General features: G+C 42.7%; 2 protein-coding genes and 2 long non-coding RNA genes across 5 annotated transcripts; 2 read left to right on the forward strand and 2 right to left on the reverse strand.

The window, feature by feature from the left end:
* Positions 1-7,457: 7,457 nt before the first annotated feature.
* LOC103880232 lies at positions 7,458-14,122 on the reverse strand. Its single transcript, XR_002519358.2, has 4 exons — positions 14,064-14,122; positions 13,155-13,199; positions 8,801-8,847; positions 7,458-7,707 (listed from the first exon to the last, which is right to left on the reverse strand). It is a non-coding gene; the product is annotated as an uncharacterized LOC103880232 (long non-coding RNA).
* On the forward strand, positions 14,105-36,893 carry TRIM58 (tripartite motif containing 58). Of its 2 annotated transcripts, XM_003893646.5 has the most exons (6): positions 14,107-14,582; positions 17,429-17,524; positions 21,540-21,770; positions 24,705-24,727; positions 24,822-24,922; positions 32,641-36,893. In XM_003893646.5, the coding sequence occupies exons 1-6, from the start codon at positions 14,163-14,165 to the stop codon at positions 33,228-33,230; spliced, it is 1,461 nt and encodes a 486-aa protein (XP_003893695.1). In that variant the 5' UTR covers positions 14,107-14,162; the 3' UTR covers positions 33,231-36,893. The 2 variants fall into 2 exon arrangements, with proteins under 2 accessions (XP_009193814.1, XP_003893695.1); XM_009195550.3 differs by lacking the exon at positions 21,540-21,770 and having other exon boundaries at positions 14,105-14,582; positions 32,641-33,514.
* A 9,393-nt stretch (positions 36,894-46,286) lies between these two features.
* Positions 46,287-47,973, forward strand: LOC103880230 (olfactory receptor 2W3). Its single transcript, XM_021932290.1, has one exon. The coding sequence runs from the start codon at positions 46,424-46,426 to the stop codon at positions 47,366-47,368; it is 945 nt and encodes a 314-aa protein (XP_021787982.1). The 5' UTR covers positions 46,287-46,423; the 3' UTR covers positions 47,369-47,973.
* Positions 47,974-68,654: 20,681 nt separating this feature from the next.
* Positions 68,655-71,877, reverse strand: LOC116271798. The gene is made up of 3 exons (XR_004180553.1): positions 71,678-71,877; positions 70,327-70,370; positions 68,655-68,732 (listed from the first exon to the last, which is right to left on the reverse strand). It is a non-coding gene; the product is annotated as an uncharacterized LOC116271798 (long non-coding RNA).
* Between the last annotated feature and the right edge of the window lie 212 nt (positions 71,878-72,089).

The raw sequence follows: 72,089 nt of genomic DNA on the forward strand, positions 1-72,089 counted from the left end.
GGTTTTTCACACTTGTACAGGGCTTCATGTCTCTCAATCTACCTTCATTTCCTTCACAGTTTCAGGCAGTCTCTTGACTTGAATACTGTCACTTTGCTCTCAGCCCTCAAATTTATGTCTCGAGCTTGAACACAAGCCTCCTGTAAACAACTGCCCTATGTGAAATGCTCACTCATGTCTTGTCAGCATTTGCAATGTAACGAGACCTGACTTAGCTGACCAGCACTCCTGACTACCCCAGCCTCCCCCAGTGCAGCCTTCCTGTCTCCATCCTCCCACTTGTTCAGACCAGAAACTCTGAATTTGACTCTTGTTCCTTTCAAACCCAATGTCCAATTTTTCAGCAAAATTGACTAGCTCCACCTGAAAATGTATCCAGAACTGATCTGATCACCCTTCACAACCACCATCGCTTGCTCCCTGGAAAAGGCACCACTATCTCTCATCTAGATTGTTGCAATCATTTCCTTAAAGCACCTCCACGTCCAGCCTGCCCCACTCAAGAAAGCCATCAAAGAGAACATTTTAAAACACGGGAGAGTTTTCACAGGGAACAGAGATGTACTGTGAATTGTTCCTGAAAAGGAAGAAAATATTGTGGCCAGACAATCCACATATTCACCTCTGCAGTTTCCACTTCGTCAGAATCGACGTTCTGTTGACTTGCTGTTTCTGTTCTTCATGTCTGTTGTAGTTCACTATTTCTGCTGTGTTCTATGTTCTCCTGTCATCCTTGGCCAACGTTACTGGGAATATTATTTTCATGTAGCCAGGAAATAATTATATCAAGAGAAAATGATATCTTAACATTATTGCACATGCTACAAAGAGTATAATACTGAATGTGTCATATATATTGAACTATATAGTACTTGATTTCTTCAATAAAGCTTAAGAAACAAAAACAACAAACAAACAAACAAACAAAAACAAAGCCTTGACAGGTTACCCAGCCCTGCTTGTTCTCTCCTCCCACAGCCTCACCAAACTCTTAGTCTACTTTCTTCTTGGTCCGTTCGTCACCCAGCGCTCCCGCCTCCTTAGTATTCTTCAAGTTACCTGAAACTTGCCTCATTTTCTCCTTAGCATGTTTAGTTCCCTGCAATGTTGTCCTTCAACAGCTTTGTATGGCTCATTTCTCATGTCCTTCCAGTCTACTCAGATAACACCTATTTCTTTAGGCCTGATCTAAATACTCTTCTGCCATTCTCAGAATGTATAACAGAGTCAAGATAAAAGTGTTAGGTATATGTTGGTTTGAAGGCAAAATATTACAGCAGTTCCGGCTTGAAAACACTGAATGAAAACTAAGAGATGTGAGAAAATTGTTATTTGATCCACATAAATTGATTTATTCATATAGATTGATTTATTCACATAGATTATTTATTCAGCCAGGCACGGTGGCTCATGCCTGTAAACCCAGCACTTTGGGAGGCCAAGGCAGGTGGATCACTTGAGGTCAGGAGTTCAAGACCGGCCTGGTCAAAATGGCGAAAGCCCATCTCTACTAAAAATACCAAATTTAGTCGGGCATGGTAGGGGGCACCTGTAGTCCCAGCTACTCAGGAGGCTAAGGCAGGAGAATCACTTGAACACGGGAGGTGGAGGTTCCAATGGGTCGAGATCGCACCACTGCACTCCAGCCTGGGTGATAGAGCAAGACTCCATTTCAAACAATAATAATAAATACTCTTGGTAAAACAACAATGCTATCTTGGAAAATGGTTCCTTTTTGCCTTGGCTTTCACTTAGTATTTTATGAGAATATGACCATGGTATTCAATTTAAAATGAACGTCCACAGAAAAATAAGGTAAACATGGAGAGCAATGAGGGTCTCCTTAGGGAGACCACAGTGAAACCAAAACAGCCCTTTGTTACAGTAGACTAAGTTTACAGGACACTGGGCTCAGTTCCTAGTTTTCTAAAGTACCTCCCACAATTCATATCCAAATGCACAAGGAAACTGAGCTGTTGTGTAATCACCGCTTCATGGTTAAATACTTTCAGTAATGAAGAGCTCACCACCTTTTGAAATACTGATTTCTTTTTTTAAAGAGACAAAGCCTTGCTTGGTTGCCCCAGCTGGAAGGCAGTAGCACAATCATAGCTCACTATAATCGAAAACTTCTAGTGTCTTCCCACTAGAGTGGTTAGGACCACAGGTGTGTGCCACCATGCCTGGTTAATTTTATATACATATATATGTGGTTTTTTGTTTTTTTTTTTGGTAGAGGTAGAGGTCGTGCTATATTGCCCAGGCTGGCCCTTAACTCCTGGCTCAAGTGATCCTCCTGCCTTGGCCTCCCAAAGTGCTGGGATTACAGGTGCTCTGGGCCTGATTATTTAAATACTGGCTCTTTCCAAGTGCTAGAATTACTTTAATTACATTGAGCTGGGAAAAAAAAAAAAATCTGCCTCCCAATAGACTGGGTTGGCTTTAGCACTAGGGCAACAAGGGTAACCTCAAATTTAACTTTGTAGCTTTCTTTGAAATAAAAATAATCATGAATGTTGTTGTTGTTGGGGGTAGTGGCTCATGCCTGTAATCTCAGCCCTTTGGGAGGCCGAAGAGGGTGAATCACCTGAGGTCAGGAGTTTGAGACCATCCTGGCCAACATAGTGAAACCCCGTCTCTACTAAAAATACAAAAATTAGCCAGGCATGGTGGTGGATGCCTGTAATCTCAGCAATTGGGGAGGCTGAGGCAGGAGAATCACTTGAACCCAGGAGGCAGAGGTTGCAGTGAGCCGAGATCATGCCATTGCACTTCAGCCTGGGCAACAGAGCAAGACTCTGTCTCAAAAAAAAAAAAAAAAAAGGAATGTTGTTGTTCTTAGTTGCAATCTTGCCCAGAGTAAACTAAATGGCCTTTTGACTTCTCGAGAACTCTTGATTACTTGTCTGTTATTACAGTTTTATAATTTAGGCAAGATCATTTACTGTTTCCATAAAGATAGAGAATCCGCAAAGGCTAAAATTACCTTGATAATGACAAATAATTTATTGAAGTCGATGTATTTTTAGAATCCAACATACACAACCAAAACAAGAACATTTATGTTATTTGACAGTAAAATACACACCATGTTGATTTTCGTCTTCTCTGCATGAACGCCGCCTACCTGTTTTCCCAGCATCTAGAGCGCTAAACGGCCCCTGCTCTAGGCAGTGTCTACCGTGCCCTCCTGTGACCCAATTCACACTATGCTTTCATTGTGAGATCTGAAATTTGCCATCTTCTGCCGACGTCTGACACTGGGTAAAACCAACTTCTCCTTTCAATAACCTTGGGTTTCTTGGGGACCTGGCCCTCTGAGAATCTTGTTCCCCAGGTATTATTCTATAATTTGACAATCAAGTCAGAAAACAATCAAATCACCCTTTTGAGATTCGACTCTGCCCACTGAGGCTTGGATGTTGATAAAATACTCGAGACACATGCAATTCTTACATTCTTTTTGAAACGGATTTTTTTTTAACTTAACTTAAGATAGGCCCCAAAAATGTTGAACTAAAATCTGAATCAAACAAATGGAGATTTCTCTAAAATCCAGCAAGCAGACAGTGAGTGAGTGAGCCGTCCTGACTGAAAGCATAACCAGTGCTTTTTGCTGAATGGCATTTCCTCTTCATACCTTAATTACAGATGTGGCTAAATGGAAAAAATTATGACTGTAAATTAATTAATTCATTCAACTAAAGCAATCTGTAGCAAAGCTCATTCTAAGTTTAAATCTGTCAATTTAACAAAGAAAATGCAATATATAAATTGATCTGAGAGGCTATTAGCTTGAGTTTTAGAAAAGTTAAAAAAGAAAATATTTTCTTTTGAGATGAAGTCTCGCTCTGTCACTTAGGCTGGAATACAGTGGCACGATCTCGGCTCACTGCAACCTCTGCCTCCTGGGTTCAAGCAATTCTCCTGCCTCAGCCTCCCAAGTAGCTGGGATTAGAGGCATGAACTACTATGCCCAGCTAATTTTTTTGTATTTTTAGTAGAGACGGGGTTTCTCCATATTGGCCAGGCTGGTCTCGAACTCCTGACCTTGTGATCCTCCCGCCTCAGCCTCTCAAAGTGCTGGGATTACAGGCATGAGCCACCAGGCCTGGCCTAAAAAAGAAAAGATTTTCAACCCATTCCTAATATAGCAGGATTTCTTTTTTAATTCCATTGTATAGAAGTCTAATTAAGAAGAGCAAATTTATTAATATTTCTAGTTAAATTTATATATTTTAGTCTAAGAGAAAATATTAAAGCATTGAATAAATAAACATATAAAAACAAAAAACACATATTTTGTTTGGTTCTTTTTGATTCATTTATTCAACAAATACCTACTATGTGCCTGGAGTTCATTCGGGCATTACGATACAACAGTGAATCATACCATGTTATAGTCTGATGGGGCAGGCTGACGGGATTTATGATTTATTGATGTTTGATTTAACCAATATGCATTTTTTCAAGATAAAATGATTCATATGTATAGTTTTTAGAAAAGTTGGAGGAGGAAAAAGACAGTACAGAAAAAAATATATCTTTTTAAATAGTCATAGAACTGTCTTTCAGAGTTAGGTATCTAATGTTTTGCCTTCCAAACTCTTTGTGTCCCACATATGGGGTAGAACAACTGGGTTACTACTTATACAGCCTGTATCTTGGTTTTCTTTGCAACAAATTTTATATAGCCTGAATCTTGGCTATTTTGCAGCTACTTTTACAGTTAATTCCTACCATAGCTCTTTTCTCCTCCTGTTAAATTAAAGGGAAAAAAAAAGAATAAAGCACGCTTTATAGATTGTATAACAGTCCATTGTTTGGGGTGGTCTTTTCATATCTTATCACAAATCTAGATCTTGTAATAGCTGCATGTTTGCAGAGACAGGCATGACCTAGCCAGCAAAAATTATGTATCCACTTTTTTTTTTTTTTTTTTGAGACAGAGTCTCACTCTGTGGCCCAGTCTCGGCTCACTGCAACCTCCGCCTCCCGGGTTCAGGCAATTCTCCTGCCTCAGCCTCCTGAGTAGCTGGTTTTACAGGCGCCTGTCACAACGCCCGGCTTATTTTTGTAGTTTTAGTAGAGATGGGGTTTCACTATGTTGGCCAGGCTGGTCTCGAACTCCTAACCTCGTGATCACCCATGTTGGCCTCCCAAAGTGCTGGGATTACAGGCGTGAGCCAAATAACAAAACTTCTGTACTCATCAGCAACAGCTGAGAAAATGGAGATAAAAGGGTGCTCAGGCCTGCAAAATCATCAAGGCTTACACTCGAGAGAGCACCAGGCAAAGGGTACCTGGGACATCAGCCATGTACACAACCATAACCAGAAGGTGTTAGGCCCTCGATATCCAAGGACAATCTTAGGCAAGATGGTTGTTTTTAATTTAGAACCACTCTTTGGAATCAAATAATTGAATAAAACTGGTGAATTAATTGAAACAACCAGCCACAAAAGGTAAATAACCAATCTAGAAATCAACAATTATTCCTTCTCAGTCAGCCACATCTTAAAAGTTCTCATATAATTTGTTGTTATCTTCACAAACCTTCCAGCACCTCACTGGGGGAAAGTCCTCACTTCTGTATATCTCCAGGTAAAATACACAATGGAAATAAGGAAACTTCAGAACAATTAGCCCTGCAGACAATTAAACAAAAAATATGTCCCCAAAGATTTGCATTTGCTTTTCTTTCTTCCGTGTGGATTAATTGATTGGGGAGTCAAGGGTTTGGATGAGCATTTGTTGAGTGCGTATTAGATTCCAGACACTCCATATATAATGCTCCATGCAAGCCTTCTAAAAGGACCTTTTCACCGCAGAAGGCATAGGCAGAGAGACTTACATAACACACCAGGGTCAGAGGAAGGGTGCATTACAGCACTATTGTTTGAAGGCAGGTCTGTTTCAACTTCATTGTCTGATTTTCAGTTTAATGCACTGCTTTCAAGAATCTAGTTCAAAGGGCATCTAAAGAAACGTGTAAATATTAGTTATGGGAATGATGCAAAGTTTCTGGTTCTGCTAAGTAATTCAGGAGCTAGTAAGAGGGACAAATGAGGGAGAGACCTGATACATGAAGTGAAGAGAACTTCTACTGCTGAGTGGTAGACAAGGTCAGAGGGAGAGGAGTTGATAAGGAAAGCCGTTCTGCAAGGGTCCTGGGAGAGTGCTGGAGATGTAGCCACTTGGATTGGTACTTCTTATCAGCATATTCTTCTAGGAAGATCTGCTTTTCAGACAAATTTTATTTTTAAAAATAATTTTTAAAAATTTACTTTTCAAAGACCCAACTTGGATCATATTACCTTCTCTATTTATATACTTTGAACAATGTGCTCATTTCTTTCAAAATTGAGGTTAACGTTTATAACTTTATTTATTTGGAGGGCTTCCCTCTTGCTGTTTCCACTATTAGGAACCACCTCCCTTCAAATGTCATCATAAATTTGTTCCTGCTTTTCTTCCTACCCTGCCATCAATTAATCAAATATATATATGCCTCTTATCTTTCTTTCAATCGTATATAATGCAGGAGAAAATACTCTTTTATAACTCATGCATTTTGTCTTCTTGTGCTATGGCGTGTGTTTGTGGAAGATTCTGGAACTCACAGACATTCTTAGCACATGTCATGTAAGTATTAAGAGCCAATACATGTTTTTTGTATCAAACTGATTTACACAATAGGATTTACACAAACGAATTTAACACAATATGAAACACTGGATCCATATTAGGCCATTCATTGCAGACTCATTGCGGAAGTCTGCATATCCGGAAAAATGCCGCAGTGCCTTTTCCCTCCTCATTTAACACAGAATAGAGACAGAAAGGGGGTGTTGAGGGATCACTTCGAACTCATGAGAAAGCTTTTGTGGGCCTTCCTTGGAGAAGCGGCTAGAGAGACCTACTATGGGTGTTTGTGCATTTATCAGCTGGAACAATGCGATGTATGCAAATGCAGTTGGATCCGGGCTGCCTCCAAAGGCTGTCAGAAAACCCCACAACTTGGCTGTCCCATTCCGGCCACCCCAGTCACCCTAGAGCATCGTTCGGACAGACGAAGCCTCTAATTCACAGTAATCCACAGGATGTCAATGCGGGCAACCACTGGGAAAGAGAAAAGTAGGGTCTATATATCACATCCAGTGGTGATAATTGTGAGTGTCATTGATATCCATTGCCTACCAATAAAAACTACACTGTTTGGCACAGCATAGAAAATTAGCCCTGATCTCTTTCCCTGCATTGCCACCTGAATGGGAGCCGCATCCAGCCACAGGTGGTTCAAAGACGCTGTAGTCTGTCCTCCCCCGCTGGACTCTCCACGTGCTGCTTTCTCTGACCAAATTCCGTTAGAAGGACAGAGGCTGGCTGGGAATCCCAGGCCTCCTAAGGACTGAATTCAAATAGAAGTTTATCTGTGAAGTTTCTCAGACCTCTGCCTCCCATGCTCACATGTGGTGTCTTCCTTGTACCCGTATGCGGTAAGACGGGTTCCCTCTGTGTTATCACTTCGTCCATGTGCCAGTTCCTCCCTCCAGCAGGACACGAGCTCCAAGCTCCTCTTCATAGTTAGCTCTGTGTCTTCAGCCAATCCTTGGGGTCTGGCTCCTAAACGTGTCTACTGAACAAGTGAAGAGATGCCTGTGACCAGTTTGCATAGTATGGCAGGACCATCATCCAACATTAGACCTAGAATGACAGATGGAATTCACTCATTACATTTGCTTAAATCTCAGGTTTCTCATGTCTAAAATACAGATGGGGTTTATAATACTTCCTTCAGGGACAGATTGCAAACCTCACATGGAATACTGCATTATTAATTGATTACAGAATCTATTCTGAGCCCTTATTCTGAGCAGGCTCAGACTGAAGGGGCTTTGGAATAAAATATTAAAAGAATACATTCTTAGGCCGGGCGCAGTGGCTCACGCCTGTAATCCTACCACTTTGGGAGGCCGAGGCAGGTGGATCACCATCAGGGGTTCGAGATCAGCCTGGCCAACATGGAGAAACCCTGTCTCTACTGAAAATATAAAAATTAGCCGGGTGTGCTGGCATGCACCTGTAATCCCAGCTAGTCGGGAAGCTGAGGCAGGAGAATCACTTGAACCCTGGAGGCAGAGGTTACAATGAGCCGAGACCCACCATTGCACTCCAGCCTGGGTAACAAAACCAAAAACTCCATCTCAAAAAAAAAAACAGAGAGAAAAAAAGAATATATTCTTTTCCCCAAATCAGTCAAATTATGTAAAAAAAGAGTGTAAACCACTCTTTAAATATCCATTATTACATTAATATAACTTCATTAAAATGCACACATGTTGCTTCCATCTCGGGTGCATGGAGAACAAACCAAGGACCAGATTTTATTTCTCTTTATCAATCTCCGGAAGACTACTTGGTTCACTCTCACTACCACTAGCCACTAAGAGCTGTCTCTGCTTTAACCTTGCCCTCTGAATCCCTTCCATAAAAGCACAGAGGTGCACTGGATTCCAGCAGGCCTTACCCAGGTAAAAATGGAGGCTGTGCCCACAGAGAACATCACATAATCTTAGTTCAACTTTACTTTAATATAGTTTCTGGAAAAAAAGGAAACACAAAAAAATGCAGGGTATACCACCTCATTAGGATGGTTACTATTGAAAAAACAGAAAATAACAAGTGTTGGTGAGGATGTGAAGAAATCAGAACCCTTGTGCACTGTTGGTATATGAAATAGTACAGCCACTGTGGAAAATAGTATGGAGGTTCCTCAAGAAATGAGATATAGAATTACCTTGTGATTCAGCAATTCCACTTCTGGAGATATATTCAAAACAGGGTCTGGAAGAGATATACATGCATTCATGTTTATAGCTGCATTATTCATAATAACCAAAATACAGTAGCAACCCAAGTGTCTATAGTGGAATAGATAAGCAAAATGTGGTATACACATACAATGAAATTGTATTCAGCCTTAAAAATGGAGAACATTCTGCAATATGCTACAACATGAATGAATCTCGTGGACATTACGCTAAGTGAAATAAGTCAGTCACAGGAAGATAAATACTTACATGAGGTACTTAGAGTAGTCAGAATCACAGACACAGACAGAATGGTGATGGCCAGGGAATGGAGGGAGGAGGAAGTGGGAAGTTATTGTTTAATGGGCTTAGAGTTTCAGCTTTACAAGATGCCAAGGGTTCTGGAGGTGGCTGTACAACACTATGAGTGTATTAGGTACCACTGCATTGTACACTTAAAAATGGTTAAGGTAGTAACTTTTTTTGTTATGAGTATTTTACTGCAGTTAAAGAAAATGGGAGAGGCTGGGCGGAGTGGCTCACGCCTGTAATCCCAGCACTTTGGGAGGCCGAGGCGGACAGATCACCAGAGGTCAGGAGTTTGAGACTAGCCTGGCCAACATGGTGAAACCCTGTCTTTACTAAAAAAACAAAATCAGCCAAGCATGGTGGCATGCGCCTATAATCCCAGCTACTCAGGAGGCTGAGGCAGGAGAATCGCTTGAACCGAGGAGACAGAGGTTGCAGTGAGCTGAGGTCGTACCATTGCACTCCAGCCTGGGTGACAGAGTGAGACTCTGTCTAAAAAAAAAAAAAAAAAAGAGAAAAAAATGCAGGGTTCTGTTGCTTGAATGAGGTCCTTTTAAAGCCAGAAACAGGGAAGGAAATGCTGAGTCAGCGGATGCTCGTCTTGAGGGCTGTGCTTTTATTTTTGGCATTTGAATTTGCCAACCCACTAGTCCTATAGACATATAGATAGATAGATAGATAGATAGATAGATAGATAGATAGATAGATAGATAGGATAGATAGATAGATAGATAGATAGATAGATAGATAGATAGATAGATAGAATTTGACCTTTCTGGTCTTAGAGCTTGAAATTTACTTTTGTTTTATCTGAGTTCCTTCCTCAGGAAAGGACCACCAGCCCTCTCGAAAAGTAAGAAAGAACTGAAACTTATCAGATCACCCCAGGTCATCTCAACCAGATAGTAAGATGCCAGTCCAGTCCGCTTATTCAACATGATTGCTTCCTTATCCCTCCCTAGTTCCTCTTTTTCCACACAGTGTTATATTTCTTCCCTGCTGCTACATAAGCCCCTAATTTTAGTCAGTCAGGGAGATGGATTTGAAACTGAGCTCCTATCTCCTCTGCTGCAGCACCTGATTAAAAGATTCTTCTCTGGCAATAATCGTGCTCTCAGTGATTGGCTTTCTGTGTGGAGAGCAGCAGGACTTAGACCGAACTCCTGGTGTCTTGGTAACAAATTGGGCTGATTTGAGGGCTGTGGAGCTAAGAGACTGTGAATCCCCAAAGCTGAGGCAAAGGGTTTGGCCATGGAGATCTGAGAAACTCCATGAAAAGGGTTCAAAGTAAGGAAGAAAACATTGCTGTCCTGAAGAAATGGTTTCAGGAGCCCACAGCCATGAGGCCAAATAAATCACAAAAAAGAGCAGGGAGGAATAATGCTCAGATGATGGCAGATCCCATATTTTAATGACGTCACAGAAGGCAGGACACAACGGGAGAGGAATATTAGAGAAGGAGGATGGTTGCGGGTGGTATTAACTAAAAGATTTGCAACTCTGCAACCTGTAAATGAATCAGAGGGTGGAGTTAGCCTATAAATTAAGGAGTGGGGTGCACTGGAATTTGGTCATATTGGCGTAAACAAAGAGACGCTTTATTTACCCCAAAAGAAAGCTCATGAGAAAATACAAATTTAAGTTAGATTATTCCCATTAAACCAGAAACTGCCTAGCGAAGCACTCCACGTAGCATTTGTAAATACAATGACACCTAGATATAATCCAATCCACGACTTACCTGCATGGATGTGCTATAAGGGAAATGTGTGTTTCTAAGAACAATGGTACCGATGTCATTCCTAGTCAACCAGTGTCAGTGACAAAGCAGTTTAAGCTCAGCAACTCTAGAACCAGCAGGGGAAGAAGTGAGCTCGCCCACTGCGTCACACCCTCCTGAAAACTACAGTGACCCCCAACATCAGAAGCCAGAGGCCTTCCCTTATGATCATAGGCACTAGGAAATCTGAATTTAAGTGAGCTTGGTTATCAATTGGCCCATACATTCGAGCAAATGTATTGTTTTACCGTGTCTTGTTATGCCTGCAAAACAGAAAAATGCTCCAACATCTGCCAGAGTTATGGAGAGCCAGAGCAAGATCATATATGTAAAATGCAGAAAAACATGGATTTCACATTTGACATAATATAATCATCTTTGAACTTCCCTCTTTCATTAGCTCCTAGGATAAACTGTGCTAATTCTGTTCATTCACTTATTAACTTGTTTATTCAATTAGCATTTGTGGAGTGTCCACTTGTGCCAGTTACTCTTCAAGGTCCTAGGGATACATAGAGCAGTGAACAAAATAGAAAAAAATCTCTCTTCCTAATGTAGCTTACCTTTTGACTCACCATCCTTCCATTCACTTTGTTATTTCATTTCCTTTTCTTCAATTAAACATATTTGCTACATGGCCAGGCGAGGTGGCTCACACTTGTAATCCCAGCATTTTGGGAGGCCAAGGTGGGCAGATTGTTTGAACCCAGGAGTTTGAGACCAGCCTGGGCAACATGGCAAAACCCTGTCTCTACAAAAAATATAAAAATTAGCTGGGTATGGTGGCGGGCACCTATAGTCCCAGGTACTTGGGAGGCTGAGGTGAGAGGATCGCTTGAGCCTGAAAGGTAGAGGCTGAAGTGAGTCAGGTGGTGGCACTACACTATAGCCTGGGCAGCAGAGCAAGACCCTGTCTCAATATATATACGTGTGTGTGTGTGTGTGTATTTGCAACATGCCAGGACCTATATTAAGCATCTACTGTCTGTTAGCTCATTTAATACTCTGAAAGGCCTTGTAAGAATGACACTTCTTCACTGCACATTAGAAGAAATGCAGGGCAGAAACGTGGCACAGCTAGCCTCAAGCTTCTTAGCAAGTGCCGCAGCCCTTAATTTGGAGCCAGAGTCTGTTTTTCTTTGCTAAGTCTTCTTTCCGCTCTTTAGCTTTTTTCTCTAATGTCACATCTTTAATGTTTTGCTAATACAAACCCATGTGTGTTCTCCAAGAATCTACTCACTTTAATTATGCACTTAACCTTTAGGCAGGAGGCCTCAAAATCCTTTGCTCTGGCTGTCACCAGAGATCCAGCCCAAGACATTGTCCTTCTAATAAAGACCCATAAACCCCACAGGATCCCCAAGGACCTGAGTCATCTGGCCCCGCCTCTTCCTGCAGCCTTATCTGCTGCCACCATATTCTGGCCCAGCTTGCCAGTCTGCCTGGCTTCTCAGTGTCATCTGGGTATGTCTTGCTCCCATCTGCTGTTTACCTTGTACTCTTCATGGCTTCGGGGGGCACAGCCTTGCAGAGCCCCCCTTCCTGCTGGCCAGCTTGTGTTCACCTATCAGAGGTTAACTCAGAGACCTCAGGTGTCTGCCCCCCACCCTGCAGTCTCATTCAGAGTCCTCTGTTATATTCCTGCAGGACTGGTGAGCGACCTTCCTTGCAGTTATTGGTTTGTAATTACGTTTGCATGATTTCATATCCACCTCTTCTAGTTGATCTTAAGGTTCCTTGAGAAACGAGGTCCTACCTCTTTTCCTTAACATGTGTGTTTTCAGTACCTGGTGCAATGTATGAGACTCCTGGCTACAAACAGACACAATGTGTGCTCAGGGACGGTTTGATTTGCCAGAGGCACACCCCACCATCACTTCAAACTCGACCACACTGAAGTTATTTTGCACAGATGCAGACACTGCCCCAGACTTGTCTACTTTCTGGACGACATTAGAGACTTTAATGTACTTTATCCTGATTCAGTCTCCCATTGGATGAAGTAACATACTCTGTCAAATCATTTTGCTCCTGTCTCAGCCTCCCCCATCTGACAGGTACAGCACTGAGAGGCTAAGCTTGAATTACTTCTGATGAGCATCTCTATAGCTTTGTCGTCTCCAAGATTGGCTTTGCAACAATCCTAAAACACTTGTGTGTTCCTTACAGGACCCTCATTGAACCAGGCCAGATATTTATTTAAATATTTAGAATTATTTTTGGCTGGGCTGTAAACCTATAGTTATACACACCTATGCAGGCATCTTCCCGTGTCAGGTGGTGTCTCATTTCTTTATCTAGAGGTAATTAGTGCAAGAGAAAAAAATGAAGTTTGGAAAAAAACACTTAAAAAGTGATTATGCCATATAAAGAGGGAAAGGTTTTTAAGAAACGATTATGGTATGAGAGGACCATGGATAGCTCAGTATACAATGAAGGGGCTCAGAGGGTGGAAGGCGGGCGAGGGATGAGAGATCACCGAATGAGAAAACAATGTACACGATTACAGCGACGCCTGCGCTAACGCCTAGACTTTATGCAGTGTATCCATGTAACAAAACTGCAGTGGTACCTCAGAAATCTGCACAAAATCTACATAATAATGATGGAGGCCGGGCGCGGTGGCTCACACCTGTAATTCCAGCACTCTGGGAGGCCGAGGCCCGCACTCACCTGAGGTCACGAGTTCAAGACTAGCCTGACCAAAATGGTGAAATCCCCGTCTCTACTAAAAAATACAAAAATTAGCCGGACATGGTGGCGGCGCCTGTAATCCCGGCTACTCGGGAGGCTGAGGCTGGAGAATCGCTTGAACCCGGGAGGCGGAGGCTGTAGTGAGCCGAGATCTTGCCATTGCACTCCAGCCTGGGCGACAAAGTGAAACTCCCTCTCAAAAAACAAAAACAAAAACAAAAACAACCCAAAAAAAAGATGGAAGGAAGGAGGGAATGTAGCAATTCTCCAAATCTACTGACAGTGAAAATAGGAGATGACGAGGGATTCCAGTTAGAAATGCCCAGTTTCCCGGGTGTGTGTGTGGCGGGGGTGGGGGGAACCATAACGTTAATTTGACCCCCGACGTTGGGAGCGCCTGAGTGGTGGCTTTTCACCGGGTGTGGCTCGTCTGAGCTCTTGAACTGAGGCCAGCGGACACCACCCACCGGCGCCTGCTTTCCCGCGGCGTGGGCTCCTCCCCCGTGCAGACCGCGAGGGGAGACGGTGCGGGCGGCCGGGAGCGCAGCCACCCGGGGAGGCGGGCCATGGCCTCGGGGCCGCCCGGGGAGCGGCTGCGCGAGGAGGCGCGGTGCCCGGTGTGCCTGGATTTCCTGCAGGAGCCGGTCAGCGTGGACTGCGGCCACAGCTTCTGCCTCAGGTGCATCTCCGAGTTCTGCGAGAAGTCGGACGTCGCGCAGGGCGGTGTCTACGCCTGTCCGCAGTGCCGGGGCCCCTTCCGGCCCGCGGGCTTCCGCCCCAACCGGCAGCTGGCGGGCCTGGTGGACAGCGTGCGGCGGCTGGGGCTGGGCGCGGGGCCCGGGGCGCGGCGCTGCGCGCGGCACGGCGAGGAGCTGAGCCGCTTCTGCGAGGAGGACCAGGCGGCGCTGTGCTGGGTGTGCGACGCCGGCCCGGACCACAGGACGCACCGCACGGCGCCGCTGCAGGAGGCCGCCGGCCGCTACCAGGTGAGGCGCCCCCCGGCGGGGGCTGCGGGCGCTGCGGGACCGGGAAGCGGGCGACCGTCCGGAGCGGAGCCGCCAAGGCCACCCGTCTCCTGAGCGGCTCCCACGGCCGCTCCCCGCGCCGTCCCCGCCGCCCACGCGGCTCACTCAGTGTGGGTCTCCTTGCCTTGGCTGGGGTAACCCCCTTTGCGACACACAACCGTTATTTTACACCGTGCGCTCCTCCCTCGAGCACTCTCCTGTCCTCGAACTCGCGCTGGGCTGGATTTTCCCGGTGCGGATAGTCTGGTCCCTCAGCTGGGCTCCGGTCGGGAGGGCTGTGGTCCAGTTCATTCTTGGTAACTACTGTACATCTATATCGTAAACTTGCCGTAATAGTTCTCATTTGTGCAGTGCTTTGCTTTTGCACAGTGTTTATGTTAAATGAGTGTTGTCACCAAAGCAACCCACGGGTTTGGGCGTTGTTAGGAAGAGTGTCCAGCTGGGCACGGGTTCCGATCCCTCCAAAGCTCAGGCGCCTTTGCCTCCTGAAGTAGGAGAGGGTGGCCCGCGGGTGGCTCTCCATCAGCAGGGATTTGGGGACTTAGGATTCGAACATCCTCAATGAAGAGGTGCTTCATTTGGAGTGTAGCCCGGGAAGCTTAAAAGAGAAAGAAGAAAAACAAAATGGAAGTATTTGGCCCCCAACGTGGCATCTGTGAAATTTCGTGTAGAATTCTTCCTACTGGTGCCCTTCAAAAGTTCTTGGGTGTTTTCTGAACACACTTTAATCCCAGCATGTAGAACAACTGCCAGCACAGAGGAGGTCTAAGTCGTCTTTAATCTACTGACATATTTAACCAAAGGACTATCAGTCGTGCTGTAGTGCATTGCAAATACTAGCTTTCTTAAAATTTTTATTTATTTATTTTGTTTTTTTAAATTAAGGTTTAGGATATTTTCCCCTTCCCTCTGGACCTACCAATATCTCTCTTGGTATGTCTTCTTGATTTTCATTGTCATTGGCGAGATGTAGGTACTAGGTAATTTCTAGTTAAACTTTTCTGCTATGTTCTTGCCTTTTTTTAAAAAAAAAAAAAAGTCCAGAAAGTACCATACAGAGGATTGGTAGTGTAATATTTCTTTTTTTCTTTTTTCCTTTTCTTTCTTTTTTTTTTTTGAGATGGGGTCTAGCTCTGTAGCTCAGGCTGGAGTGCAGTGGTGTGATCTCGGCTCATTGCAACCTCTGCCTCCCGGGTCCTGGTTCAAACAGTTCTCCTGCCTCAACCTTCTGATTACAGATAGGTACACGGCACCACGCCCGGCTAATTTTTGTATTTTTAGTAGAGACGGGGGTTTCACCGTGTTGGCCAGCCTGGTCTTGAACTACTGACCTTGTGATCTACCCTCCTTGACCTCCCAAAGTGCTGGTGTTACAGGCAGCCCAGCCTCTAGGGTAATATTTCTAAAGGTGTTCTCTGTATTTCCAGTAGTTCTTCAGTTAAATACCAAATAAATATTATCTAAACTCCTGAGCCTGTCAGTGATAGCTTTCTAGGGCCCTAAGTTATGTTTTCATAGCTCTTGTCTTAACTAGCCAGGAAACCCAGCAAATTTAGCCGAATCACTGTTTTCCTAACTGTGCCACATCTCCTTGCTTTTGCTGACAGTTTCTTTGGCCTGAGGGAGCTTTTCTCTATCTACAAGTGTCAAAGTGCTTTCTCTATCTACAAGTGTCAAAGTGTTTGTTCTTTGTAAACACCAAAACAAATGCCACTTTCCCCACTGGGTCAAATGGTATCATGAATTCTACTGTTATTTTATGTATAACAATTATAATATTCTCCTTTTAAAAACAATTGATGTGTATGTGGGATTTATTAAGTAACTTTGAGAATAGAATTTTTTAATTAAAATCCTGTTTATGTATGTATCTTTGTGGGTATTTTCTGTAAATAAAATACACATATTTACCTTTAGTGAGGACCCTATCATTGAAGGAAGATTTAGTTCTCGTATTTTTACTCATTGTAAGGTTTACAACATATTGTATTTTTTCATATAAAATATGATAACCTCCTAAGTTCCTTCTGACCTAATAATACTAATACTACAATAATAAACCCATGCTTTATCATAAAGTAATCAATAACTTCAAGAAGTTGAAATATAGAGAGATATAATAGCATCACTCTTCATCCAAATACCAATAGATGACATTTCGTCTAATATTCTCATTTACATCAGCCCAGTTTTAATATATTCATTACCAGCACTTTTTTTTCAAAATTAATGCTGTTTTGTAAAATATATTTATTTATTGGACATTATCATTGTATTTCTTGTCATTAAACATTCTGTAACATCCTATTTTAATTCTATCCAGTTAATATAATTTTTTTCTCCCCTATCTTTAATGTTTTAGTTAAGTTATGCTATTGTATATAACAATGCAGTGAGCATACTTTTAGATAACTATTTGATTGTATCTGGTATTGAAATACATTTAAGGAGCTTGTATATATTACATTACACCAGCCTGGGCAATATAGTAAGACCCCATCTCTACAGAAAACAAAATTAGCTGAGTGTGCCTTGAGTACTAGCTGCTTGGGAGCTGAGGTAGGAGGACCATTTGAGCCCAGGAGTTTGAGGCTGCAGTGAGCCATGATCGCATCACTGAACAACAACCTGAGTGACAGAGCGAGACCCTGACACACATTTATGTTTAGTTTTTAATGATATTGAACATTTTTTATGTGCTTTCAAGAGATGGTTTAAATTGATCTTTGTATTTCCTCACACATCTGCATGATGTTAGGTACTGAGTGAGAGCATCTGTAACAGCTTTGAAATATCTTCCCAAACAGGTAAAGCTTCAGATGGCTCTGGAACTTGTGAGGAAAGAGCTGGAGGATGCCTTGACTCAGGAGGCCAGTGTGGGGAAAAAGACTGTCATTTGGAAGGTAAGACCGTGTTGGGGCTTTAGGAGGCTTGCCTGTTTGAAGGATCCAGATTCGGGTCAGTAATTCTTCCACCATCTTCCATTCTCCAGCACTTTTTTTCCATCTCCATATATGCCCAAGAACACCTCAGAGCCATCCTGGGTCATCCCTGTACCCTCAAATGATATGGTTCATTTTTGTTCTTTTTGTCTCCGTTGCCGTCACCCAATCCAAATTACAATTAAATAGCTTTGCTAGCTTGATCTTACTGTAAAACCCACTGCTGTATCCCTGTCGCCTAGAATAGCATCTTATACTGTCACTACTGGTTTGAAAATATTTGTTAGGTGAATGAAATAATGAATATTTCACAACTTTGTAACAGAAGAAGTACAGCCCAAAGTGATCATCTTATATTCAGGGAAATAATCCGAACGTTCAGCCTTTTTTGATCATCTGTACATACACATATTCCATTTTTTTATACCTCACTAGCTCTTTTTATTCCATGTTTCATTCATGCACATGCATGTGAACATGTGTATACGCACACACACACAGTGATTTGTACACACACACAGTGATTCTCACACACACACACACACACACACACACAGATTCTCAACCTGAGGCGATACCCACACCCCCCTAGATACATTTTGCAATTTCTGGAGATGATATTTTTAGTTGTCACAACTGAGGAAGGGTGGGTACAGTGCACCTGTCATCTAGTAGAGACAGGAATGCAGCTTCACACCCTGTAGTCCACAGGACAGTTCCCATATCCTATGAGAAAAAATGATCTGTTCAAGATGTCAATAGTGTCAAGATTGAGAAACTATATATAGAAACTGTGTGTATAGTTCTATATATTCATGTAATATATTATGTAATATGATATATAATAGGTTATACTCTACAGAATATTCCTATTCTTTCTCCTTTTCCAAATAACCCTTCTTTTCTGATGACTGTATATATTTATAATTATTTCCTTCTTGTTTTCTTTGAAAATTTAGTCTTATACTCTATCTTTACACAGATATTACATAAAGACTTTTTAAACTACATTTTTCTATATTTACTACATTACTAGATTACTATATATATACACATAGGGATAGGAAAAGATAACATTTATCCCAGAAGAAAGATGTACATTAAGGCCAGGCATGGTGGCTCACAACTGTAATCCCAGCACACTGGGAGGCTGAGGCAGGTGGATCATCTGAGGTCGGGAGTTCAAGACCAGCCTGACCAACATGGAGAAACCCCGTCTCTACTAAAAATACAAAAAAAAAAAAAAAATGAGCCAGGCGTGGTGGCGCATGCCTATAATCCCAGCTACTCAGGAGGCTGAGGCAGGAGAATTGCTTGAACCCAGGAGGCAGAGGTTGCGGTGAGCTGAGATCGCGCACATTGCACTCCAGCCTGGGCAACAAGAGTGAAACTCTGTCTCAAAAAAAAAAAAAGGAAAAAAGAAAAGAAAAATGTACATTATAGGTAAATAATTTAGATAGTGATAGGAAAGGATAAAAGTTATCAATATTAAATAATATTGATGTTAATAACTTTAGTACCTAACGTTACTCAGATGTGTGAAGAAATATTTAAACTTATTAACGTTGATACTGACAAACTTGTTCATCAATATTATTAATGAATATTTTTAAACTAGTAGTGACAGTATAAGATGCAACTCTAGATGATAGGGATATAGCCGTGGGTTTTGCAGGAAGAGCAAGCTAGTAAAGCATAGTTTGGATTGGGTAGTGGCAATCGAGATAAAAAGAGCAAGAACAAAGCTTTACAATATTAAATAATGTTCGTTATTTGCCTATAATGTACATAGTGATAGGATGTACATTATTTAATATTGTAATATTGATGGATAATTTTTGTTCTTTTCAGGCTGAAATACAAGTCTATTGTTTTCAATCCTGGCCTGACCGTAGATCTATAAAATCAGAATGCCCATATCGGAGAGCTGAGTTCCTGCATGTTTTAAACCCTCTACTGATTATTCTTAAGTAGGGATGATACTGAGATCCCTGTTCTAAGCCAAGTAAACTTGCATGATCTTTACCATCAAGAATGTATCCATGTGAGCCAAATGCAGCAAGCATATTTTTGGTCACAAGGTATTCTAAATACTACAAAACAACCTTTCCTGTTTCTCTATCTGCAGATATAGTTGTGCTCAAGAGGGTGGTGTGAAAGGAAGATGAATTGCAGGCAAATCGCTTCCCACCACACCCCCCTTCATGCCCCAGGTATGACTCAACTCTTTTCTAGTGGCTGGGTTATTTGCCCCACCCACGACAGCACAGCCTCTGATATGAAGAGAGCTTCTCCTATTTACATGAGTTACACCTTTCAGGAATCAGTGTATGGAATTCAGACTTGCCTGATTTCAGAAAGAAGATGAAGTTTTCTGAATCTGGTGATTTAGAAAATGGTAGAAGGAGGTAGAGTTGGAAAATGGAAGGAAGGAGTTAAGTCTTAGGGGATATTTAGTTTAAAAAGGTGATAGCTTATGCCTTTTAGTCAAAACAAGAAGTTACCACGTTTAAAAACAGGCAGATAGACTGGGCACAGTGGCTCACGCCTGTAATCCCAGCACTTTGGGAGGCCGAGGTGGGCCAATCATGAGGTCAGGAGTTTGAGACCAGCCTGACCAACATGGTGAAACCCTGTCTCTACTGAAAATACAAAAATTAGCTGGGCATGGTGGTGTGTGCCTGTAATCCCAGTTACTTGGGAGGCTGAGACAGGAGAATCACTTGAACCCAGGAGGAGGAGATTGTAGTGAGCTAAGATTGTGCCACTGCACTCCAGCCTGGGTGACAGAGCAAGACTCTGTCTCAAAAAAAAGATTAAAAAAAACCAGGCAAATGACTTCACCTACAAAGCAGTGTAACAGTGTAACAAAACTCCATTTGTACCTCATGAATATCTACAAAAAAGAAAACAAATCGATAAAACAGGACAGAGAATGGGAGGTACAGGTACTTTGAGGGAGTGATTTGCCTCTCGTACTCAGCTTAAAGTTAGTTTCCAATATACTTATCTCGAGAGAAGAAAATCTAGAAACTAAGCCTGGGATGAAGTATGTTCCTTCGGTCTATTCAGAAACTGGAGACGCGAGATTCGGGTAGAAATCGGGGTTAATTCCCTGACGTGAACTCTGAACTCAGTGGCCTGAGCATTACTTAGTTGTTTCTTGGCTTTGTAGAGAACGTTAGACCTATGGTTGTTGGTTGTGTTCACTGTTACCGTATTGTGAAACAGCGTGCATATTTTCTCATCTCTCAGCCTGTTCTTATTCAAACAATTCTAGGTCTCTAACATTTCTTCATAATTCGGTTGTTTCTAGTGGTTCTAGTGACTAATCGACTAGTAAATAGTAACCTGTTGTGTGACTGCTCTATGCCGATCACTGTTCTTGTAGTTTAATAGATATTCAGCCGTAATCCACATACTCTTCTTTTTCCCCACATTTTTTAAGAGATGGAGTCTTGCTGAAGTGCAGTGGTGCAATCAAAGCTTACTGCAGCCTCGAGCTCTTAGACTCAAGTAATCCTCCCACCTCAGCCTTGTGGGTAGCTGGGACTACAGGGCTTACCACCATGCCCGGTCAGTTCATTTAATGTTTTTAGAGATGGGGTCACGTTTTGCTTTGTTACCCGGGCTGGTCTTGAACTCCTGACCTCAAGCAATCCTCTTGCCTCAACCTCCCCAGAACCTCACATTTTGTATATGGTACTGAAACTTCAATATAAAAGTGCCTTGCCCCCAAGCCTGTGGCAAAATGGGAACTCCAGTCCAACAGTGTTTTTTAAACTTAGTTTGAAAACTCTCCTGGGCTACGTCTTATACGAATGGACCCCAGTCTGTGCATGTTGTTAGAATGCAGCCAGTCAGTCCACAGAGTTATGGATCCCAGGGAAGTCTGGACATTGCCTTCTCCAGCACTGTCCTGTACTTGGCTGCAGGAGGCCGAGCGCTGATGATGTGATCCACTGTGTCACCTCAGGAGAAAGTGGAAATGCAGAGGCAGCGCTTCAGGTTGGAGTTTGAGAAGCATCGTGGCTTTCTGGCCCAGGAGGAGCAACTGCAGCTAAGGCGGCTGGAGGCGGAGGAGCGAGCGACGCTGCAGAGACTGCGGGAGAGCAAGAGCCGGCTGGTCCAGCAGAGCAAGGCCCTGAAGGAGCTGGCAGATGAGCTGCAGGAGAGGTGCCAGCGCCAGGCCCTGGGTCTGCTGGAGGTGAGACCGGGTGCCAGAAAAGCAGGCAGGTGTGAGACTGAGGTGACAGGGACTAGTACAGTGGCTTTCAGAGACAAACACTTTGGCGTTTATGTTCTTTAGGAAAAGGGCACCCTCGAATTGACTTAGAAGGCAGCTTAAACACCCTAGAATTTACTCAGATGCCATTCCTGGCATCAGAATCATGAGATTCTAGAGAATCATATAGTTTGAGTCTGGCATGGTGGCACTTGCCTGTAGTCCCAGTTATTAGGGAGGCTGAGATAGGAGGATTGCTTGGGCCAAGGAAATTGAGACCAGCCTGGGCAACATAGCAAGACCCTGTCTCAAAAAACAAACAGACAAACAGCATATGGTTCGTTTTAAGGACTAAAGAATTTTTAAAATTAAAATTAATGATTTCTGAAAATTTAAACAGCTAGGAAAAGGACAGGCTACACTCTGCTGGCTGAGAAGTAATTCCTAAAACCTCAGAGTCAGTTTGCGGTTTGTCCATGATGGCATCGCTGTTTTTCAGGGATGGCTAACCCAGAAAGTCTGCATAACACATTTTAGTGTCACTGGCCAGAAGGATGAATAATGATTTAAATTGTCCAGTTGAAATTGTTATATTGGATTGTAACGCAAACATTGATTTCCTGGCCCACATTGCGTGCCCGTTCCAGGCATGGTGAGGAGGGATTACGTGGACTCCCGTGCAGCTTCCTCCCAGTCTATTTGGGATTAGAGAACAGAAAGATGAATAACATTGAAAGGGAATCTTTGTTTTTAATCCTCTGTGAAGACATCATATCCCAAGTGAACAGGGAAAGCCAGAGCTGTTGATGGATCCGTGTTTTCTGGATAGAACCAATGGCAACAGAAATTTATCTGGGCCAACTTCTATCTCCTCCCCAATGACTCACTCAGGGGATTCTAAACTAAGTGATTCATGTTCTCATTTAACAGCTGACCCACAGATTCTACCTTTTCTGACTCAGTTCTAGACACTGAAATTGCCATGAATATTAATAATCATATTAACTCTCTGTATAATATTTGCAAGTACAGTTACTAAACAGTACTGATTACGAGGCAGAGGACCATGAAATGAATTTGTAAAACCATTTGTCTCATTTTATCTTATATATGTTAAATTTATATTTTATTATTATTGCTGTGCTCATTTCCTTGTTAGCAAACTAAGAGTAAGAAGGAATTTTCCAAATAGCAGACAGCAAAACACAAGAACTTTGACAGTTTCTTTTCTTTTCTTTTTTTTTTTTTTTGAGACGGAGTCTCACTCTGTTGCCCAGGCTGGAGTGCAGTATGCAGTGGTACGATCTTGGCTCACTGCAACCTCTGCCTCCTTGGCTCAAGCGATTCTCCTGCCTCAGCCTCCTGAGTAGCTGGGATTACAGGCAAGTGCCACGGCACCTGGCTAATTTTTTTTTTTTTTTTTTTTTGCATTTTTAGTAGAGATGGGGTTTCGCCATGTTGGCCAGGCTGGTCTTGAACTCCTAACCTTAGGTCATCCGCCCACCTCGGTCTCCCAAAGTGCTGGGATTACAGGTGTGAGCCCCTGTGCCCGGCTTGACAATTTCAACAACAGTATTGCTCTGCCCACCTAGGCCTCCCAAAGTGCTGGGATGGTAGGCATGAGCCACCCCGCCCGGCATGGGAGGGTATATTCTTAAATAAGGTATCTTATCTATCTACTTTTTTATGAGGGTAGGATATCACTCTGTCACTCAGGCTGGAGTGCAGTGGCTCAATCATAGCTCACTGCAGCCTCAGTCTCCTAGGATCAGGCGATCCTTGTGCCTCAGCCTCCCGAGTAGCAGGGATTAAAGGTGTGCACCACCATGCCCAGGTAATTAAAAAAAAATTTTTAGTAGAGATGAGACTTCATTGTGTTGCCCTGGCTGTATATTTTTATACTTTCCTTTCTTCCCCGGTACTAATAAGCTACATTTTACCCCCGAAGGCCAAGACTGAAACCTGACGTTCCCATACAGGGTAAAGCAAAGTATTTCCCTGCTTTTATGCCATCAAAACTTATCTGACTGGCGGCTGTTTTTAAGGGGAGAGGGGAAATGTATCCCAAATACAATTATTAATATAATTAATGTATCACAGATATATTTATTTAATAATCTACTTTGACAAAGTAATGTTAGTAGTTATTAAAGGCTTCCTTTATTAATCTACTTAGATAACCTACTCATAGGAGTAGCTCTGGTACGTTAGTTCAGAGAATTAGGAATTTATAATTCCTATGAAGACGTTTAGGGGAACATTTTGTGTCTTTATTTAAGGAACCCATCCCTGCCCCTCAGATAAATTCTGTGAGTACTTAGGATCTATTTTATCCTGCTCCATCCGAATTATGTGCAGAATGTTACTCTGTTACAATATCCAAGTGGCAGAATTATTAATTCAGAAGATAATTAAATTGATAGATGTTGCAGGAATTAACCTAACCGTTGTATAGCTTTAAAGAAAAGAGATTTGGCTGGGTGCAGTGACTCATGCCTGTAATCCCAGCACTTTGGGAGGCCAAGGTGGGTGGATCACCTGAGGTCAGGAGTTCGAGACCAGCCTGGCCAACATGGTGAAACCCCATCCCTACTAAAAATAAAAAATAAAAATAAAAAAAAAATTAGCCAGGCGTGGTGGTGGGAGCCTGTAATCCCAGCTACTTGGGAGGCTGAGGCAGGGAGGTGGGGGTTGCAGTGAGCTGAGATCGCGCCATTGCACTCCAGCAGCCTGGGTAACAAGAGCGAAACTCCATCTCAAAAAAAAAAAAAAAAAAAAAAAGATTTATTGTCCCCTATAATTTTGTCTTAATAATGTTTTCCAGTAATTTCTAAGGAAATTTTCGTGGTGTCCTCAGTCTGACTGGGAAAAGCAGTCCAGAGTCCAGCTCACACTGTATTTTTCTTTCCTTTTCAGGGTGTGAGAGGAGTCCTGAGCAGGTATGTGTGCTTTCTAGTTGGTGAAGGGATTGGGAGAGGCAGAGGAGCTGGTGGAGAGCCCTGCTGACCTCTGTGGTTTCTGTGCTCTTCCCAGAAGTAAGGCCGTCACAAGGCTGGAAGCGGAGAGCATCCCCATGGAACTGAAGACCGCGTGCCGCATCCCTGGGAGGAGGGAACTGTTGAGGAAGTTCCAAGGTAGTTTGCATCTTAGAGACTGGGAAGTGGCTGCCTGGGGTTTGCCTCGTATTGCAGTTTATCACTGTGCCAGTTCGCTGCAGTGAGCAACAGCACCTGAAGTCTTAGTGGCCCAGATCAGCAGAAGCTTGTTTTGAGGGTGTTGCCGTTGCTTTGTTCCTGGGTGTGGGGACTTCTCTGCCACATCGTCTCACTCTGAGACCCGTGTTGACAGAGCTCCACCTCCCTCGTGGTGCTGGGAGCCGTAGAAACGGGCCAGGTGATTGAAGACATGGGGGAAGAAGTTCTCTTACAGAGTCAATACAACACCTCACTTCTGGTCACCAAAATGTGTGGGGATTTCTCCCGCAAACAGCCAATCTGTTCTCCACACACTCCAGCCAGATGTCCTTCCATGCAATTTGATTTTGACACTGTCTACCTGGAGATAGCACCAGGTCCCCCGGGTTGAGGGCCTAGTCCCCCAAGACTGACCCCACTTCACATGCCAGCCACAAGCACAGGTTGTGGCCTGTGATTCTGACCAACTGACTGCAAATTGGGGTTCCCACAACCCCTTCTTCAGTTCGCTTGATTTCCTGAAAGAGCTCACAGAACTCAGGGACACATATTTACTCATTTATTATAATGGGCATTACAGAGGCTAGAGATAAACAGATGGAAGAGATTCCCAGGGTGAGGTTTGTGAGAAAGGGTACGGAGCTTCCACACCTTCTCCAGGCATGCTACCTTGGGAACCTCCACGTGTTCAGTGATCTGGAAGTCCTCAGGACTCAGTTCTTTCTTTTCTTTTCTTTTCTTTTTTTTTTGTGATGAAGCCTTACCCTGTCCCCAGGCTGGAGTGCAGTGGCACCATCTTGGCTAACTGCAACCTCCGCCTCCCATGTTCAAGCGATTCTCCTATCTCAGCCTCCTGAGTAGCTGGGATTACAGGCACCTGCCACCACACCCGGCTAATTTTTATATTTTTAGTAGAAACGGGGCCTTATCATGTTGGCCAGGCTGGTCTCAAACTCGACCTCAAATGATCTGCCTGCCTTGGCCTCCCAGAGGGCTGGGATTACAGGCGTGGGCCACCGTGCCCGGCCAATGAACTCAGTTCTTTTAGGTTTTTATGGAAGCACTTTGTAGACGTGATTGATTTTTTTTATGGAAGCGCTTTGTAGACGTGATTGATTAAATCATAGGCCATTGGTTTATCAACCCACCCTTCAGCCCGTCTCTCTTCAGAGGTAGGTGGGAGCATGGCACTGAAAGTTTCCAGCCTCTAATCACATGGTTGGTTCCCCTGGCAACCCACACCCATGGGAGGCTTTCTGGGGGATCACCAACCGTAAGTCATCTTAGTAGCATGCAAAAGATACTGTTGTCTTTCTGGAAATTCCAAGGATTTTTAGAACTATATGTCAGTAAACAGGATGTAGACAAAATGCATACTTCACAGTATCATAGGCATGGTGACTGTAGATCAAATACATACTTCACAGTTTCATAGGCATGGTGACTGTAGACCAAATAGATACTTCCCAGTATCATAGGTATGGTGAATCCTGCACCGTAGACCAAATACACACTTCACAGTATCATAGGCACGGGGACTCATGCACTGTAGACCAAATACACACTTCACAGTATCATAGGCATGGTGACTGTGGACCAAATACATACTTCACAGTATCATAGGCATGGTGACTGTAGACCAAATAGATACTTCCCAGTATCATAGGTATAGTGAATCCTGCACCGTAGACCAAATACACACTTCACAGTATCATAGGCATGGGGATTCATGCACTGTAGACCAAATACACACTTCACAGTATCATAGGCATGGGGACTCATGCACTGTAGACCAAATACACACTTCACAATATGAAATAGGCACGGTGACTCATGCACTCCTCTTAAAGGCATCCATGCTGAATTGGGGCATGTGGCCTTCCTGAGATTTCATGGCTAAGCCAAACTATCAAGGAGACAGTGTAGGGGGCAAGGGAAAACTTTCCCCTTTCACTATGAATGTTTGCTGAAAATTAATTGACCAAAGACAAACAGGAACAAAGGCATAGAAAAAGTTTAACATTCAAAGCACAGCAGAATCGCAGGAGAATAATTACCCAGTAACTCAATGGGATGCGGATGCTTATATACCCTTCTTTATTGGAGGAAAGGGAGATGGGGAGGCGTGGATGATTTTAGAGGGATAGTAAATGATTTTTTGGTGGATTCATTGGACTTGGAGTACATACAGTGGCTTGGGACAAAGTCTGTTGAAAAATAGACAGTGGTTTGTGACTGAAGTCTGTCCAGGTGTGTTGACAGACTTGTCTGTCTTCCTGCAGTATGAACTAAATTAATTAAAACACAGGGACTTTAGGCAGATAAATGAGTGTTAGAATAAAGCTTCTTCCAGTGTGTGCTTGTCTCCAAGGGCCTTTAATTTAAAATAATGGGCATACCAGGGTGCCATATTTTAGGGTAGAATTCTCTGGTCTCCTTCAGTGGGAGAGTGTACCATGCCCAGAAAAATGAGGATTGGTGTATTCATGAGCAGTATCAGAATCACAGCCACCCATAGAATCTACATTTGGTTAGAACAGTGGGCTCAAAATTGTAGTTCATCTCTTATTAGCTGTGATGTGAGTAACGTTAGTTCCAGTAGATTTACATTTCCTTGTTTATAAAATGCTAAAAATGTTTGGAGGACAAAATGAAACATTTGAAAGCACTCCACCTCCTAAAAGTTATCAATATGAAAGCATTGCAAAGTTATTAATTAACAAGAAGTTTGGTTTAATGTATTGGCTGAGAATTTGATGAGTTGCTTGAATTAGTGAGTCAATAAGGCCAAAAATATTGTCAATTATTTTTATGTAGGAATAAGCAGTGTCACAAAAAATTAGTCTGTTCAATCTGATTATATTATTCTTTAAAACAGTATAGATTCAGTATTGTTTAAAATTTCATTTTAAAATCTAATTTAGCCCAAGTAATGAAAACTGACTGTGTCTAAATAGTGGCTTCACTACTTACAGGGAAAGAGTGTAAAGTCCCTTAATGAGAAAATCCATCTCTGCAGCATAGTACCCACATTCTCCTGGGTAGATGAATGTATACTAAATGCCCGACTCGATTAAAATCATCATGGCACCCTTAGACTCAGTAACCTCATATCCATATTTATTTTTATTGAATGAAACAATTCAAAATGTTTTATTAATTCTATCTCATCCATTCTTTTAAACATTGGAATATATCATTAAACAACAACAACAGCAAAATATGCTACAATCCATAGCTTTGTGTTGCAGATACGTACTTAGCCAAAATACACAGGCTGTAAGAGGCTGATACAGAATATTGAATAAAATAAAAAGGAGTATGAAAAGGGTAATGAGAAGTTCTGGTTTTGAATAAGGTGACCAGGAAGGACCTCGCCCCGTGGGGATAATGCAGCACATATATGATTTGGAAGAAAGCACTCAGACAGCAGAAATGAGTGCTGAGGCCTGACATGGAGGATGGCAGGTGTGTTCCAGGAGCTGTGAGGATGTCAGTGTGAGGAGACTGTGGCAGACTAAATGACAGGAGGGTCAGAGAGACCACGGAAGGGCTGGATAGGCTCTGAGCAGGATACTTTATCCCTGAGTGAAACAGGACGTCATTGAAAGTTGTATCTAGAAAAATAGTTTGATTGGACTAATGTTTTATGAGGATCACTTTGTATGGTTTCTTGTAAGTAAATTATGGAGAGGAGAAGATTACATGGGAAAAGCAGTTAAGGGTCTTTGCAGTAATTTGATGAGAGATGATTATGTGTTGGAACAGATGTTATTACGGAAGGTGCCGCAAGATGGACATATTTTTGTTATACACTGAAGGCAGAGCTGTTAAGATTTGCTATTGGATTACATATGATGTGCTATTAAAAAGAAGAGCTATGAATGATTCCAAGGTTTTGGAGCTTGCAAACTGGCAAAATGTGATTGCCACTTCTATTGAAGAGGAAAGCTACAGTTGAAGCAGAAGAAGGGGTTGGGTTTTGGACATGTGGATGTTGCGATGAGTGCTAAATATCCAAATGTTGCTCTCAGGTGGGCAGATGAGTGTACAATAGGGATTTTCAGGGTAAAGTTCAAAGCTAAGCACATGCCTTGGGAATCAGTCAGCATGTGATTGGAATTTTATCAAAGCAATGAGCCAGTCAACCCCCAGGTAGATAGGGAGTGAGGTGAGAGAGAGAGAAGAAGTCCAAGTCTTGGGACCATAGGTTTCTCCAGTGGTGGTGGTGGAGGAGAAGAGAACAGCAAAGAGGATGAAGGAGTAGTGAGCAGCGAGAGAAGGGAAACATGGATGAGTGCTATCTGTGGAAAAGGGAGATTTTCCAGCACAAGTGGATTCTCAGTAGTGTTGAGAGATACAGAAAAATCATTGAAGACGAACTCTGGGCCAGGTGTGGTGGCTCACACCTGTAATCCCTGCACTTTGGGAGGCCGAGGTGGGCGGATCACCTGAGGTCAGGAGTTTGAGACCAGCCTAGTCAGCATGGAGAAACTCCGTCTCTACTAAAAATACAAAATTAGCCGGACATAGTGGTGCATGCCTATAATCCCAGCTACTTGGGAGGCTGAGGCAGGAGAATTGCTTGAACCCAGGAGGCGGAGACTGCAGTGAGCCGAGATCACACCATTGAACTCCAGCCTGGGTAACAAGAGCAAAACTCCATCTAAATAAAAAGACAAACTCTGACAAATAGCCATTCATCAATACGCAGGTCCCTGGGAAGATGGACATGAGCATTTTGGTTGGGGTGTGGTCACATCATGATGAAGAATTGAGTTCAGGAGAGAAGGGGTAGAGAGAGGAATGGGGTGTAGACCATGTCAAAAGCCATTTCACAGATCTCTTTTGTTAGAAATGAGGCAGACAAATGTGCTGGAGCAGGCACAGCATGGGAATACATGACTTCTGTTAAATGCACAATCCGTGGAGACCTACCTTTCCATCTCTGTTATTTACCTCTAGAGTTTGGGAAGACCACATGAACTCTTTGACTCGGAATCTACTCTTGTGTAATGTAGGGATGACAATGGTGACCCTCAGGGTGGTTATATGAGTTAATAAAAATAATGCAATATGCAGTTATGTGACCACTCAGGTTGGGTATCAATAACAGTTCACTAGGCTGGGCGCGGTGGCTCACACCTGTAATCCTAACACTTTGGGGAGGCCGAGGCAGGTGGATCACCTGAGGTCAGGAGTTCAAGACCAGCCTAACCAACATGGAGAAACCCCATCTCTACTAAAAATACAAAATTATCCAGGTGTGGTGGTGCATGCTTGTAATTCCAGCTACTTGGGAGGCTAAGGCAAGAGAATCACTTGAACCCAGGTGGCGGAGGTTGCAGTCAGCCAAGATCGTGCCAGTGCACTCTAGCCTGGGCAACAAGAGTGAAACTCTTATCTCAAAAATTAAATTAAATTTAAAAATTTTTAAAAATTCACTAGGCTGGGCATGGTGGCTCACACCTGTAATCCCAACATTTTGGGAGGTTGAGGCCGATGGATCACTTGAACCCAGGAGTTCAAGACCAGCCTGGGCAACATAGTAAAACTCCATCTCTACAAAAAATACAGAAAACTGGCTGGGCATGGTGGTGTACGCCTTCCCAGCTACTCAGAAGGCTGAGGTGGGGGGATGGCTTGAGTCTGAGAGGTGGAGGCTGCAGCGAGCTGTGATTGTACCACTGCACTCCAGACTGGGCAACAGAGCAAGGCTCTGTCTCAAGTAAAAAAAAAAAAAGTTCACTAGAAGTGTTTAAAGGCAGGTAAGTATAGTGGTAGTGGCAGTAGTGGTAGTAGTAGTAGCAGTAATAGGAAGAGTAGTGCAGTAGTAGTAATAGTAGTAGCAGTAGAAGCAGTATTCTGATATTAAAAATCAAACTATATTAACATGTTAATCTGATTTTGCATTGCTATAAAGAAATACCTGAGGCTGGGTAATTTATTAATATAAGGAAATGTGGTTTGTTTTGGCTCATGGTTCTGCAGACTGTACAGGAAGCATGGTGCTGGCACCTGCTTCTGGTGAGGCCTCAGGAAACCTACAGTCAATGTGGAAAGCAAAGGGGGAGCCAGCGTATCACATGGCAAGAGGGAAGCAGTGAAGTGGGCAAGTGCCAGGTTCCTGTTAAACAACCAGCTCTTGCATGAACTGATAAAGAACTCACTTGTCACCAGTGGGATGGCATTAAGACATTCATGGGGGATCAGCGCCCACAATCCAGCACTTCCCGTAGGCCCCACCTTCAACACTGGGAATCACATTTAAACGTGAGACTGGGAGGGTAGACACACCCAAACCATATTATTAATTAACTTACTATTTATAAGCAATGCTAATAAGGAAATCCACTGAATATTTTACATCCCCCCTTCACTGAGGTTTCATATCTAGATGTATTTATTTATTATGTGTATGGGTCAAATGTCTCATCAGTCTCGCTGGGACTTCAGAGTATCAATATTTTTTATTGTTACATAATGAATAACTACAAGCTTAGCTGCCTAAAGCCATACCATTTAGTAGCTCACAGTTCTGAAGATCAGACATCCGGGTGGGATCAGCTGGCTCCTCTGCTTAGGTTTTCTCAAGGCCCACATGTAGGTGTTGGCCACAGGCCAGGCTTCTCTGTAGGTCTGGGGAAGAACCTTCCGTCTAAGCTTATTCAGGTTGTTGGCATAATACAATTCCATGCAAATGCAGTACTGGGATTCCTGTTGTCTTGCTGGCTGTTGGTTGGGGGCCATTCTCAGCTCTGGAGATCACTCGTTTTTCTCCTCATATGACCTTTCCATCTTCAAAGCCAGCAAAGAGATATCAAATCCACGTCTTACTGACCTTTCCTGCTGCCACCAACCCAATAGCCAGAGAAAACTTTCTGATTTTACCGGACTTGTGGGATTAGATTAGACTCACCTTGATGATCTCTACTGGTCATATAGTATAACATACTCATGAGACTAACACCAGGGTGCGAAGGTCATGGGGTTCATCTTAGAATTCTGCCTACCACAGTAATATAACTTTGAAAGTAGTGGGCTTAATATTAATAAAATTCTCCTATAAATTTTTAAGAAAAGAATTCCTAAGAGGTTTGTAAATTTTATGTTAAATGCAGAAGATCCTCCTAAGTGCACCCAAATGCTTTGGATGTAAGCCAGACATGGTGGTGTGCACCTGTAGTCCCAGCTGCTGGGGAGGCAGACACAGGAGGATCACTCGAGTCCAGGAGTTTGAGGCTGTAGTGGACCATGGCTATGCCCATGAATAGCTCTGCACTCCAGCCTGGGCAGCATAGCAAGACCCTGTCTCTGTCTCTCTTTCTTTCTCTCTCTCTCTCTCACACACACACGCTTTACAGGTAAATGAAAGGAAACTAAATGATTATTTACTTGGTTTGTCATCATCAATAGTTGTTTTTATTGAGGAAGTTAAAGAGTTCTGGATTATGCAGAGGTAACAGTGGAATACACCAGAAAGTAATAAAGAATAAGAAAGTAATAAAGAAGATTTCACCTGTAAGGCGAAATACTGATTTGTTTTCTCTAGGCGTTGTTAGAGAGAGAAGTGAGAGCTCTGGGACTATTCATTTCAGTGGTTTCCTGAGTTTCTACCTTTCTTTCCTTTCACCTGCTCCACCACGTTCCTTCCGCAGTGGATGTAAAGCTGGATCCCGCCACGGCGCACCCGAGTCTGCTCTTGACCGCCGACCTGCGCAGTGTGCAGGATGGAGAACTATGGAGGGATGTCCCCAACAACCCTGAGCGATTTGACACGTGGCCCTGCATCCTGGGTTTGCAGAGCTTCTCATCTGGGAGGCATTACTGGGAGGTTCTGGTGGAAGAAAGAGCAGAGTGGGGTTTAGGGGTCTGTCAAGACACACTGCCGAGAAAGGGGGAAACCACACCGTCTCCTGAGAACGGGGTCTGGGCCCTGTGGCTGCTGAAAGGGAATGAGTACATGGTCCTTGCCTCCTCGTCGGTGCCTCTTCTCCTACTGGAAAGTCCTCGCTGCATTGGGATATTCTTGGACTATGAAGCCGGTGAAATCTCATTCTACAACGTCACCAATGGATCTTATATCTACACATTCAACCAACTCTTCTCTGGTCGTCTTCGGCCTTACTTTTTCATCTGCGATGCAACTCCTCTTATCTTGCCACCCATGACAGTAGCAGAGTCGGGAAATTGGGCATCCAGGGATCATGTAGATCCTGCTTCTGATGTAAGAGATGATCATCTCTAAAACTCTGTTCCCAAGATGCAGTCCCAGCCTAGCAAACGTTCCTGGAGTGGGGTGAAGGACATCAATATACTAAGTTTTAACAGATACCCCCATTTAGGTCAGCACTTGATTCCTTGTTGCTGTGAAATATTTCCATGGGACAAAAGAGGGAATACGCAATATTTGCATATGGGAAGATTATAGAGCATAATAATTTTATAAATGCAGCAATCTCAACCTCTATTTCTAGATCACATTTTCTTGATGAGTCTTCCTTCAAATTAATGACCTTGGAATACATAAGGATTTCTATACCTTCATTATAATTTGTTATTCCTTTCAACATCCTTGTATTCCAAATCTTCCATATAAGAATTAGACATGGTAGTTCTTAAACTGATTCAGAATGGTCTGATACTATTCCAGTATCACATCCGTACTTCTGTTTCTCCTCCTTTTCCTGATTTTTCTTCTCATTCTCTCCTTCCCCCCTCTATCTCTCATTCCCTGTCACTCTCTCTCTCTCTGTCTCTCTTGTTCCTTATTTTTTGTTTCTTACCTCTTACTGTTTAACCTGTTGCTTCCTTCTAGATTAATACATTTAGAGCCATTATTTTATACAGTCACATTTCCTATGACTTTACTCAATTACTTTTAAAGTCCTTTTTATTCTGGGACTGATTTTTAAGAATTACAAAGCTCATTCCTCTGAATCTAATATCACTGACTGCTAGACTTTTTCCTTTTCTTTGGATACCCTTTAGGAATTTATCAGAATTTTCATTCAACTCGTTCTTTAACGTAGATATTTATTAGTTTTAAGACCTTAAGGCTAGGCGCAGTGACTCATGCCTGTAATCCCAGCACTTTGGGAGGCTGAGGTGGGTGGATCACAAGTTCAGGAGTTCGAGACCAGCCTGGCCAATAGGTAAAACTCTGTCTCTACTTTAAAAAAAAAAAAACAAAAAACAAAAATTAGCTGGGTGTGGTGGCAGGAGCCTGTAATCCCAGCTATTCGGGAGGCTGAGACAGGAGAATTGCTTGAACCCTGGAGGCAGAGGTTGCAGTGAGCCGAGATCGCACCACTGTACTCCAGCCCAGTGCGAGACTCCGTCTCAAAAAAAAAAAAAAAAGACCTCAAACACTTCTCTCTCTCTTTTAGCTGCTTGTTATGGTTCCCATACGTGGAACAATTGTACTGGCCTCGCAGTGGTATGGTAAATATTTAAGGTCATATTTGATATTGCTGGTTTGAATTCAGCTTTTCCATTTAAATACATTATAATAATGATGAAATGATGATAATATTTAACTTATTTTTAAAGTATATTCTATACCTTTCCAACAGAAGTTTTAAAAGTCATTGAAGGCTAACCTTGCTGCCCTCTTTGTATCACTGTCTTCTAATAATTGTTATGGCCGGGCGCGGTGGCTCACGCCTGTAATCCCAGCACTTTGGGAGGCCGAGGCGGGCGGATCACGAGGTCAGGAGATCGAGACCACGGTGAAACCCCGTCTCTACTAAAAAAAATACAAAAAATTAGCCAGGCGAGGTGGCGGGTGCCTGTAGTCCCAGCTACTCGGGAGGCTGAGGCAGGAGAATGGCGTGAACCCGGGAGGCGGAGCTTGCAGTGAGCTGAGATCACCCCACTGCACTCCAGCCTGGGCGAAGAGCGAGACTCCGTCTCAAAAATAATAATAATAATAATAATAATAATAAATAATAGTTATACAAATGCTAAAATGTTTAAATGGTAACCAAATATTAATTAATGGCAAATTATTTCACATTATCTGACAATAATCTGCAGAAGGTTTAATTTTCCTCCTCAGTTTGAAGTTCAAGATGTTTTTCTCTTCCAGGGAGATTTTTTCGACTGACATCTTTAACTACCTTCCGATCATATTATTAACGTAGCCTTCTTCCTAGATTTTTTAAATTGTTTGATCATGAGCGAACACTTCTACTGTCTGTGTTAGGTTTGCAAACAGAGGGAATAACGCATCCTCACGTCCCTCCTCTTGGTGTTCCGCGGGCCGGTGTGCCCTAGCCCTCCCTCGTGCAAGGTCTGTGTAGGGAAGGTGGCCTTCAGCTCAGCCACAGCGTCCCTTCCCCCAGGGATCAGGAGGGTGGCCTGAGATACCCCTTCCATGGGGCACCACCCATTCACTGAGACGGGGAAGCCCTGGGTGGGAGGGAGAACACGTCCATGTGTCTTCTACTCTCTCCACAGAGTGGAACGAGAGGCCCAGGAGTATCCATTTCCCACCGTGTAGCCCAGTACTCTGGTCTCACTGTCTCTGCTGAATGCTGTCTCACTGTGCATTTTATTATGGTTTATGTCAGTCAGTAGACCTATGTGAGTCTTCATCTCTTGCATTCTTAGGTTCACAGTTTTGTGTGTCCCCTGTAATGACCTCTTTCCCTTTCCAACTCCTGAAAGGTTTCCACTATTTCCTCTGGAACTTTGTTTCATTACCAGCAAAATCCTCTACATCCATACCTGTTTCCTGGCTTTCCCTCTCCTTTCCTCTGAATGCGTCTTTTATATTCAGCTGTCCACTTGACATCAGAATACACATTTTAAACTCAATTTGCCTAAAACGTAACCACAAAGTCTCTTCCTAACTGCAACCACAAAAACCACAGGCTGCTCCCTGTCACTGGGTGGCAGCTCCACTCTTCTGATTGCTTAGGCCAGGCGTCCAACTGAGTGCTTTCTTGACTTCTGCAGCCCACATCCAGTCCATCAGCAAGCCCTGTTGGTCCTGCCTTCAGAATATGCCTGGCGTTCAGTTGTCCTGGCCACCCTGCTGCTGTAACCATGGTCGGAACTCCATCCTGCCACTCTGGATTATGACTTTCGTTTCCTCACAGTGGTCCTGCTTGGGCTCTAGGCCCTTCCGCTCCCATTCTCTCTACAGCAGCTGGGCTGATCCTTTTAGCACCCAAGGATCTGTTGGCATCACAGTGACTTAGATGGTGATACCATCACAATGACGAGTGAAAGTCAGAATCCTCACAGTGAACCCCCAGGCCCTAGAGGTTCTGAACCCCCATCCCTCCTCTGATTCTCTCTTCCTCCCCCACTTCCCTTTGCATTCTGCTTCAGCTGCCCTGGCCTCATGGCTGGGTTTCCACCAAAGCAGGCGCTTCCCATCATAGGGCCGTTTCCCCCGCTGTGGCTTCTGCTTGAAATTCCCTTTTCCCTGATGTCCCTTGACTCATTATTCCCTTTCTTCCTTTGAGTGTTCTGAGATCCAGCCTCTCAGTGATGCCGTATAACCCTCCTCACCCCAGAGCCCGTCCGGAGCTCACCTTTCCAGTTGCCCTTGCTGGGCTCAGTGGAGGCTCTTTGTTCCCCATAGAGTACGTGTCATCTAGTGTACTATATTGTTCTCTTATTTATTAGGCTTGTTTTATTTATTTATTTATGTTTTGCCTTTTGTGCTAAATGTAAACACCCCAAGCGGTGGTATCTTTGTCTCTTGACAATGATACATTCAGTGTTTCTCAAGCACCTCCAATGCTGGTTTGTTATCAATCTGTATTTTTTGAATAAATAAATGATTGACTATCTGGAGAGCAAAACTGATGGACCTGAAAATGTTGTGTGAAATGTAACGTAGTATACTGATATAACAATAATAATTGGCCAATAAAGTTTAATTCCAAGTGCTAAATTAGTAAAATTTTGGGGATAGAGAAAAATTGAGCAGAAGACTAAGTTTGTAAACATGATAGATTTCGTGACCTGATAACTTGGCATGTCCAGGCCTAGTCCCATTGAACCCCCTGTGGTTTTGATTCCCCGTGACATCACAGTGACACCTTTGCATTATGCTTTGTCTCGTACTCCATAAGCCACCTCGCAAAATGGTATCGTCACTAAAAATGTGAGGAACTTTCTATAAACTTACGTAGACTAGAAGCTTTAAAAAAAAAAATTTCATGTTTTATGTACCTTTCTTTACCTAAACAATATGGTGCATCCACGCCGTCTAGAAATGGGGTGTCTTGGGTCTGCTCTCCTCATCACTTTGCTATTACTGTGCATTTCTCTGTTATATACATTGAGCTTTTTTTTCTATCTCAAATCATAATTTTTTTCTTTCTGACACATCCTTAAGGACTGCTCTGACAATTACCAGTGAAATTCTTTTCTTCTCTGTAAAAATTTGAACACCAACCCTGGTAGAGCACAGTGGCTCCCGCCTGTAATCCCAACACTTTGGGGACTGAGGTGGGAGGATTGCTTGAGACCAGAAGTTTGAGACCAGCTGGGCAACAAAGCAAGACCTGGTCTCTACAAAAAAATATAAATTAGCCAGATATGGTGGTGCAGACCTATAGTCCCAGCCACTTGGGAGGGACTTGAGCCCAGGATTTCAACTCTGCAGTGAGCCAGGATCACACCACTGCACTCCAGCCTGAGTGACAGAGTGAGACCCTGTCTCTTGAAAAAGAGAAAACTAAAAGAGAAAGTCCCCGACATGAGCCTCTAGCCTTTTCTAAGCTATAACCCTCCAGAACTCTGTCTACATATCCAGAAGACTGGGTAGTTTATTCTAAGAACTAATCAGCTCAGTAACTCCCTGATATGGTTTGGCTTTGTGTCCCCACCCAAATCTCATGCTCAATTATAATCCCCAGTGTTGAAGGTGGGCCTGGTGGGGGTTGATTGGATCATGGGGGCAGTTTCTCATGGTTTAACACCATCTCTCTTGGATGAGTTGTTGTGAAATCTGGATGTTTAAAAGTAGGTGGCCCCCCAACTTTCTCTTGCCCCTGCTTTCGCCATGTAAGGCAGCAGTTCCTGCTTTGCCTTCTGCCATGAGTAAAAGCTCCCTGAGGCCTCCTGGAAGCAGATGCTGCCATGCTTCCTGCACAGCCTGCAGAACTGTGAGCCAACTAAACCTCTTTTCTTCATAAATTTCCTGGTTTCAGATATTTATAGCAGTGTGAGAACAGGCTAATATACCCCCAGGTCCCCCTCCTCCAAATCAGGTGACTGGTTTATCAATTTAATAAACTTTTTTTTTTTTTTTGAGATGGAGTCTCACTCTGTTGCCCCAGCTGGAGTGCAGTGGCATGATCTCGGCCCACTGCAACCTACACCTCCCAGGTTCAAGCGATTCTCCTGCTTCAGCCTCCCGAGTGGCTGGGATGACAGGCGCCCGCCACCACACCCAGCTAATTTTTGTGTTTTTAGTAGAGAGGGGGTTTTGCCATGTTGGCCAGGCTGGTGGTCTTGAACTCCTGACCGCAGGTGATCCGCCCGCCTCGGCCTCCCAAAGTGCTGGGATTACAGGTGTGAGCAACTGTGCCCGGCCTTAAACACATTTTTCTAGCATGTTGAGAAGGCCCTGAGTGAAGAGGACTGGGAGGAGGGGATACACGGAGCGATCAGGAGTGGGAAATAAAATAACCTACTTAGCCAGCGGAAGTAATGGAAAGCACTTAGATTGGTGATTGCAACCCCTAGAACCCCAGAGGGCCGAGAACTGGGAACACTGGGATCTAGTCAACCTGTCTGCCCTCCAAGCACCGACTCCTTGGTGCATACTTTCTCTGTGCTTCTGGGGCCCTCTGTGGTCTGCTTTTCTATTACACGGGGAAGAAGAAAGGATGCTGGGCCTGCATATGTGTACCACACATATTCTACGAATTCTACACATTCACTTATGTAGAATAGTCTCTTTACTCTCTAATTCTCTGACTACATCTACCCAAAAGTACCCAGTCAAATTGATACGTTTCTTAGTTAATTGACTCTAAGTCTGATTTTTTTCTGACATTGCTTGGCTATAGCTGTGTATTTATTTTATTTTAAAAATTCAGCATTGTGATGTCATTTTTGCCTTTACAAGAGCGTTCAAACATAGTTACATATACACAATCTAAGTAATGATACTTGCTCAATTTCCTTACTAGTTTTTGAAACTAAAGTATAAACCTATGTATGCTAACATCTTCCTTTCAAATCAAAAAGTAAAAATAAGACTGGGCGCAGTGGCTCACATCTGTAATCCCAGCATTTGGGAGGCCAACAAGGGTGGATCACCTGATGTCAGGAGTTTGAGACCGGCCTGGCCCCCATGGTGAAACCTCATCTCTACTAAAAATACAAAAATTAGCCAGGCATGGTGGCTGGTGCCCATAATCCCAGATACGAGGGAGACTGAGGCAGGAGAATTGCTTGAACCTGGGGGGGCGGAGGTTGCAAGTTGCAGAGATAGCAGCACTTCACTCCAGCCTGGGTGAAAGAGCGAAACTCCATTTCAAAATAAAACAAAAAACAAAAACAAAAACAAAACAGGCCACCCTGTGGCTCCTTAATGTATGTAATAGTACACTTTATATGATTTTTTTTCCCACTATCTAGGAAAATGAGTTCTTTCTTTCATACATAAAAATATTAGTAAAAAGAAGATGTCAAAATATTTTGGCCCTATTTTCAGCAGATATAAGGAGAAAGAAAAAAACAAATGCATGATTCTGTTCTAGGTAGGATGGGACCAATTATGCTTCAGCTGTTTTCTTAGCCATATAATGATTCTGGGGAACAGGGGAGGGGAGCAAATGGCTCATTGGTATTTATGTTTTTAGAACAACAGCGGATTGAGTTCCCTAATTTTACTTACATGAGGTAGTAAATTCTTTTTATATCAACGGACAAATTATGGTCCTCATTTTCTCTCAGGACCTGACGGGAGATGGGGCAATTTGATGTGGTGCACGCCTCTGCCTCAGTGGATGTGCTAGTGATCCCTGTGGCTCTGAAGTTTCCCCAGCGGTTTGAGATGCTGATGAACCCAGGCCGCCATCAGGGTCCGTCTCCAGTCTTCCCTCAGCAGAGCTGCAACACTGTGTAAATGCAGTAAGCCCATATTAATAAATACTGTGGGCCACTGCATTTATAAGGAATGGGCCAAGCCTGAGAGAGGCACTTGGATTTCCTTACCCTGGCTACAGCACCTGTGTGCGCCCAAGAGGGTACAAGGCATTTTGAGATCTGACTGAGGCCCTCTGGCTACGTCTATGCTCCTGCATTCTCTCAGTGTTGCCTAGCAGCATACAAGTAAAAATGGTGAGTAGGTTTCTGCATTGAGGAACTCAGCTCAGAGGTCTGCACTTCTAGGTTGGTTTGTTAAATAAGGAAGCCACAGGGAGTGCCTCAAGGGTTAGAAAAATCTCAAGAACACACTTGTTGCTCTTAGAACATTTATAAATTATGACAGGCCGGGCGCGGTGGCTCACCGCTGTAATCTCAGCACTTTGGGAGGCTGAGGCGGGCGGATCATGAGGTCAGGGGATCAAGATCATCCTGGCCAACATGGTGAAACCCCGTCTCTACTAAAAATACAAAAATTAGCCAGGCATGGTGGCGGGCGTCTGTAGTCCCAGCTACTTGGGAGGCTGAGGCAGGAGAATGGTGTGAACTTGGGAGATGGAGCTTGCAGTGAGCTGAGATCATGCCACTGCACTCCAGCCTGGGCGACAGCGCAAGACTGTCTCAAAAAAAAAAAGCGAATTATGACAGACACACCAACACACAAAGATACACAGTCAGCACTTATATCACAACTCATTGTTTAATTATAACAAAGCAATACATCTGCCAATGCGAAATTATTATTATTACTATTATTATTATTATTTTGAGATGGAGTTTCGCTCTGTTGCCCAAGCTGGAGTACAACGGTGTGATCTTGGCTCACTATAACCTCTGCCTCCTGGGTTCAAGTGATTCTCCTGCCTCAGCCTCCCGAGTAGCTGGGATTATAGGCACCCACCACCTTGCCCAGCTAATCTTTTTTTTTTTTTTGTATTTTTAGTAGAGACAGGTTTTCTCCATGTTGGTCAGGCTGGTCTTGAACTCCCAACCTCAGGTGATCCGCCCGCCTCAGCCTCCCAAAGTGCTGGGAGTACAGGCGTGGGCCACCGTGCCCAGCCTAATGAGAGTCTTCTTTAACCTCCACTTCACTTTCTAAAAGAGAGTCTTTTTTCGGCGGGGGTGGGAGAGGACAGGGTCTCACTCTGTCGCCCAGGCTGGGGTGCCAGTGGCATGATCATAGCTCACTGCAGCCTTGACCTCCTGGGCCCATTGATCCCCCTGTCTCAGTCTCCTGAGTAGCTGGGACCGTACATTTGTGCGACCATGCTGGGCTAATGTTTAATTTTGACTTTTGTACAGATGGGGTCTTCCCATGTTGCCCAAGCTAGAAATGAGCCTTTTAAACAATTTCAAACTGTACATCCAGATATCCGTTCTATCTGAATACAAACACAGTCATGTGTTGCTTAATGATGGGGATATGTTCTGAGAAATGCGTCATTAGGTGATTTTGTCATTGTGTGAGCATCACAGAATGTACTTACACAAACCCAGATGGTGTGTCCCACCACAAGCCTAGGCCATAAGTGTGTGGTATAGCTCGCCACTCCCAGGCTACAAACGAGTACGGCATGGTCCTGTACTGAATACTGAAGACAGCTGTAACACGGTGGTAAGTATTTGTGTCTCTAAACATAGAAAAGGCACAGTAAAAATACTGTATAAAATACAAGAAAAGGTAACCTGTCTAGGGCGCTTACCATGAATGGAGCTTGCAGGACTGGAAGTTGCTCTCAGAGAGTCAGTGAGTGGGTGGTGAGTGAATGTGAAGGCCCAGGACATTCCCATACACGGCTACAGACTTTATCAACTTTGTACACTTAGGCTGTATTAAATGCGTTAAAAAATATTTTTCTTTCTTTAATAAGAAATTATCCTTAGTTTACTGAAACTTTTTACCTGGCAAACCTTTTACTTTTTATTAACTTTGTGACTTTTTTGTAATAGCACTTAGCTTAAAACACACATTGTAAAACTGTATAAAATACGCTCTTTTTATTCTTATTCTACAAGTCATATTCCATTTAATTTTTTAATATTTATTTATTTATTTTTTACTTTTCAAACTTTTTCTTTGCAAACTAAGACACAAGCACACACATTAGCCTGAGTGTCCACTGAGACGGAATGATCAGTACCACTGTCTTGGCCTCTACATCTTGTCCCACCAGAAGGATTTCCGGGGCAGCCACATGCATGGAGCTGTCTCCTCCTGTGATCACGATGCTTTCTACAATACTGCCTGAAGGGCCTGCCTCAGACCCCTCTTCAGGAGGTGGAACCACCACATATGTAATTTGTTGTTGACCAAAATGTGGTGTTCTGCAACATGTGACTGTATACATATATACATACCATGTGTGTTTGTGTGTGTATAGTAAGAGAGTTTGTGAACAAAAAATGGAGTCACACTATATACAATCTCACTATACACTATATTTAGCTTTCTTTTTCTTTCTTTCTTTTTTTTTTTTTGAAATGGAGTCTCGCTCTGTCACTGGGCTGGAGTGCAGTGGCGTGATCTCGCCTCACTGCAACCTCCGCCTCCCGGGTTCGAGCCATTCTCCTGCCTCAGCCTCCTGAGTAGCTGGGGTTACAAGCACGTACCACCACGCCCGGCTAATTTTTGTTATTTTTTAGTTGGGATGGGATTTCACCATCTTGGCCAGGCTGGTCTCGAACTCCTGCCTTGTGATCCATCTGCCTTGGCCTCCCGAAGTGCTGGGATTACAGGTGTGAGCCACCGCGCTTGGCATATTTAACTTTCTACTTGTTTGATATTAATATCTTTTTTTTTTTTTTGGACAAAATTCTTGGTAATGTCATTCCAATTTAATGATTGTTTCCAGTCATCATCTATTAAATCATGTCTACCACTTTAAACACGTACCTTGTTTCCCAGTATTATCTATTTCAGTACATGCTATAATGAAGTTTTTGAGGGTATGTGTTTATTGATTGAGGGTTAATAAACACAAAGCAGATTCCTAGATGTAGAATTAACAGGGCAATGAGAAAAGCATGTCATTTAACATTTTATGAAAGACAGATATTTCTTTTGTTAAAATAATATGTACTATGTCAAGGTATATGTGTATTTAAATAGTCATTTTTTTTTTAGATCTCTCCAAAGATACTATTTCAATTTTGACTCTTATCAAGAGTTCATGAGGCCAGGCATGATGGCTCACACCTGTAATCCCGGCACTTTGGGATTCCAAGGTGGGCAGATCGCTTGAGATCAGGAGTTCAAGATCAGCCTGGGCAACATCACAAAACTCCATCTCAACTAAATATACAAAAATTAGCCAGTGTGGTGGAACATGCCTGTAATGCCAGCTACTTGGGAGGCTGAGGCAGGAGAACCTGGGAGGACGAGGCTGCAGTGAGCCCAGATCACACCACTGCACTCAAGCCTGAGCGACACAGTGAGACTCTGTCTCAAAAAAAAAAAAAAAGAACGAAATAATCATGAGATTGGGCTTATTTCCCACATTTTTTCAAACTCTGGATATTGCCACACTTTTCATTATTTACCTATCTGGAAAAGCAAATGTCTTTATATTTAAATTTTTATAACCTCAATCATTAGTGAACACATTTCTAATGTTTATATCACTTGCTTGTAAACCATTTTCCTGTGAACTGTTTCTTCAAGTCATTACATATTTTTCTTTTGCTACATGTTTTTGTTGCCAAGTTTTTGAGAAAAAAAGCAAAGTAGCCTTCGGTTGTCTTCTGGAATTTTTCTACTATTGTCATTATTTTTTAGAGTTTGCTAGTAGTGTTTCTTTTTTGTTTTGTTTTGTTTTGTTTTTGAGATGGAGTCTTGCTCTATCGCCCAGGCTGGAGTGCAGCGGCGCCATCTCGACTCACCGCAAGCTCCGCCTCCCAGGTTCATGCCATTCTCCTGCCTTAGCCTCGAGAGTGGCTGGGACTACAGGCATGCACCACCACACTGTGTAATTTTTGTATGCTTAATAGAGAAGGGGTTTCACTGTGTTGGCCAGACTAGTTGTGAACTCCTGACCTCAGGTGATCCACCCATCTCAGCCTCCCAAAGTGCTGGGATTACAGGCGTGAGCCACCGCACCCGGCCAATAGTGTTTCTTAGAGTGTAGATTTTTCTAAATAGGTAACACAATTTATCTATGTTTTGCTTTTTAACTTTTGAGAATTGCAGCTTGGCTTATGATGTATACTTATTCAAGATGATTGGGGAAAAAAAGGAAAAATAACTATCATGCTTTCTGATAGTAGTTGTATTTTTGAAATGTTTAAATATGTAATTCATAATTTTAATATTTTTGGTGTAAGGAATAAAGATGGGACCCACACTCCCTTCCTCCCACAAATGCCTTGTCAGTTATCATGATGTAGTTATTGTATTTTCAAAGCTTGATAAGATATAAGATAAGAGAATTTCTCTTCAGTAGGCTTTTTTTCTTCTGGATTTCTCTGGCTAGACTTATGGGCTTATGTTCCTATTCTGTATTTGCATGACACATCACCTTTTTTTTTTTAACATATATAGAAACCTTTACACTCACTAAACTTTTATATGTTTTATATATTTATATTTCATATTTAAAATCTCAAAGCATATCTGTAAACTAAGTAAGCTAGGTTTGATTATTACCATTTTAGATGAGAAAACTATGAAAAGGCAAATGAGCTTGCTGAGATCTTGTAATTTAGTCTTGTTGACCTAGGGATAATGCAGAATAGTTTGGAGGGATTGCCCAAAATGTATGTATGTATTTTTATTTGTCTTAGTTTGGGAGTACTGTTTTGTTACCTGCATGTTTGGATTTATTTTTATTTGTATTAATTTGGGAGTACTGCTTTTTAGCTGCTTGTACATATTTATATTTATTTATATTAATTTGGGAGTACTGCTTTTTAGCTGCTCGTATGTATTTATATTTATTTAAATTAATTTGGTAGTACTGCTTTTTAGCTGCTCGTACATATTTATATTTATGTTAATTTGAGAGTACTGCTTTTTAGCTGCACGTATTGCATAGTGGTGAAGTCTTGGCTTTTAATGTGTCCATCACCCAAACACCAGGATGGACCGAGTCTCTCTATATCCATCTGTAAGACTTGTGGTTTGTCTCATCAAATACGCGTTGCTTTGAATATGATGTGGTATTGGAACTGGAACGTGATAAGAGTTTTCTATACATATGCGTGAATTATTGCATTACAGTTATAATATCTGTTACAAAGTTTTTTCAAGCTGTTTTATCCTCTCAAGCAGTATATAGTACTTTGGAAGAAAACCTCATACACTCTATTTCTTCAATACCAGGCCCAATTAAAAGAGAGAGAGAGAAAGAGATTTTATGTGTATTTTGCTTATCTCTTACGTTATTTGTCTACTAAAGTATTTTAAAAATTACCTCAGAAATGATAACCCAATGAATGAGGTGTTTCTTTGAGACCAGTCATAGATAAAGTACTCTGTGTGTAATGAATATTTCCTAAATACTATTGATAGATTATTCTGAGGCTCCATTTTGAGTCCTTGAGGTTTTTGGCAGGAGCTTAGGGACTGGAGTCTCTAGAAATATTCATCGTTTGGCCACAGCAGGATTTGTCTTCACTTCATTGGATTTAGAGGCAGTACTAATAGTGGTCAAGAATGCACACTCTCGACCACGTTGCTGGGGTTCAGAATCAGCTCTGCGTCTTCCTACATATGACAGTTTGCTCAACACACATGTGTTTCAGCTTCCTTTTCTATAAGTTGGGAGCTAATAATAATAATGCAACTCCATATAACTGTTGGGGTTACATGAATAGAATACATATAAAAAGCATAGAAGAATGCTTAGCTTCTGTTGGAGTTAAATGAATAAATTAAATATAGAAAGCATAGAAAAGAGGCCAGGCACGGTGGCTCACACCTGTAATCCCAGCACTTTGGGAGGCCGAGGTGGGTGGATCATGAGGTCAGGAGTTCGAGACCAGCCTGGCCAACATGTGAAATCCCGTCTCTACTAAAAATACAAAAAATTAGCCGGGCATGCGCCTGTAATCCTAGCTACTTGGGAGGCTGAGGCAGGAGAATGGATTGAATCTGGGAGGCGGAGGTTGCAGTGAGCCGAGATCGCGTGATTGCACTCCAGCCTGGGCAACAGAGCCAGACTCCATCTCAAAAAAAAAAAAAAAAAAAGGCATAGAAGAATGCTTAGCTTGTGCTGGGGTTACATGAATAAAATAAATATAAAAAGCAGAGACGAATGCTTAACTTCTAGTAAGTTCTGTTATTATTATTAGGATTGATATTTCTGTTTAGCTGCAGTAGAGATGGGTGGATCCAATGGCAGCACCCAAACCCATTTCATCCTGCTGGGGTTCTCTGACCGACCCCATCTGGAGAGGATCCTCTTTGTGGTCATCCTGATCGCGTACCTCCTGACCCTCGTGGGCAACACCACCATCATCCTGGTGTCCCGGCTGGACCCCCACCTCTGCACCCCCATGTACTTCTTCCTCACCCACCTCTCCTTCCTGGACCTCAGTTTCACCACCAGCTCCATCCCCCAGCTGCTCTACAACCTTAATGGACGTGACAAGACCATCAGCTACATGGGCTGTGCCATCCAGCTCTTCCTGTTCCTGGGTCTGGGTGGTGTGGAGTGCCTGCTCCTGGCCGTCATGGCCTATGACCGGTTTGTGGCTATCTGCAAGCCCCTGCACTACATGGTGATCATGAACCCCAGGCTCTGCCGGGGCTTGGCGTCAGTGGCCTGGGGCTGTGGGGTGGCCAACTCCTTGGCCATGTCTCCTGTGACCCTGCGCTTACCCCGCTGTGGGCGCCACAAGGTGGACCACTTCCTGTGTGAGATGCCCGCCCTGATCCGGACGGCCTGCGTCAGCACTGTGGCCGTTGAAGGCACCGTGTTTGTCCTGGCGGTGGGTGTTGTGCTGTCCCCCTTGGTGTTTATCCTGCTCTCTTACAGCTACATTGTGAGGGCTGTGTTACAAATTCGGTCAGCACCAGGAAGGCAGAAGGCCGTCAGCACCTGCGGCTCCCATCTCACCGTGGTCTCCCTTTTCTATGGAAACATCATCTACATGTACATGCAACCAGGAGCCAGCTCCTCCCAGGACCAGGGCAAGTTCCTCACGCTCTTCTACAACATTGTCACCCCCCTCCTCAATCCTCTCATCTACACCCTCAGAAACAGAGAGGTGAAGGGGGCGCTGGGAAGGTTGCTTCTGGGGAAGAGAGAGCTAGGAAAGGAGTAAGGGCATCTCCACCTGACTTCACCTCCATCCAGGGCCACTGGCAGCATCTGGAACGGCTGAATTCCAGCTGGTATTAGCTTGTGACTCCCAACTTGCCTTTTTCTGGACTTTTGTGAGGCTGTTTCAGTTCTGACATCATGTGCTTTTGTTGTTGCTTTTAAAATTGAGACAGGGTGTCACTCTGTCACCTAGGGAGGAGTGCAGTGGTGCCATCATGGCTTCTCCAACTCTTGGGCTTAAGCGATCCTCCCCCTCCTCAGCCTTCCAAGTAACTGGAAGGTGCGCACCACTGGCGGTGGGAATTGTGGCTTTTCTATTTTCTACGGAGATGGGGTCTAGCTGTGTTGCCCAGGCTGGTCCCAAACTCCTGGCCTCATGTGATCCTCCTGCCACGGCCTCCTAGAGTTCTGGGATTACAGGTGTGAGTCACTGTGCCTGGCCAACATTATGTGCTTTATGTGTGAACTGAATAACACAAATCATCCCAAAACCCATCGTGCTCTATAAAGCAGCTGTAAAGAACAAAGTGAGATAAACCATTGTAAAGATGAGTTTCCACCAACTTATACCAGAGTGCTAAGAGGAAATAACTCTTCTCAATCAGAGCTTTGCTTTGTTTGTTGTTGTTTGCTTTAAAGTCTAACACACCTGACATGTTTCAGTCAGAATGACCCCAAATGCATCACTGTTCTCCACGTGGTCCAAGTGCCTCTCTGTTTAGAGCCATCAAATCATGGAATTCAGCACAGTTTGATATTTTCTATATTCCCAATTCCTACCCAAACCTTTTCATGAAATTGTAAAGTTTGTTGTACCCTTTATCTAAACCTTTGGAATTTTCCCCAAAATCTGGTGTAAGATTCTGCATAAACCAAGAAGTGAACCTGTAAATAATGATACACGGGTCATTTAAATCTTAAAGCATCATTCTTTCTCAGGCATGTTTTTTCATTATTAGTAAGAAGAACGGGACATTGGTTCAGTCCCTTCTGTGTACCAGACGCTCTTCGTTCATCTAACCTCTGTATTTGTATGAAGTCAGCGTGAGTATCATTATTCCCATTTTATCTCCCTGGTCCTTGAGATCTGAAGGTTAATCTTTTGCTTGAGGGGAAATGAATCAGGTTTTCTCTCCAAGTTCTTTCTGACTCCTGATTCATGTGGTTTCTATTGCATCATGAAATTTCAAAGAGCAAAAGTCTTCAAGCATTTGGCTTGGCATGCAATGTCAAAGACCCTTTGGGGCTAAGGAGCATGGCTGGCCACTGTTCCTTACACAGTGCGGTCCTCAGTGTGTCCCACCGATGTGCACTCCAGTTATCTGAGGTCTCGTTCCAATGCGGTTCCAGTTCAGCTGGTGATAAGAGGGGTCTGAGTTTCTGTGTCTCCTCCCAGGTGATGCCCTTACTTTGGGGACTCAGACTACATTTTAAGGACCCAGGAAATAGTTCCAGGCATTTGGAGGGCAGACACGTTCTGGAAAAAGCTGGGAGAGCGTTCATAGACGAAGGGCGAATGCAAGGTGAGAGGGAGTGGTGTGAAAGGCCCGCTGAGGGGTGGTCCTCATTCCTCTGCCATCGCTCCTGTGCCTGTGCTCCGCTCCTTCCTCCTCCACGGGTGTATTTCTGTCCTCTTTTGTAGCCTTCTCACCTCCACACCGCACATCAAAGGTCATCAGCCCCAGGGCATTGTGTAAGTGTAAACAAACCAGAGCCCGGCCCCTCTGACTATTCAAGGATGCTGTTTGTGAGAAGTACTGTTGTGGATGGGCTAATGGTGAACTGAGAATGAGTTATCTGTGTGGCAGTTAGGGTTTATTTCCAACAGTTACAAAACTCCCCAAGTCCACATATATATGTTAAAGAAAATACTTTATTTATTTTTTTGAGATGGAGTCTTGCTGTGTCTCCCAGGCTGAAGTTTCTTCTCCTTTAGCTGAATGGTTTTCTGCTGCAATCGCTGTTTGATTAAGGCCACTTTTGGCTGCAGGTGTCCCGTTCTATACTTATTCCTCTGCTTGTTCCCCTTTCTCGAATAGTCACTACATTTTATATTTTGTCACGTCTTTCTTTTCTTCTTTAAAAAAAAAAAATTTCTCTTGAAACTCCTATCTACTTAACCCTTTGGTGTTGTTTTTCCCTCCCTCCCTCTCCCCCCCGCCCCCCCGCAGCGTCCTTCTCTCCCTCCCCTGCCCCGTCCCTCTCTCCCCTCCTGCTCCCCCACGTCCCTCCCTCCCCGCTCGCTTCCTTCCTTCCTTCCTTCCTTCCTTCCTTCCTTCCTTCCTTCCTTCCTTCCTTCCTTCCTTTCATTCAGATGGAGTTTCACTCTTGTCACCCAGGCTGGACTGCAGTGGCACAACCTGGGCTCACTGCAACCTCCGCCTCCCAAGTTCAAGCGATTCTTCTGCCTCAGCCTCCCAAGTAGCTGGGATTACAGGCATGCACCACCACACCTGGTGAATTTTGTGGGGTTTTTTTTTGTTTTTTTTTTTTGTTTTTTTTGGTAGAGACAGGGTTTCTCCATGTTGGTCAGGCTGGTCTCGAAATCCCAACCTCAGGTGATCCGCCCGCCTCAGCCTCCCAGAGTGCTGGGATTACGGGCATGAGCCACCCCACCCGGCCTCATTCACAGTTTTCAGTTGAAACATAATTATGTTTTTAGCTAATTATGGTTAATACTCTTGCGGTGCTTGGTATGTGTCAACGAACTCAGACAATTTACCTGTATTTACTCACTGAGTCCTCAAGAAAGAGAGGTGGGAAATATATCACATCTATCTTACAAAGGAGGAACTTAGGGCTCAGAGATTTTAGATTTCCATACACTGTTACTGCGGGAGTGGGAATTTGAATGAGGGTGTTCTGATGGTCACATCTCAGTTCCTCGCCACTGGGCTATGCTCTGTGTGAAGCCCTGAGCAGCTGAGTCCTAGGAAGTCATGGGGGCTCCAGAATGTACAAAACAGTATCTCTCCACCTGGGAAGGTGGTGCTTTATTTTTTAACTTTCCAATTTTAACTGGAATAAACTTTCCTCCTCCTCCCACTATCCACATTCTCCACTGAATCCTCTAACTATTACTAATTCTATGGAAATTTGTGGAAATTAATAAAACCTTGTGGAGGCCAAGGGAAAACTTCCCCTTCATTTGAATGTTCACTGAAAATCAACTGGAGAAACACAGCTGAGAAATAATGAGAGAAAAGACATATGAATTTATTAAGGTGCACAGGAGTTTTACAAAACATAACATCTCAAAGAAATGACTGGATGGTTGACGCTTTTATACCATCTTGAGGTTCCAGAAAGAATGAGGCTTGGATCAGTGGCAAAATGGCTTGTGGGACCAGAGAAGAGGTGGCCTGCGTAGCAAAGGTGGTCTTGTTACGTGGATGGAACCTCACAGGTAGCAGTGCTGAGAGAGAGTAGATGTAAATGTTTCAGACCCTTAAAAATGTCAGACCCTCAGTTAATCATCCCTAAATCAGGATGAGGGAAGGCCTCAGAGAAAGCCTGGCTGCATCAGTGCAGATTTTTCTCTACAGATGCAAATCTTCACAAAAGACAGCTTTTCAACTAAGTTTGTATTTCCAGCCCTTCTGAACAACCATCTTGAAACATCTCAAAGAAGTATGTTTTAGGCTAAAATATGTTGGCTTCCTTTGAGATCTGAGAAGCCAAAGTAGATATCTCTTTATCGAATAAGATGAACCCCAAGGTTAAGGAAATGAAAAGTTTCCTTAAAAAAAAAAAAGCCCGGGCTAAGGGCTCCAAGGCCTTAAGGAAACGAAAAGTTTCCTTTAAAAAAAAAGCCCGGGCTAAGGGCTCCAAGGCCTTGCTGCCATGGCAACTCCCTAAATTCCTATGGCTACAGCAAAAACCACAGGTTTGCTGAATTCTCTATCAATAGGAGCCATCAGGCAAAATGCCAGGCCCTTCCTGACTCCGGTTGACGACCTCTCTTGGTGTCTGGCTTGGGACCCCTTTCTGGTAACAATCCTGGTCATTCTTTGGGTGACACTTTCAACCTTGCATATACAATATGATATACTGGCCCTGTTTGATGAATCATCTAACTCGGTGTTTCTCAACCTGTTTATTTTTTATTACTGCTGGCCCTAAAAAACTTTTATGCCTCTTTTTTTTCCCTTAATATTCCCTCTTCCATGGGACTTAAATAATGTTTTTATTATGGATTCAGGGGGTACCTGTGGAGGTTTATTACATGGATGTATAGTGTCATGCTGGAGTTTGGGCTTCTGGTGAACCCTTTGATATAGGAGTTAGTAAGAAATTATTTAGACGGATAGTGAAGATTGAAGAGTTCTCGATGGAATTTTCCTTTAATAAAAAGCAGCCCCCAAATCATTTCTTTTCTAATAAAAAGCAGCCGGAAAAATCAAGCTGCAAGCTTCCATAGCCAAGCTGGAAGCTTCCACAGGTGAATGCCAGCAGCTGTGCCAACGGAAAAAGGCTGCCTGGAAGCCAGACACATCCAACTGGAGATTCCCTCCACCTTGTTGCCAGGTGTGCGGGTGTCATGGCTGCAGCCAGGTAAAAACCCCATCTGCATAATACAAGATTCTTGGCTGTGTAAATGGCACACCTGGTCAGAGCAATCCCCTGGGCCCTATGTCAATCAGACCCTGCCTCTTCAAGCCCCTCTGTGAAATCAACCGCATCTCGCCCCAAACTCGGAAACCCACTTGGGCGCTCCCTTCCTCCGCATGAGGAAGCTCTCTCTTCTTTTGGCTATTAAACATTCCGCTCTTACACCTACTCTGTGTGTGTGTGTGTGTGTGTGTGTGTCTGTGTGAGACTGCGTCTTTGTTCTCCTTACTGCCAGACACCAAACCTTGGGTGTTTGTCCAGATCAAGGACACTTCTTCACCCTCGCCCAAATAGTGAACATAGTACCCAATAGGCTGTGTTCCCAACCCTTACCCTGCTCCTTTTTCCTCTTTTGGAGTCCCCAGTGTCTATATTTTCCATCTTTATGTCCATCTTATGCCCATTGCTTAGCTCCCATTTACAAGTGATATTGTGTGGTATTTGATTTGGTGTCTGCATTAATTGACTTAAGAATTAACTGATGGATCCAAGTTGCTGCAAAGGTCATGATCTTATTCTTGTACCACATTTTCTTTATTCAGTCTACTGTTGATGGGCACAAAGGCTGCAAAGGTCATGATCTCATTCTTTGTAATGGCCTCGCAGTATTCCGTAGTGTGTAGGTACCACATTTTCTGTATCCAGTCTACTGTTGATGGGCACATAGGTTGAATCCATGCCTTTGCTATTGCGAATCGTGCTGTAGTAAACACATAGGTGTCTTCTTGATAAAATTTCTTTTTCTTTTGGTAGATACCCAGTGGTGGGATTGCTGAGTTGAATCATAGTTCTATTTTTAGTTCTTTGAGAAATCACTATACCGTTTTTCCAAGGAACTTTAATACATTTAGGGAAGTTTAAATTTTTCCCCTGAAGTTTCAATGATTTGAGTCTATAACCGAACTAATCATAGATGGATTAACAGGAGAAAAAAGGCCAAAAAAAGTATTACTTGCAGTCTTATGCACAAGAGTCATATAAAATATGAAGAAGAAAGGCAAGATGGTTGACACTTAAATATCCTTCTCACTGGGAAGAGAGGAAATGGGAGGCTGTAGGAATAAATGATTTTCCAGGGAAGTGAATGAGCCCAAAGACCACAGGCCCAGGACTGCATTCCTCTGGGCTCTGGGAGAGGTAACGTCACAGGTTAGGAGAGAGTGAAGGGAGGAAAGGCTGTCGAGTGGAGGCTGTCTTGCTATGCAGGTGAAAATAGGTCATCTCAGAGCTGCCGTCAGAAAGAGTCGATGGCAGGCTGTGGATGAGCTAATTCTTCCTAGACCCAGACAAGGAGGGGAGATCTCCGAAATAGCCCAGCTCTTTATCTCATCAGTGGGGATATTTCTCTACAGATTCATATCTCCTCCACAAAAGGGAGCTTTGCTGGGCTATTCCTGTCTCAGACCCTCTGAATAGCCATCTTGAAGTATGTTGGAGAAATATGTTTTGGGCTGAAGTATTTTTGGTCTCCCGTGCACCACAGAAATAATATACTCTATATCTATTTGTAAACTATAGCACTCTGGAGGGCCACAAAAGTTTAATATCTGAGACTTTTTTTTCTAACCTCCTAAAACCAATTTATTTTCCCTTTGGGGGTATTATCACCTTTGATAGCATTAGATCTGGCAGAAAATACACATCCACTAGACGAATCAATCTCCCATAATCTTTATAGAAGATTTGGAGTACAGACCTTTTACATTTACTGAGGGGCCAAATGTCTTTATTTCTTATTGATACATAGGAGTTCATATTTATTTGGTACAGGTGGTATTTTGATATGTTACTGTTAAATAATGAGACTCAGAAAATAGGACTACATGTAAGTTTATTGGAGCACGAAGCTTGACGATGGCCACTCAGTCAACCCTAACTCCAAATAAATGGGGTCAGCATTCCAAAGTGGGGAAGTTAAGGTTACACATATGTAGGTAGAGACAGAGAAGCTACAGCCAAATTAGAACATTTTCCATAAAAGACCCATGCATACATCACAGTGGTTTGACTGGTTACGTACGGCAGCATTCCAGGGAAGGCTAGTTGATTCCTCTCTGAGGACAGGCAATAACCTGAGAGGCTCTGATCTCTGGTGCTGCTTGGTTTGCTAGGTATAGGAATGAGGAAGATAGTTAATCTATAATTGGACAAGCTGAAGTTTTAGTTGTATGCTACATAATTCAGGTTATATAGCCACATTCCTCTCAAGGTTCAGAATAATTTAACATTCTAACAGCTTTAAGTTTAATTTCACAGATACATGTATACAGTGTGTAATAACCAATTCAGGATAGTTGGGATGCCTTTCACCTCAAGGATTCATCATTTCTTCATGTTAGGAACATTCCAAATCTTCTCTTCTAGCTATTTTGAAATATACAATACATGATGGTTAACTATGGCCACCCCACAGTGCTATCAAACCCTATAACTTACTCCTTCTCTCTAACTCTATTTTTGTCCCCCCAAATATCTTTATTGTGGAAGATTTCCAAGGGGGGATGGTGAAAAACCACAGCAGGCACTCCACTCTCTTTCTGGATATTACAAGCAGTATCACTGGTTACACGCCCTGCGTGTGTACACGCCCTGTGATATTCTAAGTAATTTTATTCTCTCCCTTTTTGGAATTACGAACAATGTTACTGGGAGGTGTACATCCCCTGCGATATTGTGAGTAATATCATCCCCTCCCCTCCTGGATGTTACGACCAATATCACAAGGGGGTTTCCAACCTCTGTGATATTAAGTGTAATATCATCCTCTCCCCCTTGGATATTACAAACAATGTAACAGTGGGGTGTATACTTCTTGCAATGTTGGGAGTAATATAATCTTCTTTTTCTCTGGATATTATGAACAATATCACACTGAGGTATACACTCCCTGTGATATTGAAAGTAATATCATCCTCTTCCCCCATGGATATTATGAATCATGTCACAAGGGGGTGTACGTCCTCTGCGATGTGGGGAGTAATATCACCCTCTCTCATCCTGGATGTTAAGAACCGTATCAGAGGAGGTTGTACACCCAGGCGATATGATGAGTAACAGCACCCTCTCCCCCTCAGAGTCTTATGAACCATATCACAAGGGGCTGTGTGGTCCCCGCGATATGAGGAGTAATTTCACCCTCTCCCCGCTGGGATATTACGAATCATATCACAGAATGGTGTATGCCCCCACGATGTGGGGAGTAATATCACCCTCTCTTCCCTGGGATATGGCGAACCATACCACAGTGGGGTGTACGCCCCTCGAGATTTGGAAAGTAATATTGCCCTCTCCCCTCCGAAATATTACAAACCATATCACAGGGGGTTTATGCCCTCCGCGATATGGGGAGTAATATTACCCTTTCTTCCCCAAGATATCGCGATCCATGTCACAGGGGGGTGTACGCTCGACATAATATGGAAAGTAATATCACCCTTTTCCCCCCAAAATATTACGAACTATGTCACAGGGAAGTGTAAGCTTTTGGCGATATGCGGGAGTAATACCACCTTCTCTCCTCTTGGAAATTACAAACCATGTCACAGGGGGATGTACGCCTCACACTAGCCAGAGAAATATCACCCTGTCCCCCCCGGGATATTACAAACCGTATCACAGGGGGATGTACGTCCTGGGAGATAAGGGGAGTAATATTAGCCCCTCCCCCCAAGATATTACGAACCACATCACAGGGGTGTGTACGCTCCCGCGATAAGGAGAGTAATATCCCCTTCTCCCCACCGGGATATTACGAACCATATCACAAAGGGGTGTACGTCTCCCCTGCAAGATACTACGAACCGTATCACAGGAAGTTATACGACCCTTGTGAGGTGGGCAGTAATATCACCCTCTCCCCGCTGGAATATTACAAACCATATCACAGGGGGGTGTGTACCCCTCGCAATGTGGAAAGCAATGTCACCCTCTCCCACCCGAGATACTATGAACCAAATCACAGGGGGGTGTACGTCCCTGCAATATGGAAAGTAGTATTTTCATATACATAATATACATAATGCCCTCTTCCCCTCGGAATATTGTGAACCATGTCACAGGGGGGTGTACGCCCCCCGCGATGTGGGGAGTAATATCACCCTCTGTCCCCCTGGATGTTACAAACACTATCGCAGGGGAGTGTACGTCCCTCCCGATATGGGAAGTAATACTCTACCCTCTCCCTTCCGGGAGATTACGAATCTTGTCAAAGTGGAGGTGTGTATCCCCCAAAATATGAAGAGTGATATCACCCTCTTCCTCCCTGGATGTCACAAACAGTGTCACAGGGGTGTACACGTCCTACGGTAGGAGGAGTGATATCACCCTTTATTCCCGGGGATGGTATGAACCATGTCACAGGGGAGTGTGTGCCCCCCGCTCTATGGGGAGCAATATAATCCTCTCCCCTTCGGAGCATTGCCAACCATGTCACAGGGGGGTGTGCTTGCCCCTCGCCGCGCGGAGAGCAGCACCACCCTCTCCCGCTCGGAATGTTGTGAACCACATTACAGGGGGGTGTGCTCCCTTGCGATGTGGGGAGTGATATCACTGTCCCTCCCCCGGGATATTACGAATCATATCACAGAGTATGTCCCCTGCGACATGGGGAGTAATATCGGCCCCTCAGACCTGAAAGATGATGACTCCCTCACACTTTCCGTGATATGGGGAGTATCCCTCATTCCCCCCGGTATTATGAACCATGTCATGGGTGTGTGGGGTGTCCGCAGTCCGCAACGTGGAGAGTAATGTCACCTTCTCCCCCTCTGCATGTTCCAAACCCTATCACAGGGGGCTGTAGGCCTCCCGCCATCTGAGAAGTAATATCTACCTCTCACCTTCTGGATATTACAAACTATATCATAGGGGGTGTACGCCCCGCGATGTGGGCTGTCATGTCACCCACTTCTCCCTTTCTGGATACTACGAACCGTATCACAGGGAGGTGTACCCCCCGGGATATTGAAAGTAATGTCACCCTCCTCTCCTGCCCGGGGTATTGTGAACCATATCACAGAGGTGTGTACACACCCGGGGTTTGGGGAGTAATATCACCGTCCTCTCCCCGCTTGGGTATAACAAACAATATCACAGAAGGGTGAACATCCCCCGGGATATGGGGAATCATATCACCCTTCTTTTTCTCACTGGGTATTATGAATTTTATCACAGGGGGTTATATACCCCCCTGAGATATAATGAGTAATATCACCCTCCTCTCCCCTCCTGGATATTACAAATCATACCACAGAGGGTTGTACGCCCCCCGCGATATTGGGAGTAATATCACCCTCCTGTCCCCCCCGGGTATTATAAACCATATCACAGGAGGTATACACCCCCTGTAATATATAAAGACATATCACCCTCCTCTCCCCCACTAAATATTAGAAAAAATGTCACAGCGGGGGTGTACACACCCTGCGATATTGGAGCAATATCATCCTCTCCCCCTGTGGATGTTGGGAACAGTATCACTGGGAGGGTGTACACCCCCTGCGATATTGGAAGTAATATCATCGTCCCCCTTCCTGGATATTAGGAACAGTATCACAAATGGAGTGTCCATCCTTTGCGATATTGCGAGTAATATACTCATTTTTTCTAAATATTAGAAACAATATCACAGGGGGTGCACACCCCTTGCAATATTGGGAGTAATATCATTCTTTTTCCCCCTTAAATATTGAAAACAATAGCACAGGGGGGTTTTACTCCCCGCAATATTGGCAGTAGTGCCTTGTTCTTCTTCCCTGTGTATTAGGAACAATATCACAAGAGGGGTGTACACCCTCTGCGATATTGTGAATAATATCATTTTCTCCTTCCATGGATATTTGGAACAGTATCACACGGGTGGTGTACACCCCCTGTGATATTAGGATTAATATCATCCTTTCCTTTCTGGATATTAAGAACAATATTACGGGGGAATGTACATTTTCTGCAATATTGGGAGTAATATCATCCTCTCCTGTTTTGCATATTTCGAACAATATCACAAGGGGGTGTACACCGCCTGCGATATTGGGAGTAATATCATTTTCTCTTCCCTGGATGTTATGAACAACATCACAGGAGAGGGTACACTACGTGAAATATTAAGAGTAATTTCATCCTTTTACATCTGGATATTACGAACTATCACAAAGAGGCATGCAGTTCCTTCAATATTTGGAGTAATATTCTATTTTCCCTGGATATTATGAATAATATCACAGTGAGGTGTACACCCTCTGTGATATTGCGAGTAATATCATTTTCTCCCACCCTGGATATCACAAACAATATCACAGAGGGGTATACAGCCCAGAGATATTGGGAGTGATATCATTCTCCCCCCCCACTAAGTATTAAGAACAATATCACAGCGATGTGTACACCCTCTGTGATATTAAGAGTAATATCACCCTCTCCCTTCTGGATATTACGAAAAATATCACATGGGGATGTACTCCCCCTTCGATATTGAGAGTAACAGCATCCTCTCCTCTTCTTGATATTACAAACAATATCACAGTAGAGTAAACACATCCTGCGATATTGAGAATAATATCATCCTCTCCCCCCGTGGATATTAGGAATAATATCAAAGGGGGCAGTGTACACTCCCTACGATATTGGGAGTAATATCATCGTCTCTCCCCATGGATGTTAGGAACAATATTACCAAAAAGTGTACACCCTTTGGAATATTGGGAGTAATATACTTATTTCCCCTGGATATTAGGAAAAATATCACGGGGGGTGCACACCCCCTGCAATATTGGGAGTAATATCATTCTCTTTCCCCCTTAAATATTAAAAACGATATCACAGGGGGAGTTTACACCTTGCAATATTGGAAGTAGTATCTTGTTCATCTTCCCTGGATATTAGGAACAATATCACAGGAGGGGTGTACACCCCCTGCGATATTGGAAATAATCTTATTTTCTCTTTTCATGGATATTTCGAACAATATCACAGGGGGTGTACAACCCCCGTGATATTGAGGTTAATGTTATTCTTTTCTTTTTAAATATTAAAAGTAATATTACGGGGGTGCACACTTCCTGCGATATTGGGAGTAATATCATCCTCTCCTCTTTTGGTTATTTCAAACACTATCAAAGGGGGGTGTACACCCCCTACCATATTGAAAGTAATATCATTTTCTCCTTTCTGGATATTACAAACAACATCACACGGGGGGGTACACTCCCTAGGATATTGGGAGTAATATCATCCTTCTTCCTCTAGATATTATGAACAATATCATAGTGGGGTGTACAGCCTCTTCGATATTTGGTGTAATATTTTCTTTTTCCCTGGATATTACAAACATTATCACAGAAGGGTGTACAGCTCCTGTGATATTGGGAGTGATATCATCCTCTACCCCCCTAAATATTACGAACAATGTCTCAGGGGGTGTACACTGTCTGCGATATTGAGTAATATCATTCTCTCCCCTTGTAGATATTACAAAAATGAGCACATGAAGATCTACTCCCCCTTCGATATTGAGAGTAATGTCATCCTCTCCTCTTCTTGATATTACAAACAATATCACAGAAGGGTGTACACCCCCTGCGATTTTGGGAGTCGTATCATTATCTCCCCCTCTGGACGTTAGGAACAATATCACAGCTGGTGTACACTCTTTGTGACACTGGGAGAAATATCATCCTCTCCCGTTTTTAATATCACGAACACTATCACAAGAAGGTGTACCCCTCCTGCGATATTTGAATAACATCATCCCCTTTCCCTCTGCATATTATGAACAATATCACACGGGAGTGTACACCTTCTGTGATATGGGGAGAAATATCTTCTTTTTTCCTGAATATTACGAACAATATCGCAGAGGGGTATACACAGGAGGGTTTAAACCTCCTGAGATATTGGGAGTAATATCATCCTCTTCCCTTCTGGATATTACGAACAATATCACAGCAAGTTTACATTTCCTGCGATATTGGGAGTAATAACATCCTCTCGCCCACCTGGATATTACGAACAACATCACAGGGGGGTGTATATCCTCTGCGATATTAGGAGCAATATCACCCTCTTTCCCCCGGATATTACAAACAATATACCAGGGGAGTGCACAACCCTTGCGATATTTGGAGTAATAATATCCTCAACCCCTGGATATTACAAACAGTGTCACAGGGTGGTGTACACACTTTGCGATATTGGGAGTAATGTCAGCTTCTCCCCCAATAGAAATTACAAGCAATATTACAGGAGGGGGTACATCCCCTACGATATTGGGAGTAATATCATCCTCTCCTTCTTGGATATTAGGAACAATATTTCCAGGAAGGGTGTACACCTCCTGCGATATTGAAGGTGATAGCTTCCTTTCTCTTCCTGGATATTAAAAACAATATTACAATGGGGCTGTACACTTTCTGCTATATTGGGAGTTATATTCTCTCCCCTCCTGGATAATACGAATCACATCACAAGGGGGTGTACCCCCCAACGATATGGGGAGTAATATCATGTCTCTCCCACTGGATATTACCAACCAGATCACAGGGATGTGGACACCCCCTGCAATATGGGGAGTAATATAATTCTTCTTCCCTCTCTGGATATTATAATCCCTATCACAGGGGTGTGTACACCCACACGTTATAAGGAGTAATATCACCCTTCTCTCCCCCACTGGACATTACGAACCATATCACAGGAAGTGATGAGGAAAGAAGATAATATCACCTACAATATTGCGGGGAGTGTACACACCCCCTTGTGATATTGTTTCTAATATCCAGGGAAAGAGAGGATTATATTACTCTCAATATTGTGGGGGGATTGCACAACCACCCTGTGATATTTTCCTAACATCCAGCGGGGAAAGACGATGATATTGGAACCGTATCACAGGAGGTGATAGGGTTCATAATATCCAGAGGGGGAGACGATGATATTACTCTTAGTATCGCAAGGGGTGTACACCCCCCTGTGATATTGTTTGTAATATCCAAGGTGGGGAGACTATGACATTAGTCCTGATATCACAGGGGGTGTACACCCTCCTGTGATGGTATTAGTTATATTCGGGGTGGGAGAGTATAATATCACTCGCAATATTGCAGGGGATATACACCCCTCTGTGATATTGTCCATAATATACAGAAGGAAAGAGGATGATATTACTCCCAATATCCCAGGGAGTGTACACCTTCATTTAATGTTGTTCTTAATATCCAGGGTAGGAGAAGATGACATTACTCTTAATATCAGGGGCTGTACACTCCCCTCTGATATTGTTCATAATATTCATGGGGAAAAAGGATGATTTTACCTCCAATATCCTAAACACTCCATGTGTACACCACCCTCTTATATCGCTCATAATATCCAGCGGGGAAGAGGTTGATATTACCCTCAGTATCGCAGAAGGTGTACACCCTGCTGTGATATCGTTTATAATATCCAGGGAAAGACAGGATGATACTACTTCCAATCTCGCAGAGTGTGTACACCCCCCTGTGATATGGTTCCTAATATCCAAAGAAGGAGAGGATATTACTCTCAATAGCGCGGGCAATGTACATTCCCCTGTGATATTGTTTCTAATATCCAGGGGGCGAGAGGATGATATTAACCCCAATATTACAGAAGGGTATATGTGCCCCGCGATATGGGGAGTAATATCACGCTTCTCTCCCCCCTGGATATTACGAACAATATTTATTGGGATATTGTTTCTAATATCCAGGTGAAAAAATAATAATACTTCCAGTAATGCAGGGGGTGTACATCGCTCCTATGACACTATTCCTAATATCCACAGGGGGAGAGGATGATATTATTGCCAATATCGCGGGGGGTATACACTCCCTCTCTTATGTTGTCCTTATATCCGGGGGGGAGGGAATGATATTACTCTTAATATCGCAGAGGGTGTACCCTGCCTCTGTAATATTGTTTCTAATATCCACGGGGGAAAAGGATGATATAATTCCCAATATCGAAGGGGGTGTACCCCCTGTTATATTGTTCCTAATATCCAGGGCGTGAGGAAATGATATTACTTTTAATATCGCAGGGGGTGTACACCCTCACGTTGATAATGTTCGCAATATCCAGGGGAAGGGAGGATAGTATTATTCCCAATATTGCAGGGACTGTACATCTCCCTGTGATATTGTTCCTAATATCCAGGAGGGCAAAGGATGATATTACTTGTAATATCGCAAAAGGTACACAAACCCCCTGTGATATTGTTTCTAATATCCAGGAAGGGAAAGAATGATATTGCTCCAAATATCGCAGAAAGTATTTAATTTCCTGTGATATTATTCCTAATATCCAAGGAAAGAGAGAGTAATATTACTCCCAATATCGAAGGGTGTGTACAGCCCCCAATGTCATATTTTTCCTGATATCTAGGAAGAGAGGATGATATTACTCCCAAAATTGCAGGGTGTATACACCCGTCCTGTGATATTGTTCCTAATATCCAGGGGGGGAAAGGATAATGTTACTTTCAGTACCGCAGAGAGTGCATGCACCCCAGGTGAGATTGTTTCTAATATTTAGTAGAAGAGGGGATGATATTACTACCAATATCTCAGGTAGTGTAAATTCCTTTGTGATAGTGTTCTTAATATCCAGGAGGAAAGAGGATAATATAACCTCCAATATCGCAGGGAGTGTACACCCCCTCTTGTGCTACTGTTTTTAATATACAAGGAAAGAGAGGATTACATTACTCTTAATATTGCAGGGTGGTACACAACCACTCTGTGATATTTTCCTAATATCCAGAGAAGAAGACGATGATATTACTCCCAAAATCACAGAGGGTGTACACCCTTCCTGTGATATTGTTTTTTTGTTTTTTTGTTTGTTTGTTTTTTAAGATGAAGTCTCACTCTTGCCACCCAGGCTGCTGGAGTGCAGTGGCACAATCTTGGCTCACTACAACCTCCGCCTCCGAGGTTCAAGTGATTCTCCTGCCTCAGCCTCCCGAGTACCTGGGATTACAGGCACCTGCCACCACACCTGGCTAATTTTTGTATTTTTAGTAGAGACAGGGTTTCACCATGCTGGCCAACCTGGTCTCAAACTCCTGACCCCAGGTGATCCGCCCGCCTCGGCCTCCCAAAGTGCTGGGATTACAGGCACGAGCCACCACGCCCGGCCTGATATTGTTCTCAATATTCAGAAGGAAATAAGATGATATTACTTGCAATATCTCAGGGGGTGTACGTCTCCCCTGTGATATTGTTCTTAATATCCAGGCAGGGGGAGAGGATATTAATTCCAGTATCCTAGCGGTTGTACAACTTTTCCGTAATATTGTTTTTAATACCCAGGGGAGGGGAGGATATTTCTCCCAATATCACAGGGGTGTACAACCCACCTGTAATGTTGTTCCTAATAGTCAGGGAGGGAGAGGATGCTATTATTCCCAGTGTCACAGGGGATGCACACACCCCCTGAGATAATGTTTCTAATATCCAGTTAGGGAGAAAATGATATTATTCTCAATATCGCAGGGGGTGTACATTCCCCCTGTGATAGTGTTTCTAGTATCCAGGAGAGGAAAGGATGATATTACTCTTAATGTTGACGGGCGTGTACACCCCCATGTGATACCGTTTTTAACATCCAGGTTGGGAGATGATAATATTACTTGCAGTATCGCACAGGGTGTACACAACCCCTGTGACGTTTCTAATGTACAGGAAAGGAGAGAATGATATTAATTTTAATATCGCGGGGAATTTAACCCCCTGTATAATTTTTTGTAATATAAAAGGAGAAAGAGGATTATATTAATTTCACTATCGCAGGGGGTGTACAACTTCTTAGTGATATTTTTTATATCTGGGGGCAGAGGATGATATTACTCTTAATATCGCAGGGGGTGCACCGTCCCTCTGTGATATTATTCCTAATTTACAGGGGAGGAGAGAGAATAATATTACAATATTGCAGGAGTGTACACCCTCCCTTTAATATTCTTCCAAATATTTTGAGGGGGAGAGGATGATATTACTTCCCAGGAAATGTACACCCCCCTTTGATATTTTTCCTTATATCCAGATGAGAAGAGGATGATATTACTCTCAATATCACAGAAGGTGTACACCTCCCCTGTGATATTGTTCTTAATATTTAGTTCGGGAGAAAATGATATTACTCCCAATATAGCAGGTGTTGTACACTCTTTCCGGTGATATTGTTTCTAATATCCAGGGACGAAGACAAAAATATTACACCCATTATCCCAGGGGGTGTACATCCCCCCGTGATATTGTTCCTAATATCCAGCGGGGGAGAGGATGATGTTACTCCCAATATCGGAGCAGGTGTACAACATTCCTGTGATATTGGTTTTAATATCCACAAGCGGAGAGGGTGATATTACTCCCAATATCACAGGGAGTGTCCTCCCCCACTATAATGTTCCTAATATCCAGTATGGGAGAGAATGACATTGTTTTTAATTTCCAGTGAAGGAGAGGATGATCTTAAATTCAATATCGCAGGGGCCGTACACACCCCTGTAATGTTGTTCCTAATATCCACAGAAGGAGAAAATAATATTACTCCCAATATCGCAAGGGCTGTAAAACCCCCACCCCGATACTGTTTCTCATATGCACGGGGGGATAAATGATATTACTCTTAATATCACAGGCGGTGTACACTTTCCCTGTGATATTGTTTCTAATATCCAGGAAAGGAGAGGGTGATATTACTCCCAATATCGCAGAACGTGTACGCCCCCCTGTGATAATGTTTTTAATAACCAGGCTGGGAAACGATGAGATTACTTGCAATATTGCGCAGGGTGTACACACCCCCTGTGATACTGTTCCTAATATTCAGGGGAGGAGACAATGATATTACTCCCAATATCACAGGTCAGGAGTTCGAGACCAGCCTAGCCAACATGGTGAAACCCCGTCTCTACTAAAATACAAAAAGTTAGCCAGGCGAGGTGGTGTGCACCTGTAATCCCAGCTACTTGGGAGGCTGAGACAGGGGAATCACTTGAACCCAGGAGGCAGAGCTTGCAGTGAGCCGAGATCGAGCCACTGCACTCCAGCCTGGCAACAGGGCAAGACTTCATCCAAAAAAAAAGAAGAAGCAGAAATATTTATTTATTCCATTAAGACTACATATTAGACTATATATAAGACAGGAGTTGTAACAGGGATCACCGTCTACTTACATTGCCAATAATACACTATAATTTCTAAGACCTAGTCTGCATTGGAGATGGTGAAGAAATAAGTGGTGATACTACAGTTATCTCCACTCTTACATCTTTGAGATAAAGCACGAATCTTTTCTATTTCCTCTAGCTGGCAGTACTGCTTAAGCTTTTGACCATAACAGTTCTTTCCATGAGCCAGGAATTCAATGTGAGCATTTCATCAGTTCTGAGTCAGAGTTTCCATTATTCCCTCTGGGATGGGAAAATAACTGGGTCTACAATACCTTGTCTTTGGTTTAGCCATTTGAAATCAAACTGTTTGCCTCCTAATGCCCATAGGAAACCAATTATTATTATTATCAGTATACATACTCCGGAGGGTTAATGAACGCTAACACTAATAAATTAATAATTATTTACACAGATAAATATGCACCACCTTTTCTGTGGTACATATTTGTCTGTGTAAATAATTATAATTATCTTTTGGGTAAAGTCAGATACAAAACTTTCAATAAAAACCTGGAGTATAACTGGGTGCAGTGACTCATGCCTGTAATCCCAACACTTTGGGAGGCTGAGTTGGGAGGATTGCTTGAGACGAGGAGTTTCAGACCAGCCTGGGAAATGTAGCGAGACCCTCATATCTACCAAAAAATACAAAAATTATCTAGGCGTGGCAGTGTGTTCCTGTGGGCTTAGCTAATAAGGAGGCTGAGGCAGGAGAATCTCTTGAGCCCAGGAGATGGAGGCTGCAGTGAGCTGTGATTACACCACTGCATTCCAGTCTAGATGAGAGAGCAAGACCCTGTCTCAAAACGAAAACAACCACAACAATTAAAAAAAAAAAAAAACTTGGAGGATTATTCTTGTTTTGTCAGCCCCCTAAGCAGCCATTTTGAAATATGTCACAGAGGTGAAATATTTTTAGTTTCTTTCAAGCCCATCCATACTTGTCTCCTTGATTAAGTAGATAAGAAACCAAGTCCGTATTATTTGATATCACTGTTCACATCATTTTTGATTGGCAATTTCAAGTTATTGTAATGTCTAAAAAAAAAAAGAAGAAGATGGGTCAAATCAACTAAGTGTTAATCAGATCTTTATTACATCCCATTTGCTCCTGCGTATCTCAAGGAATTTTTCAGTTAAGATAGAGAATAATTCTGAATCCATAAAAGAGAACACACATTTGCCCTTGCTTCTTGCCTTTTCCCGCCACGATTACACAGTCTATGATTATGTGATATAACACATTAAAACCAGAGGTGCATTGATGAAGAGCTTAACAGTATAGATATCATGATGGGCTCTTTTTCCTAATAGTTTTTATTTGTCTTGGAAGAAAACCTGGACAGCTTTTCAGAAGGGGAAAAACAAGATTCTCCTTTGGTTTTTGTGCTGCTGGTGTTGGCAATAAATGTCGCAACGGTTGGGAACAAAGAGCAAACAAGTACTCATCCCAGGGTTGAGAAGAGATTCCAGCAGGTGAAGTAACGACCTGCCATCAGTTCTGAGTCCCTCATCAATGTCTTGTAACTTTCACAAAATAATGGAAGTAAGTACTTAACTAAATACTGGGATAAGTAAACCTTCCATGGATGGTGACTTCTATTGTTATCGTCTGAAGCACCTGGTGATCTTCCTTCCCATAATAACAGAGCAGGAAGGAACTTGCCTCATTCTGGAGACCGCACATTCTGTGCTCTCCAGCCTGTGCTGGGAACTGCCTCCCTTTCTCCTGCATCTTCAGCCATTCCGTCTCCTACACATATGCATCAGCAATTATTCACACTCTAGTGTCAGTTACTCAAGCATTGGATTATTCCTTTCCTACTTCATTGATTCACTCAAGAATATTTCATGGGAACACAATGGCTGCCAGCCCTTGAACACAAGGGCTCAATGTAACACCATCTTTATGGGATTTATGATTTGGGGAGGTTTACTTTTCTTTCAGATTAGCAATAATTTTGTTTCTATTAGGAATAATAACCTCTAGCATGTTTTCTCTTTTAGTAATTTAACTGTTTATAATTTTTAAATTATTATGCTTAAAATGCGAATTAGGTCATTTCTATCAGTATTTTCCCTTTTTCCCCATGTGCTATTGATCTCCCTATCTCTCCTCTGGTGAGATTCACGTCCTTCACTTCTGCTGCCAGAGGAGTTTGAACTCAACACCCTCTACTGACCATTTCTTAAGTAAAAACATCCACTGGGACAGGGTGGAACCCTTGCCCACCTGTTTATAGCCGTATTCCTTTCTCAGACAAGTTCCTGGTCTCCTATCAAGTCTTCAACACATAGAAATCGGGCTGCTTCTCCCAACATCCTCCTAAAACTGTTCTGACAGTGGTTTCCAATGTCCATTGGGTTGTAAATACAATCTGCTGGCCCTTCTGTAGCTTCATGGACTGACTGTGTGACATACTGGACAAGTAGGAGCTCCTTCCTTTTGGAAATCTTCCTTGGTCACTTAGGGTGGCTCAGTATCCCATTCTCAGTCACGTTCTCCCCTCCCCAGGCCCCCATGAAATTCTTTGCCTCAGCTGACTGGATCAGTATTTATGGTTTCTATTATCATTTTCTTAGCTTCACTCCCCGGTATAATACTATCTTCCTGTTGGTTTTCATTGCAAATTACTTTTTGAGAACCTCTAATAAAATATCTTCCATAACCTCTATGTATAATTTCAGACTGTAGAAAAGAGAGTCTCCAAAGTTCACTCTAACTTGACATGTTGAAATCAAAACTCAGTGTTTGCATCCTACACGCAGACACATGGCCCCAAATTTACCACCTGTGCCTCCTTCACCTAGCAATTCTCACATCTGTTAATTATATATGTTACTTTTATATGTTACTTATCTCACACCCTGCTTATTTATAGTCTATATCTGTGTGTGTATGTGTGTGTGTGTGTATTTCCAGATTTCTCCAAGTGTAAGAACCTTGTCAGGCATATTTGCTAGTGTAACTCTAGTCTTTAAGGGGGAACCTGGCCCACAGTAGGTGCTTACAACATTTAACTGATGAGTGCATTCAGTAGATGGGCAAAGTAGTTGTGGTTCCCCCTGGTTACACCTACCATGGAAATGAAAATTGGCGAGTGCTCTAATAGGTGAGAGTCAGTCATGTGAGTATGAGTCTCCACTTGGCAGGATGGTGTGGAACAAAACACAAGTCAATACAACCGCCTAGATCAAGCTTAATTTTTCTCCAGCAAATATCTATGTCTTTTGTAGATATGAGGTATTTGACACTCACCATAATAAAAGGCAAAGCTATACACATTAGTGCCAAAAAGAAAGTTAAAGGTATGGCAATGTCTTTGTGGTAAGTCAGGAGAGACTTTGAAAGGCCCTCGAGGAGTATTTGGGATAAACCAATGGGAAAGGTAGATGAAATTGAGAAAGAAGGACTCAGAGAAATCAAACGTTTGAAACAAGCAATTGCTGGCCGCAGTGGCTCATGCCTGTAATCCCAGCACTTTGGGAGGCTGAGGCGGGCAGATCACGAGGTCTGGAGCGAGAGACCAGCCTGGTTAACATGGACATCATGCACACATTCCTGCAAGGGGAAAGAAATGGGATGACCATGGGGTGAAAAGAGTTTCCATCTGCAAATCTGACTTCATACCATTTTCCACCATATATAGAACTCATTCCTAAATATTTGAGTTGATCACTCAGCAAAATGCCCTGAATCATGACAAAAAAGCAGATTATTGAAACTTTGGTATTTACTAACATAGACCATTTCATCTTATGCTTTATAAAATATTAATTTCATTTATCCTTGAAAGAATCAGGATTAATCAATAACAAATAAAAAATAAAATGCATGTCTATGATTGTATTTCTCCGTATATAGGACCAGATGGCCTTCACTAGCTGATTGATCAAGCACAGATATTATTTTTAGAAAATAAACATTCCTAATCACTACATTTCTTATCTCTTTCTCACCACCATTTTGTTTCTAAGGGCTAATAGATTACTCCTTTATCATGGATTTGGTAGTTTTACAAATTGGAACCTAGTAGGCAGGATTTGATGTTGAAGTATGTACCACTTGAGCTGCTCTAGTAATGAAAAATTCATGAGATTGTTGCCTGCCCAACAGTGACAGTGAAACGTCTTCAACAGTAAGATGCCATCTGATTGAAATTTATAGCTCAATTTCATGTAAAAGTTGAAAAAAAAGTGTCCTATTGTCTTTAAAATTTGGTAAATTTTCTTCTACCTCAAGCATTTACAACCTTCTCCATCTCTGGTTGTTGCTAAAATTCTAGAGGTCGAAATAATTCCAAGTTAAAAAATCAAAAGGAATTCAGCATTTTTATGGAGGAGTACAGGGCAAGAAAGCCAGAAAATAAAAACTTGTGAGTATGCATATTACCTACAACAAAGCAAGTAGATATATCTTCAGAACTGTTAGGAAGAAGCTGAATTATATTAAGAATCCTAGAGTTAGAAGTGAAATTTGTGTGAGGAAAGTTGGGGGTTTGTAGGGAGGGAACAAAAGAGAAAAAGCGTTCGTTCACCAGCTGCTACATTCTAGGCATTGTATAAATGTTGTACATGGTTTGCTAATTTCATTCTCACAAAAGCTTTGTAGGATAAGTATCATGCCCACTTCTTGATAATGATGCTGCAATTTGTATAGATGGAGTCATCATGCTTGTAAGTAATTCGACAACACAACGGAAGTGTCAATACCAGCATTTAAATGCCCAAACTTCCACATAACTCCATTTTAGCCTAGGTCATTTTTTTCTCAATTTTTAAAAATGTATAATAAATGCTCATCAACTATTTCTACAACACTTTCCCATTCCCAACTTATGTTAACACACTGATTCTCAAAGATGAGGTGGAAGAGAGACAGAATAGCCTAATTGGAAAATTCCTCTGGATGAAGCTACAAAGCACATCAATCCATTCCTTTAAGAATTGTTAAAACTATTTGATGCATTTTCCACAAAGATGATTAAATATATATTTAAAACAAGTAATTATAAGACTATCAGAAAGGTGTTTTAAGATAGTAGCTGCATGAGGGTCTAAGACAATCTATTGCATCGTGTAATTTAAAATAAGTAATTTTCAAAGGTGAATGAGAAAAGAGAGTGCATATGGAAGAGGTAAAGAACATACTGTACCGGATTACAGTGTATACATGAGAAACTCACTCACTCCTCATTGCCTTGGTCAGGATTAGGCAGAAACGGAAAAAGCAAGGAGAAAATGATAATTATTATCATCAATGTTAGTGTCATTATAGCTATATGAATACTTATTATGTGTCAGGCATTATGTGAGGTATACATTATGTGAGGTATACATTATGTGATGTATACATTATGTGTCAGGCATGATGTGATATATACATTAACTCATTTAACTTTCATTACAAACCTCTAAGTAACAGTGAATAATCAAGTCTAATGGGAGGATTTATCCATTTTTTTTAAAAAAAGTTATTATAAGGTCAAATTCACAACTCTTAGATATAGTAAATTAATTATTTTTCTCAAAATCCATGGTACTGATCACATTCACATTTGTGAAAAATCCAAATCAGCCCTCTCTGACATAAAGAGCTTTTGATAACAGTTTTGTGAATTCTGATTATTTGATTTTCAAGTGAAAAGTCTGGGAGGAAAGGCACCCATGGACTTTACTCCATATTAATGAAATTATATGTGCCATCCTCTGGTTGCTTGAAAAATCAGAGTGGTACGTACTCTAAAATTGACCACACAATTATACATAAAACAATCCTCAGCAAATTAAAAAGAAAACTAATATCACACCAACCACATTCTCAGACTACAGTGCAATAAAAATGAAAATCAATACTAAGAATATTGCTCAAAACCATACAATTACATGGAAATTCAACAACCTCTTCCAGAATGACTTATGGGTAAATAATGAAATTAAGGAAACTAATGAGAACTAAAATACGATAAAACAGAATCTGTGGGACACAGCTAAAGCAGTGTTAAGAGGGAAGCTTATAACACTAAACACCCACATCAAAGAGTTGGAAAGATCTCAAATTAACAACCTAACATCACAACTAGTGGAACTAGAGTAACATGAGCAAACCAAGCCAGAAGTTAACAGAAGATCAGAAATAATCAAAATCACAGCTGAACTGAAGGAAATTGAGATGCAAACAACCATACAAAAGATCAACAAACCACTGGAGTTGTTTTTTGAAAAAATTAATGAGATAGATAGACTGCTAGCTCAATGAATGAGAAAAGAGAGAAGATCCAAATAAACAAAGTTAGAAATGGCAAAGGGGACATTATCACTGACTCCACAGAAATAGGAAAACCTCTCAAAATCTACTATAAACATCTCTATGTATACAAACTAGAAAATCTAGAAGAAATGGATGAATTCCTGGACACATACAGCCAATACTGAATCAGGAAGAAATCAAATCCCTGAACATACCAATAACAAGTTCCAACATGAAATCAGTAATAAAATGCCTACCAACAAAAAGAAGCCTAAGACCAGATGGATTTACAGCTGAATTCTTCCAGATACATAAAGAAGAACTCATTCCATTCCTATGGAAACTGTTCCAAAAATAATGAGGAGGAGGAATTCTTTCCCAATTCATTCTATGAGGCCAACATCAGCCTGATACTCAAACCTGGCAGAGACACACACACACAAAGAAAACTTCAGGCCAATATCCTTGATGACTACAGATGCAAAAATCCTCAACAAAATACTAGCAAACTGAATCCAGGAGCACATCAAAAAAGCTAATCCACCATGATCAAGTAGGTTTTATCCCTGGGATGAAAGTCTGGTTCAACATACACAGATCAAAAATGTGATTCATCACATAAACAGAAGTAAAAACAAAACCCACATGATTATCGCAATAGATGCAGAA

This window comes from Papio anubis, chromosome 1 (genome assembly GCF_008728515.1).
Source record: "Papio anubis isolate 15944 chromosome 1, Panubis1.0, whole genome shotgun sequence".
NCBI classification, from domain to species: Eukaryota; Metazoa; Chordata; class Mammalia; order Primates; family Cercopithecidae; genus Papio; species Papio anubis.

Excerpts from the sequence above, each read along its gene's own strand:
- TRIM58 (XM_003893646.5), top strand. The coding sequence starts at position 14,163 with ATGGCCTCGGGGCCGCCCGGGGAGCGGCTGCGCGAGGAGGCGCGGTGC. Across the intron at positions 14,583-17,428 it reads AGGCCGCCGGCCGCTACCAG|GTAAAGCTTCAGATGGCTCT; the intron begins GTGAGGCGCCCC and ends CTTCCCAAACAG. Across the intron at positions 24,923-32,640 it reads ACTGTTGAGGAAGTTCCAAG|TGGATGTAAAGCTGGATCCC; the intron begins GTAGTTTGCATC and ends TTCCTTCCGCAG.
- LOC103880230 (XM_021932290.1), top strand. The coding sequence starts at position 46,424 with ATGGGTGGATCCAATGGCAGCACCCAAACCCATTTCATCCTGCTGGGG.